The 72,089-nt window shown below is 42.3% G+C and overlaps 1 protein-coding gene and 1 long non-coding RNA gene across 3 annotated transcripts; one reads left to right on the top strand and one right to left on the bottom strand.

The window, feature by feature from the left end:
• The first annotated feature begins 44,776 nt into the window (after positions 1-44,776).
• LRRC30 (leucine rich repeat containing 30) lies at positions 44,777-71,801 on the top strand. Its single transcript, XM_081262681.1, has 2 exons — positions 44,777-45,927; positions 71,423-71,801. The coding sequence occupies exon 1, from the start codon at positions 45,012-45,014 to the stop codon at positions 45,912-45,914; it is 903 nt and encodes a 300-aa protein (XP_081118807.1). The 5' UTR covers positions 44,777-45,011; the 3' UTR covers positions 45,915-45,927; positions 71,423-71,801.
• Positions 46,675-50,411, bottom strand: LOC308631451. Of its 2 annotated transcripts, XR_014018206.1 has the most exons (3): positions 48,092-50,411; positions 47,323-47,464; positions 46,675-47,212 (listed from the first exon to the last, which is right to left on the bottom strand). It is a non-coding gene; the product is annotated as an uncharacterized lncRNA (long non-coding RNA). The 2 variants fall into 2 exon arrangements; XR_014018207.1 differs by lacking the exon at positions 48,092-50,411 and having other exon boundaries at positions 47,323-48,085.
• Positions 71,802-72,089: the final 288 nt, after the last annotated feature.

The raw sequence follows: 72,089 nt of genomic DNA, 5'->3' as shown, positions 1-72,089 counted from the left end.
TTACATGTCAGACTTGGCTGTAGAACAATAAGCTCCTAAGAGGGAGAAATTGTGTATTTTATGTAATCATCCAACCCACTTTTAATCGAGTTTCTTAACATGCCTGTGCCTTAGTTTCTTCATCTAATAAAACAGGAACAATAACAGTACTTAGCTCAGAGTTGAAGTATTCGACTGAATTAAATAAACCAATACATTTCAATAGTAGTTAAAAAACCATTAGAATAGTACCTACCACATAAATCACAATATGTGTCAGCTCTTATTTTATTATGTCTGCCTGCCTCTTTCTTTTGGAAATTATTTCTTTGCATAAGGATGATGTACATGTGACCCAGGCAGTGGTGTGCTGGTAAATGTTCAACAACTTGCTTTCTAAGGGGAAAGCCCTGATTTGTAGCATTCGCAAATAGTCATGGTGGAAATATGCCCACTGTGGCTGACTTTAAGATACCAGTGTGATCTCACTAAAGGCAGAATCAGGAAGCAATGTGAAGTAATACATTCCTCCACATAGGTGCAGTGGACATAAATAACTCCAAGCACAGAGATAATACTATGATACAGAAAAATTATTAGAATGTTATGAAATTTAAGTACTTATTATATTTATTTTTAATATAATTTATTATACATTTATATAAATTAATTTTGAATAATGACTGTTTAGCAGTTGGCGTACAAAATTCCAGTGTGAGTTGGCTTCAGCTGATCTCTGGACATGTACTGCTTATGCCTTCCAAACCCAAAATGACAACACAACTCACTGAGCTCAGAGGTGAGCCTCAGAATCCTTATCAACTCAGCTCCCTGCACAGGATCTGCCAATCTATTGAATTCGACAATCTAGCGTCAATCTCTCTTTTTACCTATGTGGTCTTCCACATTAAGTACATTTTTCTGCTGTAAAATCTTAGAAAAGTGATGCATGCCAGTAATCCTAGCTGTTCAGGAGGCCAAGGAAGGAGGATCACAAGTTCAAAGCCAGCTTCAGTAATGTAGCTAGGCACTAGGTAACTTAGCAAGGTCCTGTCTCAAAATGAAAAATAAAAAGAGCTAGGAATGTGGCTCAGGGGTGAAGCACCCCTGGTTCAATCCCCAGTACAAAAAAAAAAAAATCTTACAAAGCCTATCTTTTTGTTTTATTTTTGAAATTTGGCAGCCATTCTCATTCATTTAATTTGTGATTGCCTACAATTCCTAGCAGATCATCATCATCCTGCATACTTAGGCATTCTTCTAAAGAAAATGCTAAGAAGAACTAACCCTCAGTTTCAATGTAATTAGATATTTGTGAGTACTAAAGATAATAATTGCTGAAGTTAAGATGACCTTGGCTTGGAAATCATTTATATGCTTTTAATGTCCATTTTGAAATAGCTTTTCTTTTTTGTTTGTTTATTTTTAGAAAATACCCTGGCTGAATCCTGAATTACCTGTGTAAGCTCGTGAGCTCTCCATGGTCATACTCTTATGCCGGGGGATGGGGCAGGTGTGGATGCAAGAGAGAAACAAGTCAAAGATAAATGACACCAGGACTTCTGGTTAAGGAGGCCTGGAGGGTGTTGCTCCATTAGTCAAGGAAGAGAAAACAAGGGGAACTGATTTGAGGGAATGATACTGACTTCAGTTTGGGACATGTTGAGTTTCTGGTGCCTGCAGGTCATCTAAGTAGAGATGACAGATAGGCATTTGGAAGGTCAGCAATCAGGGGAGCAGATATAGGTGCAAAACTTGTCTACATATGCAGCAATTAAATTCATGGCAACAAAGGCTGAGGACAGTCCAGGGGAGCACCTCCAGACAACAGGAAGTGGAAGGACCAAAAATAAGCCTGCCATTGGATTAGTGAGATAATACTATTATCTCAAAACAAAAACACCGACATATACTTTGAAGTACACAATGAATAAACTCAAGGATCTCTCCTTATAATTTCTTTTTAAAAAATTTTAAAATGTTGTTGATGGATGTTTATTTTATTCATTTGTTTATTTGTGGCACTGAGAATCGAACTCAGGGCCTCACACCTGCTCAGCAAGCGCTCTACCACTGAGCCACAACCCCAGCCCTCTCTCTCCATAATTTTTCAAAAAACATATTGTGGGAAGCAGATTCCCTAAAGCATAAAGTGTGTACAAATTCTTATGAACTCCCCTACCACGTCCCCATGAAAGACAGGGCTGTGCCTTGCTGGGCACACTGTGTCCTACACCTGGTACCTTGTGTCACTCAGTGGTATTTGCTGAATGATGAAGCATTGCTAGGGTGAAAGCCCTTTGTATACTCCCTTTGTCCCCTTTAAGCAGTTTTAAATGAAAGGATTATAGAACTGCAGAACGTATTTTCTCATTAAAGTTTTATTCTAATCTGTAATAAGTTATGTACAACACATACTAATGTCGTCCGTTTTTGGTATTTAGGACCATGACACTTTGCTCTGAGTGCCACTAGATGGCGCTGATGATCTGTACAGCGGCAGAAGACGGCATTCTCAGAGCTGGTTTTCCAAGGTGGCTGTGCATTTGAGTGTGGCAAGTATGAATCTCTGCAAGGAATCAGAGAGTGATTCTAACATTTCGTCTGTCTTTGGAAATAGTATGACTATCACTCACAAAGAAAGAAAGAAAGAACCCCCCCCCCCCCGAAAAAAAAAAACAAGTCTCAGTTTTTGTTGTTGTTGTTGTTGTTGTTTTGAAGGTTGAAGCGGGAACCACTTTATTGCGAGTGAACTCAGCGGGAACTGAGCGAGAACTCAAAGTAGCGGGCACCCGAGGTAGCAGGAGCTGCTTTGTCAGGGGACAACAGAGGTATATATACCCAACTGATTACACGCAGCTTGACTCAATTAACATCATCTAGATATGGCAGTCAGCCAATAAGGAATCCTCACCATCTTAATGGCTTGCTGGCGGTGCTTCACAAACCACTCCTCCTGGCAAACTGCCAGGCGCCATTCTTGACTTGATTTGTATCCCCAACCATTTTTCCTGCTCCCAAGCCTCCTCCCCCACTCCCCTTTGCTCAAAATTCCTCCATCTTTCCCATGCCCTGCCCCATTATGGATCAGCATCCACTTAACAGAGAGAACATTGGCCTTTGGTTTTTTGGGATTGGCTTACTTCACTTAGCATGATATTCTCCAACTTTATCCATTTACCTGCAAATGCCATAATTTTATTCTTTTTAAATGCTGAGTAATATTCCATTGTGTATATATACACCACAGTTTCTTTATCTATTCATCTATTGAAGGGCATCTAGGTTGGGCCTACAGTTTAGCTATTGTAAATTGAGCTGCTATAAATTGATGTAGCTGTGTCACTAGAGTATGCTAATTTAAGTCCTTTGGGTATAGACCTAGGAGTGGGATAGCTGGGTCAAATGTTGGTTCCATTCCAAGTTTTCTAAGGAATCTCCATACTGCTTTCCAGAGTGGTTGCATCACTTTGCAGTCCCACCAGCAATGTGTAATTGTGCATTTTCACCCACATCCTCACCAACACTTATTGTTGTTTGGATTAACAAGTCTCAGTTAACATCATCTGTATGAAATGTGACAATTTAGAAGATGCTCAATTACAAAAACAGAACCCTGACCTTGGGTCCTTCTAAAGATGCTACCAGAAGACTAGGACCCAAAAGAGCTACCTGGTATTTCCTTCTCCTTCCTTTTCCACACAACCCTATTGCTATATTAAAGCTGAAGCCCTTGGGCTGGGGATGTGGCTCAAGCGGTAGCGCGCTCGCCTGGCATGCGTGCGGCCCGGGTTCGATCCTCAGCACCACATACCAACAAAGATGTTGTGTCTGCCGAGAACTAAAAAATAATAAATATTAAAAAAAATTCTCTCTCTCTCTCTCTCTCTCTCTCTCCTAAAAAAAAAAAAAAAAAAAAAAAAAAAGCTGAAGCCCTTGACCTCCATAGATATTTGGAAGTCCTGCACCTGATTTCTGCCAGCCAGACCCTCCCTGCTAACACCTGGCCTATGCTCCCACCCTCTACGGCGTGGGAAGGGATGTGTCCCTCAAATATCAAGTGGGAGCAATACCTGCCCACTTTTGGATAAGCATTGTGTGGACAAATGCAGCCTTGGCTTCAACTAGACTAGGGATCCGACAGGAGAGCTGGCTGGGAACACTGCCCCTCATCCAGATACCCCATCCCTCAAGGACCCCAGAACCTAAAGGAGGAGATTGTCAGAGGTAAAAGTGGGTCACAAGGGCTGGGGTTGTGGCTCAATGGCAGAGTGCTTGCCCATTATGTGTGAGGCGCTGGGTTCGATTCTCAGCACTACAGATCAATAAAAAAAAAATGAAGAGCCATTGACAATTGAAAAAAAAAAAGTGGATCACATCTAGTTCACAGCACTGCATGCTGAACCAGGAGGGAGGCCCTAAAGACAATGCCCCGGGGGCCGGGGTGAGGGGTAATCATTCCTCAGGGTACAAGGAACCCAGCTGGGGAAGTGACACTGAGCTTGAAATAGGCAGCAGCGTTGGCTCAGTGGAGGGACTGGGGAGGCATGAGGAAGAGGTAGCAAAGCCCACAAGGACCATGCTGTGCTCCAGAAAAGTGCTCTAAGCTTGAGTGGAAAGCTTGTAGCTGAGTACCGGCTGTGAGGGTCCTGACCGGTCCCCGGTCCCCTGGTACTCAGAGTTGGAACACTAAGTTATGAGGAGTGGCATATGTTTTCTAGGTCTGTTAAGGTATGCCTTTCCAAAAAGATATGGAAATCCTAACTCCAGTGCCTCAGATTGCAACCTTATTTGGAAATAGGATCACTGCAGATGTCACTCCTTAAGGTAAGAAGAGGTCAGAGTGGAATAGAGGGGCCCCTAATCCAATGGCTGGGAACCCTCTAAGAGGAGAAAAGACAGGCTCAGAGACCAACAAGGGGAGGAGGGCAAAGGATGACAGAGGCAGAGATTTGGAGTGACGCAGTTTCCAGCCAAGGAAAGCCCCAGATGGCAGCAGCCACCAGAAGCTGGAAGGGGCCTCCCCAGAGCATTGTTAACTCCCATATCAAGTTAATTGATTCAGTTATTTCATGATGCTATGGTTTGGATATGGTTTGAGTGTATCCCTGAAGGTTCAAGTGCTGGACATTTGTGTCCCCAGTGTGTTGATGTTGAGAGGTGGTGGAAACTTTAAGAGGTAGGAGGTTGTTAGGTTATTGGGGAACATTGCTCTTAGACGGGATGAATGCTGGTCTCTCTGAGTGAGTGCGTTCTCAAGAGAGCATATCCTTGTTCACTGATAACACCCTGTGCACTTGGCCTTTCTGCATGTGGTCATTTCCTTTTCTGCTGCTCTAGCATGTTGTGACCCAGCCTAAGAAGCCCTCACTAAAGGCTGAGAAAATGAGGATTGGGCTTTCAACCTACAAAACTATGAGCTAAATAAACCACTTTTTCCTTTATAAAGAGCCCTGCCTCCCAAGTATTTTGTTACAGCAGCAGGAAAAAAAGACACACAGGGACCTAGAAAAATTAGGCAGTAGAGGGAAAAGCAGTCTCAAACTCTTGCATAAATGATATTTTTATAATGATTAATTACGTCAGGGAGTATATGACTGAATAAGATTTGGGACCTAACAGCTCTGAACTGTAACCCCAACCCTACCACTTAAGAGCTGGGTAAACTTGGTCAAGTCACACGGTGTTTTGGAGACTCTCTCCTCTCTTGAAAAATAATGTCTCTTACTCTGGATTGAGAAACTTGAACTTCCACAGAAGATAAGGTGTTAATGAAGAGCAGGTGTCTTTCACACATAAAGGGCCCAATATACAGTAGTGATGATTAAAAGTCATGATAGTTTTACTTCCCTGTATTTGCTCTAATCAGTGATTTCAGAATAAAAAGGAATTGCCTGCTGTGACTTTACACTGCAAAGAATTTCCCCCCCAGATAGTAATAAAGCATGAATTTCATGAATACTAGTCTTCCACTGTTGTTTGAGACTTTCAAGTGAGGCCCCCCCCCATACTCATAGCCCCCATACTCAAGATGTGTTGCTAGGCCCTCTGGGCAGAACTTGCTCCAGGGGTGGTTCAGTCCTGATTCTGGAATACTCATTCTCCATCCACTTCTTATCCCCTTTCAGTCTAAAAGAGATGAGAATGATAGGAGGAAATTTGTGGGAAAATAAAAGAGGATTCTTTGAAAACAGTGGTTGGTCAAAAAAAAAAAAAAAAAAATGACCACAGTCCCCACTTCCATCGCCAAAGGGCAGGTTCTGCAGCTGGGATGTTTACTGGGAAGGAGAAGTCACCAGGCCCTGAGCCACCAGGAGAGAACAAAGCAAGATGAAGGGCTTCCTGGGGAGCCACAGGTGTGCCCCTAGACGGAGGGCCCCCCTGCGGACCAAGTGTGCTTGATTCTGGAAAAGTTTGAAAGCAAGAGACAGTGGGAGCTGTCCCAGCTGCAGAGAGGGGACCCACTTCAGACACATTTGCATAAGGAGGTCACTTTCCAGACTAAAAGGGATCATCAGAAAAGGGCTCTGTGAGAGCAGGACCTGGGGAGAGTAGTAAGAAGTCACCCAAGGGGCTTTGTTCCCTCCAGGGAGGTACCAGTTCAGCTGTGTGTGTCCCTGGGGAACCCACAAGACCACCACCAGGGGACCCCTGCCACATAGCGAGGGACATCAACACTAGATGCCTCAACTCTGTGCAGGAAGCCCCTTTCCCCCTGCACACCCCGCCCCTACCCTGGCCCTGCCCTAGAAAGGCTGGACACAGTCCTGGTGTGCCACCAAACCCAGGGGAGGCCTGGGGGTTCCACAGGGACACACACGCAGCTGACCTGGTACCTCTCTGGAAGCTTTCAACAAAACGAGAGCTTTTCATTTTGAGTTATTGGGGTCTGGGCTTTCTAGGTCTGAAAATGAGACTGTTGTCATCCTTGGAAGTCACAGGGAAAGCTCTGGAGCATCTTTGGGGACTTGGGAATGGACAGGAGACTGTGCAGTCACGGCTATAGGAGGAAAAGAAAGTTCCTTTTCTCTAACAAGGTCAGTTCATCCAAACACGTTAAACAGCACATTTTTTTTCCCCTGCTGACTTTATTATCTCCTACTTTTTTTTTTTTTTTTGAAGAGTTGGCATTTTAAATGATCCTAATGACACTGAATCTATCTTAATTATAACCTTTCCTCTCAGGGCACAGAGTTGTCTGAAAAAGAATTTTCTAAATTTCTTAATTAACCTGCAGTGACTTTATTTTGCCAAAGGTTGTGCTCTGAAACCGTTATGAGATATTCTCTGCCACACCAGAGTACTTAAAATAAATAAATAAATATATATATATACGAAACTACATCATAAAAAAAAGCCCTATAGGAATAAACTGCTTGATTATGAAAGGTCAGGGTGCCTAAGAAAACAGGCAACAGCTAGGTTCAGAATTTAAAGTCCCGGGTCTTGGAGATTAATGTTCACATTCTGCACACATCATTTCCGGAGAAATGTGTATGAGGATAAATTTTACTTTTTTAATCTGCCTCAAATCTAATTTTTTGACGATGAGGTTTTTATAAGCAAGCTCTAATTCATTAATATAGGGCTTTTTACTATCTATTTTATCTCTCAAAGACAGTAGTTAATCTTTCCTCCAAACAGAGACCACATCTTGGGTTTAATAAATAGAACTGAGCGGAGATGCAGTTGGGAGAAAAACGCATCACTTCCCCAGGCTCCTTTTAGATTTTAGTCCCTTTCAGTGGAAGGAGGATTTACCTGAAAACTAATGAATCTTCAGGTTCCTCACTTACGTGGGTTTCTTATTAGGTCTCAGGGGGATCCCAGAAATACCTCCACATGCTCATCTAGTTTTATCAAATTGGCAAAATTAAGATAATTTAACTGCAGTGGCTCATGAGCCTCCTATCCTTCTGTTTAACTTGCCCTTTTCAGAACTTTCTTGAGATTTGGTGGCCGTGGGCTTTTGTAGGGCTTGGCTGAGGCAAGTTGAGCTGACCTAGGTTCAGGAGATGTAGTGCTGAGGTGTTGGTGGGGAGCCCCCTCTCAGGCTGGTTTTTGGTGGGTGCTTCTCTCAGGTGTGCTGTCCCCAAGGTGCATCTCCTGGTTGCTGGGATGGCATGCCCAGAGGCCATCTGAGGTTTGTCAAGCTGGAAAGGGGGCTGGGGGTCTCCTGGACTCTTCAACCAACCTACACCCCACTCACCATGGCCTGATCCTCTTTCTATCTGCAAGGCTCTCAGGTACCTTTTCCTCCAGACCCCTGTGTGTGCGTGTGTGGCGTCTCCTTGCCGGGCCACCAGGCCCATGCAGGCCATTCAACACCCCCACACTGGGCCTCCTGGGCCTCACTGCCCTGGATTCTTGTCTGCAGTAGCCAGTGCAGTCACATCAATCAGGAGGTTGCTACTGCTAATGCTTTCTTGGGTGTGCTTTTCTAGAACAGTTCCTCAGGGGCTCAAGGTGGCTGTGGGTGGAGTATGATCATTCCCTTTGCCTCCTGACCATCCCTAAAAGAGAAAATGAAGAATCTTTTGTCTGCTTCCTTTTAGATGTCTTTCCTACTGAATAAGTCAGGACTTCTTCCTGTGTCATGTCATGATGGGTGACATTTTGAAGTGCTTATTCAGTACCCAGGTGGGACAGGTATAATTCTAAGTACTCCATATGTATTAACTCATTTAACCTTCACACATATTTTAGATGATCTCATAGCAACCTCCTTGTAGGGATGAAGATGCCCAAGCAGGGAAACTCAAGTGACCAGGAAGCTTGCCACCAAGGGCTTTGCTCCAAGCTGTGCAGAGTCCCTTGCTGGTGGCTGTGCTCACCTGGGGAGAGGGTTCAGGAACTTCTCTCTTAAGACAACAGACCTACTTTCAAGCCTACAGTTGTGCTAAAGGTAACTAGAGCTGCCCTCTGGGATCCACCCCACAGCCAAAAATGAGGTGAAAGAATCTGAGTTGAGGATAAGGAGCCACTGGGGTGGGTGGGCCACTCTTGAATCCTGCTCCTTCCCCTGGCTCTCCCTCCCCATCAGCCTTTCTTGGTGTTGGTGTGGTTGTGGAAGACAGCATGCACTTTCTCGACCAATGGCCTGGCTAATCCTTGGGCAGAAGGGGTGTCCGCAATAGATGCCAATTTCAGCTTTGGGAGCCTGAGTGCTTCCCACATATATGTGCCTCCTGAATCTGAGAGCCCACTGTTCCTTCCTCCCACCATCTCTCTCTTAATGGGCTTAACGATGTATCTAGGCTCCACTTTTTGTAGCTGCACCTGGGGCTTCTCAGTCATCTGCTTCTATATTCAGTTTTATTACTGCCCCAGGCCTGTGTGGCCCACCACATAGTATGCCAGTCACTCACATAATGGGTTTTTACAAAAGAGTTTATTCACGAGACAACCAACCAGGGAGAGGAGAAAGTAAACCTAACATTTGCCTCTCCAAGGATGGGGTTTAGGGATATTTTAGGATATTTACAGGATAAAGAAGGAGATTGGTCTAACACATGGGGAAAGGTAATTGAAGGTGAGGAAAAGAGAAGTTATTGGTGGTCTGTACATGAATAATCAAAATTCATGAGTCTCCATAGTGGCGTGCTCAGAAAATGGCGGCCTTAGCATGATCTGAGGGTGGAGTTTTTGGTCCTCTGGTCACTTCTTTAAGGACAAGTGATTCAGCTGAAGTCACCGACTTCAATTGGCTTGAGCAAAACAAAAGTGGCCTTCAAGTTTCTGAAAAAGAACTTTGGCAACCATAAGCATTATGAGCCATTTGTTAGCAGTGTTGTCCATAGCGGGGCTCCTGGGAGTCTAATAAATTGCTTAGCTAAGTGACCTCGAATATTGGTGATTTTTTTCTTTGACGTCCATATTTTTTATTGGTGCATTATAATTATACATGATAGTGGGATTTGTTGTTAGATATTTGTACATGCACACTAAAGTATGTGATTTCTTTAAGTCAGCTAAAATCAAATGAAGCCAGTAAAATCTAGAAGGTTTCCACTTGTTTGTTTTTCTTACTTTCAATAGCTTAATTGAATATCCTTAAATAGCTATAAAACCATGCTCCTGCCCTTCCATCTGCCTTCTGGGACACCTTCAGCCTCCTCTCCCTGTCCCTGCCCACTTTGGTCCAGTCTGGCTGGCCACTCTCTGGACAGGCTCCTTGCCCCTGTGTCTGATCATTAGCTCACACTTATCTCTGTCCTGAGAGTCCCCTCCCTCTCGACAAGGGCAAGTCCCGCCTCTCCCAAGGTCACTTCAATCACTGTCCCTTCGACTGGCTGGAAGTCATGGCTCCTTCTTCTGACCATAACAGTGCTCAGTGGCACTGCCTTCATGGTTCAAAGAGGGACAGCCAGTCCAGGGAGGGACTTTCACAGCAAAAACAAAGAGCTTCTGAACCTTGCCTTTTCATTGTGCTTGTTAAGCTAAAAACACTGACTTAACGGAGCTTCTCTTAGTTTCAAGCAATTCTTTCTTAACATGCCACTCCTAGTCCACCTTTAGAAGAGTCTGGAAACTACTTGGGAAACATACTTCTTCTGTAGGAGATGTTGATCGCCCTCCCCCTTCCTTTCATGGCAGCAGAATCTGCAGTTTGCTTAGATGGTGAAAAAAAAAAAATGTACATGGAGTCACTGACACAAATACTTTACATTCATCAGTTTATTTGATCTTTGCAAAAGCCCAGCAAGAGTGGTTCTATTATTGTCATCTGCATTTCATGCATGATGAAGCTCAGACCCAGAGTAACTTAGCAAAGTTCACACAGCCAAGTAAGTGGTAGCGGGGGGGGGGGGGGGGGGGTGCAAATGTAAGGGGAAGGCCAAAAACCTAGTCACTGAAAGATAATTGTTTTGTTTGGTACCAGGGATTGAACCCAGGGGCCCTTAATCACTGAGCCACATCCCCAGTCCTTTTATTTTATTTTTTTATTTTGAGACAGAGTCTTTCTAAGTTATTCAAGGCTTCACTAAGTTGCTGAGGTTGGGCTCAACATGTGATTCTCCTGCCTCAGCCTCCTGAGTTGCTGGATTACAGGGGTGTGCCATTGTGCCCAGCTAAGAAAAACAATATTTTGAAAAGTCTAAATCAATCCCCAAATTCATAAAGAATAAAACGCTATCATTTTATATAAAGACAGGATTTGACCTGTCGTCTGTACAACCTTGCCTCACTCCACTGGCCCTACTCTCAGCTCTTGAAAAAAAATTATTTGCAAAACATACAGCCAGTGTGTGAGCTATAGTTCACTGATGTGATTTTCTAAAATACTGCATTAAAATATTATCTATTTTGATTATGGAGTTTCTTGGTAAAACTTGTAGATCTTGTAGGAAGTGGAGCACTTTATCCCCTTACCTTAGAGTTTCCACCCTGGATGGTGGAGCCAGGATTTGAATACAGACTGCTTGGCCCACTGGGTCAAATGGATCCCCAAGTCACCAACAGGGAAGTTCCCATTTGTCCCAGCAAACCTTGAGAGGTGGGTCAAGCATTTGTTCATTCACTTGTGCTAACTGGTGTGAAGGCGCATGTCTACATAATCAAGTTCTTCCCAAGGCCACGTAGTGTTTACCTGGTATAACCACTGAACCTAGACCCAGATAGCCTGCAATAGGAGTTTTGTCCTGACACCAAGGATACACAGCAGGGGTAACCAGAGGCACAGGCCAATGGAGATGGGAAAGAGAGGATATAAGAGGATCACTGGGGAAAATGGAAGAGGAAGCCCCTTGAGATGCCTTAATCAGTCAAGTATTCAATATAGGCTTTTTCACCCGACGTCCATGACAACCCTATACAGTACATATGAAGACAGAGTGGATCTCAGAGTGCTGGGAGGCTGGAGGACCCAGTGACTTGTTTTCTCAGGGTCACAGGGTGGTCAGCTGTGATGACCAGACCTACCAGGAGTTAAGCACGGGTCTCAGTTCCCCATCTGTGAGCTTTCTCTTTTATCATGATGACCACATTTGGGAAGGAGCCAAGGGCTGGAAATCTGTGTCCACTGAGGCTCAGACAGAGGCCCCAAGTAGTGGGCCTTGGAGGAAGCAAGTGAGGGCAAGGTAGATAGCAAAGAATCATCTAGAAGGCAAGACAGCCCTCCCCAGCCCTGCCCCAGCTGCCACTCTCAGTATATCTCTGAGGCTCTGCTGATGGCCTGTCTCTTTGTATAGCTTCTTGGAGAAACCAGGTAAGCATCACACCTGGCTGCCCGCCCTGGCTTCTGTTTGACTTTCTGTGATGGTCATTGAAGTGCATATCTGATTTCTCCACAAATGTTGATGTTCTCTGAGGCCTGAGAACAGATTCCGATAACATGAATAGACAGAACTTGCTATCTTTCAGAAACTGAGATTAGGTGACGAGCTCTAGGCCCTGCAGAAGTGACAGAACCCTGGTGTGCTCAGGCGGGCTGCAGTGTGTAGGCTAACCCGTTGGCAACACTGCCTCATGTCTGTCTGAACAGGAGCTTTCCTCATACCAGATGGAACTGGAACTGTCTACCCTGCATGGCTTGCTGTCTACCTATATTAACTTGCCCTTAGTAGCTCACTGTCTCTGCAATATATATTTACTATTCTAGGGACATCTTGTCCAGAAGTTGCAAATATAGGTGGTCCCCAGATGACAGTGGTTTGACTGAAAACATTTTTTTTTCTTTTTTGACCATACGAATGTGTAAAATCAATATACATTTAGTAGAAACATGCTTGAAGTTTTGAATTTGGATCTTTGTTTTTCCATACTTTTTTTTTAGTTGTCAATGGACATTTATTTTATTTTAGTTATCTATCTATCTATCTATCTATCTATCTATCTATCTATCTATCAATCTAATTATGGGGCTGAGAATCGAACCCAGTGCCTCACACATGCTAGACAAGTGCTCTACCACTGAGTTACAACCCCAGCCCTCCATACTTTTTAAATTAGTGCATTAGAGTAATATATAATGAGGGGATTTGTTGGTACATATTTGTCCATGCACATAACATAGCAATATCCTTTGGCCGATATCATTCCCTCCTATTTCCTTTTCTTTCTCCCTCCCTCTGGTCCTTTTCCACCACTCTACTGATCCTGAAATTCCCCTACCTTCCCCTATCTTTCTCTTTTTCCTCTCTAGCTTCCACATATGAGAGAAAACATTCAACCCTTGGCCTTCTGAGTTTGGCTTATTTGCATTTGATCCTTTCCCAGGCAGTGATATATGATCTGATCCTCTCTGGATGCTGGGCAGCAGCAGCAGCCACAGCTCCCTGTCAGCCTTGCAATCAAGATGCGCTGTGTGGCTAAACTAGGATGAGTGGCAGGTTGGGTGTGTTATGTATTTTTTTACTTAATAATATTTTCAATTTGTGATTGTTTTTTTCAGAATGTGACCCCATCAAAAACTGAGGAACATCTATAACTTTGTCTTCCCAGAATATTCCTGAAAGACCCAATGGTTGTTCAATAGAAAACACCGAGATTATAACCGTACTTCGATAGGGCTGCCTTGCTATGTGCAGCAATCCTAAACGATGACATCATTGTCCTCGCTCAGTCTTCACAGACACCCTTTCAATTGGAAGATCCACCTTAATCCAGATTTCACAATCTCAGTAAGTATCTTGGCTTTGGCTCCCACCCTGATTTCTCCCACTTAAAGTAAGAGCAAACACAGGCTTTGTCTGCTTATCAGCAGATGGTTTAGGTGATGACGTCAGGGGTGGGGCAGCGTTTGATAATACAAAAGGAAAAGAGAAATAGAGGTGAAAACAATAAATGAAACGGACAATGGGGGGAAGTATCTTTAGGGACTGATGATCATGTCATGTCCCAGGAGTGACATTCCAGGGCATGGTGTACACGATGTTTTTGCACATGTGGCAGGAGAAATGGTGGTCAGCTCCAGGTCATCCTGGGTTCCATTTGCTGCCCTGTGCCACTTGTGTAAGGAGGTTGCAAACCTAGCTTCCCATCCCCCAATGGAAGGGACAGTTACACCTCTAAGGAGTGCTCTTTCAGGCTCCTTATAGGACAGCCCTCCCTTCTTCAGCATTCCACAGCACAGTTCCTTCCTCACCCCAGGGTGGGATCTGGATTAGGGGAGCTCACTGTGCCCTCATGGAAGTGGAATCAAGGAGCGACTTGACTCAACTGGGCTCTCCACCCAGGATGTCTCTGATTGCTCTAGGGGCCCACAATGGTGTCTCAGCAGTGGCGACTGTCCACCTGGTTATTGTCCACTCTGCTGCCATTTGCTGCTGCTGAACCACTATTTGGGTTCAGCTGACCTGATGCTGTTTCCCACTGGCTAAGCCTCCCTCACTATTTAAGGGACACAGTTGTAAGTGTGACAGTCCCCCAACCTGCAGTTCTCCCAGCCGGGGGAGTCTACTCTGCAGTCTTGGCCTAGAATCCAGATTGTTCCCCTACAGCAGCCACTGTCCTCTTTGGGTTGTCCTCCGGCATGTGAGCCTCCTTCTACCTCCTCCCTACTGGCCCTCATGGGTGTTAGGGATTTTTTGGTTTCACAGGAGCTCAGGGGAGACTGAGTGAGAGAATATTTGTCCTCCCACTTCCAACTATGTGACTAACTGCACAGTTTGCCAAACCAATCCATAAGCAATCTGAGGTGAGAGGAGGTTGGTAAAAATTGAACATCAGAAGAAACAGCAGGGCTCTTGAGATTGGATACACCTCAAAAATAGTGTCCATGACAGGTTTACCAGAGCTGGAGGGACCCCGTGGGGATCACTTCCTTTCCTAATGCTGGGTGTTGTCTCCCTGCACTCTGTCGGCACATGGACCCTAGTAAAAGGTAGACTCATAATAGAAGGAAGCTTTACCCCAAACTAGAGAGATGGCCTGGACTCTCAGAGATTCTTCTAGGGGGAAGACTTCCAATTCCAAGATTCTACAGTTCCACAATGGGTTTATCCTGCTAACAAACCTTCATATCTCAGAGTTAATACAAACTTTTTTGTACCCTGAGGCTGAAGAGGGATAGGTATAACCAGGTACTTTGAATTGGATAAAAAAAAAGGGGGGGAAAAAAAGTTAAAAAAAAAATAAAAAGACCTAGTTGATTGACATTTTCATGGTCGTTTGTTCTTTAATAAGCAGTTTTGGGGCCATTCATCATGTACTTCTTAACCTACGCTCCCTTTTATCTTTAATGAAATGTGTGTCTCGTATGGAATTTTTATAATTTTCCTTTCTGTATTAGAGTAGTTGTTAGGATTTGATGATGAGCCTTGAGGCAGCTGAACGCTCTTCAGAAGTTTTCAAGGTATCTGATCAAGTTTATCAACTTCTTTTTACTAGCTTCTTTACGGCCTCTCAGAGTGATTAGAGAGTTCTTTCATAGCTGTGTCAAGCGTGAAGTGATAATAAGCCACTCCTAATCAGAAAGCAGTTTTATAAAGTCGGTGGAGGCCATTGCTGGCTTATCCAGCAATGAAGGACCAACATCGCCCCCTGGTGGCACAACACAGGTACTAAGTGCTCATCCTAGTTAACTGAGGAACCCTGTTCGACCTCATCTTATGGCAGATTTTACAAGTACCATTATAACTATCAATTAGAAAGAACTGAAACAATATATCACTATATCTTTGTGACTGATCTTATCATATCATAACATTTAGTCTTAATTTTTTAAAAATACCCATAGATAAAAGTGAGTTTAATTACCCCAGTACATTCACTTAATTTATGAAAACATATCCACAAGATTTCACATTTAAACTACCAGATATTGGTATAGTACTGGTAAGACCAAAATATTTTGACTGGATTTCATGAGAAATTAATAAATGTGATGAAGTAACTGCCAACTGATACATTTAGGAGAAATGATAAAATGCTAAGACAGAAACACATACCTTTCTTTCAAAACTTTCTCCCACTCTGTACTATTTACTGTTTATTTATCTGTTCTAATTGCTTCACTCATCTAACTGGGAAATTATTCTGCATAATTCTGAGTTAACATAAGACAAGAGAAAAGCATTCCAGAAGAATAAAAATCAAACCAAAAGATTACCCAAAAGCCCAAACTACCTGAAGTCACAAATTGCTTAGGAAAGGCAAATCAATAAAGATTTGATAATGTTCTGAAAAAGGCCTAACAGATGAAAAAGGCCTGACAGAGAAGAAATACATCTTCAGACTCTAATAGTAGTTGAACATATATTAATGGTATTCATCATAATCTAATTGCATTCACTTAACATGAATGATGTTTAGATGACCTGTAAAATTTAAAAGTGTACACCATAGAGACTTGGTTAACATTTAGTATTAACTCACCTTTATTTTTGCACTCAATAAAAAGATCAAAGAGAAGACCGAGCTTTGAACCAGAAAGTGAATCATTCAAAGTGATTTGAATTTGCAAGCAGAAATACAAATCTAATGAGCCAGGGTTAGTTAGATACAGAATTTCTTATGTGAACACCTAGAAAAATGAATTTCAAAGCAATTAGTTTTCATTAACTGAATCTGATGGATCCAAGAAAAAAATACATCTTAATGTGTATAATTTTTAAAATGAGATCCAAATTTGGAATCCTGAATCTAGCGGTTGTTATTTGGGAATATCTATCCTAACCAATTCTTTTAGAACATACTCGTCCTGGCCAGAAAAATCTGTGGAAGATTTTCTGTGAAAAGCTCCCCATTTCTGGCTCAAGGATGAATCCCAACTATCTCCTTTTTTTTTCCATTTCACCTTCTGGATTTCGTGGATAACCTAGGTTCTTTGATTCTGGGTTATTTTCTTTCCTCCCTACATATGCTTTAAAAAACTTAACTATGGGGACAAGAAGAGGCAGCAGATTTTCAAAAAAGTGGCATCTTTTCAATCCCTGTAAATGAGTCTATATTGCATAACATGATCATTGCTATGATCAAGATGAAAAGGCCGTAGAGGATGTGCGATTCCAACAGTCTGAGTACTAGATGCTTTGATCAATTCTTCCATTTATATAAACGAAATACGCTGGGCTACAAAAAGATAATGTGTTGGTAAACCAGCACGAAGTGAAAGTAGAACCTGGAAAATAAAATAAATAGAAAGCAGGTTTAGCAGAGTGCATTTGCAAACCCTGAGCCTTGGTCTTTGGTTTTCATGACTGGTTCAAGGAGGAGACCCTTCCATCCCCAGTGTTAAGCTGAAATCTCAAATGGCTACTCACTTGGTTTTAAGGTGGACTCGGGATACTAATCCCTTTCCCCAGCGGACTGCAAAGCTAATTGCCTGGTTTAAATGGTTGGACTAGAGTAGGCAATAAAGCTTCCTGGGAAATTTATCACTGCCAGGTAGTCTCAGGCAGATTTGTTCACTCCAACTTGGGGGCCCCAAACTTTCTCAAACCATAGTGTGATTTATGGTCACCCAGAGTTGGTGGTGCCCTGAGCTAACTGGCAAAGGCAGGTCAAAGTTATCTCCGAGACATGGACTTTTCATTTGAAGCTTCAACAAATTCCCTCCCATAAAACTCCAAGAAATATTAACTCAGTGTTAAAAGTCACAAAACACACAAGAATCAAGGAGCTGTGATCAAAAAGACCAGGTCCAAGGGCACATGCCTATGATCCCAGCTGCTTAAAGTCAAGGTCAGCCTGGGCAACTTGACAAGACCCTCCCTCAAAATAAGAAATGAAAAGGTCTGAGGATGTAGCTCAGTAATAGATCACTCCTGGATTCAATTCCCAGTACTGAAGAGAAAAAAAAAAATCCAACAAAAACAGTAGCATCAGACCCACAAAGATAGCAGGTATTGGAATGATCAGATATAGAATGTAAAATAAGAATGCTCAATAGAATTTAAAGAAATAACAATAGGGCTTAAAATAGTAAAAGCCCACCAGGTTTTAAAGTAAAATAAAATGTATAAAGGAGGTGTGTGTAATGATTGATACATTGAAACAGCTGATAGGTTTAGCAGCAGTTTACACATAACTGAAGAGAGAATTAGCAAAATAAAAGTTGATTGTGAAAAAGCTATCTAGAATTCAGCACCTGAGACCAGTGGTTAGGAGGGGCACAGGCTGGAGAGGAAAGGTCTAATACCAAGGGACCAAGGGTGACATTTGAAGAGACAATAGCTGTGTCCCAAAGCCTTCAATTCATAGATTAACTAAACCTAACGATTTCTAAGCACAATTAAAAGAAAAAAAATATCCACATTTAGTTATATCACAGTGAGACAAAGAAATCTTTCAAAAGCTAGTCAGAAAAACCCAGACAAACAACAATTGAATGACATTTAGGTGGAGATCTGATTTCTCACTGCAATATCAGGAGACCCAGGACAGAGAAATAGGATTTATTTTCAAAGTCCTTAGAGAAAACAGATGTCAACCTAGAAGTGTATTTCTTAGCAAAACAATATCTACCAGAAATGAATGTAAAATAAAAACCATTTTCAAGTCAATTTCAGCCACCACACTTTAAAGAGATTCTGAAGGATGCATTTCATGAAAAGGAACATGAACCCCCCAAAAATGTGAAACTGAAATGCAAGAATAAATGCTGATGCATGATAAATCCATGCAAGTTCTGGTCTATACAAAATAATATCAATAAATCCTGGAGGATTAAACAAAAAACAAGGAAGAAGAGAATGCACTACAAAAGGAGAATAATCAAAGTTATAGCATTCCACATTTTTTTTGTATATTTAGAAAAATTGTAAAGATAATTTTATTAAACAGTTTCCCATCACTAAAACCAAATACTTGAGATAATTTACTCATAAAGAGAAATGGTTTATTTTGGCTTATGGTTGCTTTTGAAGTTGCCAGTTGAAGATCAGGGACCCCCTGGCTTTGAACTTCTAGCAAAGGCTAATGCAGGGAGTGATGGCAGAGTAAAACCACTCACACAAGACAGGGCTCACAGAAGAAAAGGGGAGAAGGGAGGCACACCCCTCCCAATGATCAAAGAACCTTAAGGTCTACCTCTTAAGAGTTTTACCACCTCCCAGTAGTGCCACCCTGGAACCAACACATGGACCTTGGGGGCACTACCCATAAAACCATAGCAGGTGTGATTAACTTTACACTTGGTTAAGTTAAATATCCAAGTTCAAATTTCTGGGGTAGCCACTATATGGTACTGATATGCCAGAGACTTCACAATTTCAAACTTCAGACCTCTGTTCTAAACTTCATATATTCAATGACTAACTTTACATCTCCTCTTGGATTTCTATTAGGTAATTTGAAATTACCATGTCCTTGGCTAGGGGAAGCGGCTCCCTGGTAGAGCACTTGTCTAGCATGTGGAAGGTCCTGCTTCAATCCCCAGCACCACAAAACAACTGAACAAACAAAAAGCAATTATCTTTGTTTCTCATTTGCTCTCTCCCATCAGAAAACCAGCACCAACAAACAAATCAATACCTACCCCCATTCTAGTGGGGTTTCCCATCTTGTCTGATTGTGATTCCTTCCTTCCAGTTGCTCAATCCAAACACCTTTCTCCATCCATCAGGAAGCATCCTAACACTTTTTTGTGTTCGTCAGCTTTCCACCACTGTGACAAAATACATGTCATAAACAACTTAAAAAGAGGGAAGTTTTATTTTGGCTCAGCCTCAGAGGTCTCAGTCCATGGTCTCTTGGGCTTGTTGCCTTTGAGTCTGTGTCAGCAGAGTACATCATGGCAGTGCTGAGTGGGGGAGGGAGTTCCTCACCTCTTGGGGGCTACTCACCTCTATGTCCCCAATGTCCCCTTCAAGAGCACACCCCCAGTAACCTAACTTCCTTCAAGTAGGCCCCTCCCTAAAGGTTTCCCCTCACTCCCAATAGTGTCAAAGGCTATTAACACAAGCTTTTTAAAACAGGCAATTTGGGGACACTTCAGATCTAAATTACAGCTCCTTTCTGGACTTCTTCTCACTGTGCCCTACTCTCGCCTCCTCTGAGCCACCATCACGTCTCACCTGGATTACTGCAGCTGGCTTCTGACTCTCTCCCCATTTCTCCATTGGCCCTGAGACTCTTGTTTCCTTAAGCATCCAGGGTGATCCTTTTGGAAAATATTTTTCAATTTTCTTTTTAATTGACCCATAATATGTGCACATATTTCTGGGGTATGGTCTGATAATTTGACCCAGGTACATAATGTGTAAAGATCAAATCAGGGTAACTAATATTTACATCTCCTTAAACTTTTAACTATGTGTTGGGAAACTTGGGACTCTTGTAGTTATTTTGAAACTTTAAACTGTTGTGGAGTCTTGTTACTCTATTGAGCTACTGAACACTAGAGGTAAATCCTCCGGGGTTTTGATACCTGTTACCCACCCTCTTTCTATCCTCACTCCCACCTGGTCTCTGGTGACCATCTTTCTGTTCCCTTCTTTAATGAGATCAACTCTTTTAGTGATCTAAAAGTGAGAACACAGTTTGTCTTTCTGTGTCTGTCTTATTTCAGTTAGTATGATGTCCTCCAGTTCCATAAAATCAGAATTTAATTCTTTTCTATAGTTAAAAAAAGAATTACAATATATATGTATATATATATATATATATATATATATATATCACTTTGTTTTAAAATGTGAAGTCAGATCATATCAGCTTCCTTTTCAAAGTGGCCTCCCACTTCACACAAAGTGAACATACCTGGTCCTGATAGGAATCTCTACCCGTCTCTTGCCCTGGCCTGCCCGACTCCTGTCCCTGCTCTGGCTCTATCTCCCATACTCTCCCAGGGTGTCCTTGGTAATTCTGCTGCGTCAAAGCATTGCCCTGGAAGTTTCAGGGGACTTAATGCTCTTCTTTTGATATCTGCCCTCAATATTGGCTTTCCATTATCTGCCTTCTCTGAGACCCTCCCCCTGTAGGTGCAGATCCCTCCCAACCCCTCCATTCTGCACTCCCAGCCTCATTCATCTGCTCCAGTTTTCTTTTCCCTAACATTTACTGTCTTCTAGTATATGCTTGATTTACATACTTATAGTGTCTATTGTTTCTTACACACACACACACACACACACACACACACACGAGATTCCCAAGAACAGGGGTCTTTTTCAATCTTTTCCTAAGGATCAATGACAGTGCCTGCGTAGAGTTGGTTGTCGTTTTAAAAAAATAAGTGAATCAACTGGTTCATTTTTTAGAAAAGAAATGTCATTCTTAACTTCCAGGATAGACAAATAAATAAAGAAGAAACAAGATGGTAGAAACAAATCCAATTAAACATCGATTGTAATTGATTTTAATGAGGTAAATGTTCCAATGAAAGAACAATGAATTTTAGAGAAAAATTACTAACAGACAACAATTATAAGCTACTTATTTTTAACAATCACCTAGAGCTTACAGGATACAGAAGGATACAGAAAGATGGAAAATAATAATGTGGAAAAAACATTAAAATACTAGCTAGATTAAATCTTAATTATAGGCAGAAGAGGGCTTATGGCCAAAAAGCCTTAAAAAATGGTAAAGATGGGGGCTTCTCTTTTATCCTTGAATTTTTAAAAATTTCATTATAAATTAACAAATTATAATTGCACCTATTTATGAAATGGAAAGTATGTTATGATTTATAAATGTGATATAGAGTGATTAAATCAAACTAATTGATATGCCCATCATCTCAAACAGTTATTATTATGAAGATTCTCACTCAGAATTTACTCAGCAATTTTGAAATGTACAACACATAATTATTAACTCTACTGCCTTGCTGTTCAGCAGATCTCAAACAGCAACAGCAAACGTAAAAAAAACAGTTACACTCTTCCTGTGTAACTGAGGTACGGTGCCCTGTGACTAGAACCCCATCCCTCCCTGCCCAGTGACCCCCATTCTGCTCTCCACTGTTATGAGTTTATTGATTTAGATTCCACATACAAGACAACATGCAGTATTTGTCTTTCGCCCCTGACTTATTGGAAATTCCTCAAAACACTAAAAATAGAATTATCATATAATCCAGCAGTCCCACTTCTAGGTATTTATTCAAAAGATTTGAAATTATTAAGGTAAGATGTTTGCACATTCATGTTTATTGCTATTTACGATGGCCAAGTTATGGAATCAACCTAAGTAAGTGTTGGTTAACAGGTGATTGAATAAAAGAATGTGGTATTCTGACTTTAAAAAGAAGGCAGTTGTGTTATGGGTGACAACATGGACCATCTTGGAAAGGACTTGTAATTAATGAAAGTGTCAGTTAACTAGGAAGATCCAACAACTGAAAACTTTTATGCATCTTTTGCAATTTTTACAACACAGTTGTAATCATGTTTTAATAGGTCGCCATAACTAAGTCTACATCTTACCACAGGAGATGATGAGCAGGAGAAAACCTGATAATGAGATAGAAGACCTGAACATGACACAATGAATATAATATCTTGACTCTCTCTCTCTCTCTCTCTCTCTCTCTCTCTCTCTCTCTCTCTATATATATATATATATATATATATATATATAGTCAAGTGCTTTACATATATATCTTTATCATTTATAATTCTAATTAAATTTATATTTTTTTTTAGCTACAGAAAAGAATGAAATCCCTTTATTTGTGGCAATGCAGATGGAACTGGAGGACATCATGCTAAGTGAAAGAAGACAAGCACAGAAAGAAAAATACCACTGTGTTCTCACTTGTGGAAGCTAAAAGAGTTGATCTCATTAAAGAAGGGAACAGAACAGTGTTCACCAGAGACCAGGAAGGGGAGGTGGGAGTGAGGATAGATAACAGGTACCAAAACCCCAGAGGAATTACCTCTAGTGTTCAACAGCCCAACAGAGTAACAATAGAGTAACAATACTCCACAACAATTGAATGTTTCAAAATAACTACAAGAGCTCAAAGTTTCCCAACACAGAGACACTTGTTGGATTTAGTGCTTTACACACGCACATACATATGCCTATACAAGTGTGTGTGTAAAGCACTAAATCCAAAAAGTATAAGATAAAATAAAGGTTAGATAAACTATTTTCAAGTATGCAAGGACATTTACAAAGCCTGATCATGTACTGGGCCACAAAGCCAGTCTTCGAATTTGCAACTGACTGAAACAATACAAGCATATTCTATGAATATAATTTAATTATGTTAACAATCAATTATAAAAGAATACCCCCCCCCGAAAAAATCTCCTTTTTTTTTTTTTTAAACAATCCAGGGCAAATAAGAAATTGTAACAAAAATTAGAAAATAGTTTGAGTTAAACAAGGGAGAAAAATCATTAATATTCATGATGTACAGTTGAAGTGATACTTAAAAGGACATCTATTGTCTGAAACAGATATATTGTGAAGGAACCATAAAATGCAATGAATTAGGCATCATCCATTTGGAGAAGATAGAAAGAGAACAGAGAAGGAAACCCCGAGAGGATCAGAAAGGAACTAAAAAGTAAAAGAGTAGGAGTCACGAAACAGAAACAAATGGATCATTGAGAAGATTTAGCAAAGCCAAAGGTTGGCTGAAAAGACTAATACATTTAATGAAAACAGGAGAAGAAAATATAGAAAACTACCGTCAGAAATGTAAACAGACTTCTATTTGTCTGAAACCTCCAGAATCATATTCCAAAGTGGGGTTACATGTGCGGTATTAGGGGAAACACTTGTGAGAGAAATGGGGAGGAGGCTGGGGGAGGCTGGGGGAGGCTGGGGGAGGATGGGAGAGGCTGGGGGAGGCTGGGGGAGACTAGGGGAGAATGGATGGAGGAGGTTGGGAGGCTGGGGGAGGCTGGGGGAGGATGGATGGAGGAGGTTGGGGGAGGCTGGGGGAGGCTGGGGGAGAATGGATGGAGGAGGTTGGGAGGCTGGGGGAGGCTGGGGGAGGTTGGGGGAGGCTAGGGGAGGATGGATGGAGGAGGTTGGGGGAGGCTGGGGGAGGCTGGGGGAGGATGGATGGAGGAGGTGGGGGGAGGCTGGGGGAGGCTGGGGGAGGATGGATGGAGAAGGTGGGGGGAGGCTGGGGGAGGCTGGGGAGGCTGGGGGAGGATGGATGGAGGAGTCTGGGGGAGGCTGGATGGAAGAGGCTGGGAGCTGGCAGACCATGGCAAGGGCCAGACCCCACCTGAAGGACAGAGGGATGGAGGGAAGGGATTTGGGTGAAAACTGTGGGGAGGGTCTGTGAAAGTTCAAGAAGGCCATGAGGCGTCCTCAAGCCAAAGTCACCCATTTTAGGTGGCTCCCTCTTCCCAGGGGTGTGCCTGCCTTAGTACCCTTGCCAGGTTGGTCACTGGCTAGAACCAATCCTTGGGAAGTAGGTCTGGAGGGGTCACTGGAGTGAAGCTGAGCATGTAGCCATGAGACCCTGAAGGATTACAGCTCCCAGGACGGTCTTCCACGGTCTCCTGGGCCCACTCGTTAGGCAGAGGCACTTGTCCACACAGGTTCAGAGGCAGCCCCTGTGGCCCCTCACCTCAGTGAAAACCATGAAGAGGGAGGCTGATGGGCCAAGGATAGCGGCCAGCATTGCAGTTCCTCTCAGGGCCACTAAGGAGTGACGGCCTGCGTCCTGTTGGGGGGGTTCTTCTTCCTACCAAGGAAGGTGTAAGCCACCTGAGAAATTAAAGTCTAGAATAATTAGTGAAAAACAAAAATAAAGAGTCAGAAATATGTTTTCAGCAATGGAGCCCCTGATAGGTTTAGTCCACACAGGAGCTGGAATTAGACAAAAGAAGATGGCCCAGTGGTTTATTTAAGTGGGTCCAATCAAAGGCAGAGATAAGAGTTCAAGGGCAGAGTCTTGCTTTGTGATGTCTTACAGTCAGCAGGTCGATTGGCATCCTGGCCAGGGCACACCCATCTCAGATGCTGTATGGGACATGGCAGAGTGGAAAAGGAATTCACAATGTCTCTGGGCAGTCTTAAACAGAGGCAATGTCCACTGGAGGTTCCCAGATGTTCCTATTCACTAGGCTATTATAGGTGGTGGCCCCCACACAACCCGTGGATGGCTTGCAACAGGCCACATTTGGTGTTCTTTTCTATACTACTCCGTTTTTTTGTTATTATAATGAAATACCTGAGGCAGGCTCACTTTATAAAGAGAAAATGTTTATTTAGCTCAAAGGGGTTTGGAGGCTGAAATTTGAAGTCTGGACAGTCCTGTTGGTTCTGCCTCTGGTGAGGACCTGATGGTATCATGGTGGGAGTGTGTGAGGCAGTGAGAGTTCACATTGCCAGAGAGCAGCCAGGGGTCCAGGCTTGCTGTTGTAACAGTTCACTCTCATGTGAGCTCAGGGGTCTCACGATAGCTGCTTACTTCCTTCTGAAGGCAGCTCTCCCAGTGACCTAAGGACTTTCCCACTGGGCCCTGACCCTTCGAGCTTCCCGTCACCTCCCATCATCACCATTTAAGGGTCACATTTCCAACACATGAACCCGTGGGAGGCAAGCCACAACCAAGCCATTGCAGACTCCTCCCCTCTATTCTACAGGCTTCCCATTCTCAGTTACCCCTGCAGTTTGCCTGGTGGCCTGCCTGGGGCTGTGACCCCAACTGCAGTCACCCCTTCTCTGTTTGGAGTTGCACCAGTTATCCACCCACAGCCTGGAAGGCAGCAGAGGACCACCAGGGGGCCCCGTGGACCACCCGGAGCCTCTGCTTACTGTCCGGCTCCACTGATGGTGGCTATCCCGTCAGCACCCCGTACTTGCCTGCTTGTCCAGTGTCCCAGGGGCCACTGTGACTTATGAACTCAATGTGACCCTTGCTTGTCCCCTGACCTGAGTGTGCCACATGCAATGATGTGTGTAATTCTCGATGACACCATTTGAACTAACCAGCTGAGCTCAGTGAAGGAAGGAGACAGGTTTTGACGTGACAACAGGACCACGTGGCAGCCAACAGGCGAGAATCCTGCACGTTGCTGCATGGGAAGGTGCCCCCAAAGTTCTTGAGTTGACAACATCACCCCCAGTGCAGCAGCGTTGGGAGGCGGGGCCTAATGAGAGGTGATTGATCAGTCATGAGGCCTGCCTGTGGGTGTGGACTCGTCCTTATCACTGGAGAGGTCAGTTATCACGACAGTGGGTTTGGATGAAAGCAGCCCCCTTTCAGTCTCTTACCTGGGCTCTCTTGTGTGCCCATTCCACATGGGAAAATGTAGCCCAAAGGTCTTCAGATGCCAGCAGCTTGAGGTTGGACTTCCCAGTCTCCAGAACCCCTAGTCTGTGTATTCTGTTATAGCAACGTAAAGCCGACTAAGACACCCATCAAATAGCGTGAGAAGGTAGAGGAAGAGCTAAATAGGGCTTGTGAAGTCATCAGAGAAGATGTGAAATGGAGCTTGAGGGAGGTGTGCATAAAGTGGGATGTGGTAGTTCTGGGTGAACCCTGGCAGAGGGAACACTTGGGTGATGCAGGGCTGAGGCCAGAAGTCAGGAGGGGCAAACAGAGATGGGTGAGTGGTGCAGTTTGCCTGGAGATGAGAAAAACATAATTGCAAGCAGAATTTGATGGATCATACATAGAAGGAACAAAAATTTTTGAAAATAATGGTAGAAGACAGAAAATTGAAAATAAAAGCAATGATTTTGGTGACAATTTACACTTCTACTTCATTTCTTAGAAATACAAAAAAGGGCTGGGGATGTGGCTCTGTGGTTAAGTGCCCCTGAGTTCAATCCCCAGTACAAAAACAATGGTACTGGTCTTCCAATCTAAGCAGCTCCTCCTCCTCCTCCTCCTCCTTCTCCTCCTCCTCCTCCTCCTCCTCCTCCTCTTCCTCCTCTTCCTCCTCTTCCTCCTCCTCCTCCATCTGAGAATTGAACCCAGGGGAGATTAACCACGGAGCCACATCCTCAGCCCTAAGCAAGAATCTGTCTCACAGTAAAAAGGGCCTCACCAAGTTGCTGAAATTGATTTTGAACTTGCAATCCTCCAGCCTCAACCTCCGACCTAAGCTTTTCTAAATTTTATTTTATTCCAAATCTAGTATCCCGTTAAAGCACAATGATCTTGGAGATCTATTGGTTAGATTCCAGCTGATGAAAACAGAATCTCCAACAGGCCAACTTCAGTGTCCCTGTGAGACTGGTGGCTAAGCAGAGCAGCTGCTGCGATGGCTCCGGGGCCAGAAGACCTGGACTGAAACTTTGGCTCTGCCACTACTTGGCCACCTGACCTTGAACCAGCTCACTCACCTCTTGAAATGTGTATCCTTCATTAGACAAACGAGAAAAATGAGAACCGTTCAACCTCCTGAGTTCACAGTAAAAACCAGAAAATGAAGACTTAGAGGTTTCATCATAAAGATGTAAGTTGTTTTTTTCCAGTTAAACACTTTAGGAGATAAATTTACTTTTATAAAAAGCATTATTTGGAAAGCAGTATGGAGATTCCTTGGAAAGCTGGGAATGGAACCACCATTTGACCCAGCTATTCCCCTTCTCGACTGTACCCCAAAGACCGAAAAAGAGCATACCACAGGGACACAGCCCCATCAATGTTTATAGCAGCACAATTCACAATAGCTAGACTGTGGAACCAACCTAGATGCCCTTCAATAGATGAATGGATTAAAAAATGTGACATTTATACACAATGGAATATAACTCACCACTAAAAAATAACAAGATCATGGCATTTGCAGGCAAATGGATGGCATTAGAGCAGATTATGCTAAATGAAGTTAGCCAATCCCTAAAAAACAAATGCCGAATGTCTTCTCTGATATAAGGGGGGGGAGGCAACTCAAAATGGGGTAAGGAGGAAGAGCATGAGAAAAAGATTACCACTAAATAGGGAAAAGAGGTGGGAGGGAATGGGAGGGAGAAGGGAAGTTGCACGGAAGATGGAAGGAGACCCTCATCGTTATACAAAATACATGTATGATGTTGTGATGAAAAAAAAAAAGAAGTGTGTCACATTAGATTGAGTAGAGAGAGGTGATGGGAGAGGAGGGGAGGGGAAGGGGGGTTAGGAAAGGCAGCAGAATAAAATAGACATAGTATTGCTGTATGTATATACGTGGTCGTATAACCAATGTGATTCTGCAACCTGTTCACTTAGAAAAATGAGAAATTATACCCCATTTGATTCGAATGTATGATATGTCGAGATCATTGTATTGTCATGAGCAACTAATAAAAAGAAAAGAAAAAAAAAAGCATTATTGGCTGGATGTAGTGTCAGCTTGGGAGGATGAGGCAGGAAAATGGCAAGTTCAAAGCCAGCCTCAGCAATGTAGTGAGGCCCTAAGCAACTTAGTGAGACTCTGTCTCAAAATAAAAAATAAAAAGGGCTGTGGATGTGGCTTAGTAGTTGAGCACCCCTAGGTTCAATCCCTAGCACCAAAAAAAAAAAAAAAGTATTATTGAGATCTATTTGACATACAATAAACTGTGGGTATTCAAACTATCCATTTTGATGGGATTTGACATATGTGTGTCTGTAAAATCACCAGCACAATCAATATAATGAACATAACCCAAATCTCCCAAGTGTTTCCTCAAGGCCTTGGTTTCCTCCTGGCCCTCCTGACAATAGCATCCTCAAGCAACCAATGATCTGATTTCTTTCAATAAGGATTCATTTGCATATTCAATAATTTTTTTTGTAAATTGGATAATAAAGTATGTGCTTTTGCTTGTTTGTGACCTGGCTTCTTTCGCTCAGCATAATTATTTTGAGATATATCCATGTTGTTGCACATGCCCATAGTTGGTTCTTTTTTATTGCTGGGTAGTAATCCACTGTGTGGATATTCTACAACTTATATATCACTTCACTTACCTGTGGATGGATATTTCTCGTTTCCTCTTTTTGGCTATTACCAATAATTACGCTATGAATTTTACTTTGTGAGGTGCTGGATATTCTGTGTTGAGTTTTGTGTGGAATGCCATTTAATTACTTGACAATTGTGTGCTCTGTGTGTAGCTTGTTTTGAAGCTTTGTTGGCTGGGTCAAGGAGACCTCATCTGAAAGTTTTCTCCCTGTTGAGGCAATACCATGAGAAAACCTTTCTAGGTACAGTGTGCATTATGACATTTTCCCCTCTGGTTCTCAGACCTTTGCTGGGCCCATATAAGATTAAATAATTGCTCACAGCAATCTTTGGGCTGGTTTTTCCTGCCATTGGGTAGCCTCATCACATGCATGTGTGACAGTGTCTGGTGCAGACTGGAGGCCCCTTTGGAACTCTCTGGAGCTCTGTGTATGCAGCTGTCCTCTGTCAGGGCAAACTCCAGCCTCAGCCTTTCCCACCTTCCCTGCACCCTACCCTGAACTCGGGAAGACTGCCCAGCTAACTCTGGTCCCCCTCATGTCCACACTGGGCAATCCCAGGGCTCACCTTTTTTGTGTCCTGTATCTCAGAAGTCGTTGTCCCACACTGTCCAAAATCAGAAGTGACTGAGAATATTATTGCATGTATTTTGTCCTGTTTTGTAAACTTCCCATCTTGACTAGAAGCAAAAGTCTTAAATTTACAATTTATACTATTTTGATTCATGATTCTTTTCTGCTTGCCTGTCCACTTCTAAGGAAGTGTTAGGATTTCGTGAAGCCAATGCCATATTAAAACTTGGAATCAAGGATTTGGAGGAAAGAAGGAACACAGAATTAATAAAGTTAAAGGTAAAATCAGGCCAACACACCTTCACTGAGTCCCTTCTCTGGGTAGGGCATCTAGGTAGGGTATCCAGCAGGTGTTTCACATTTGAATAAAGCCACAGCTCCGCACAGGGACTTGGAGTCTAAGGCCTTATGGAAAACTGCTTTTCATTAGGATTTCTTTGTGAAACAGAAGATAATGCCACTCCATTTTCTTTTCTTTTCTTGTGTGTGTTTTGTTCCTCTCTCCATCCACTCCCCAGGCCTTCTAAAAAGAATTTCCCCAACAAAGCCTGGGCTTGTTGGCAGTCGTGCCTGCTGGCCTTCCCTCGTGGCCCCAGGCTTCCTAGGGCTGCCTACTCTGCCATTCAACCTGATTTGGGAAGAAATGATGAAGCCATTAGCTGCATCCTCTTTGGGATGATCTTACAAAACCTGACTCTTGTCCTCTCGGTTCAATTACTCCTCCTGTTTCCCCGAATCTGCTGATGCTTTATTTATGGAGGGCGCACGGGCTGCAATGCTAGTCCTGTCAGAGGCGGTCTGTGCCTTGCAGGAGCAGTCGGTTCTGCTACATTTGTGTCATACATTTGCTGCACATTGAAAGGCTGAAGCTGGGAGGTTCAAGGAAATGTCAGCCGGTGATGGGTGGGAAGCCCAGCTGTGCTTCTCCATCCAGCAGAAGGAACACGGCTCCAAATTGATTTGTCATTTGCAAAATCACAATCCTAATAAATGTTTTATTACAAGGTGTCACCAGCTTTCCCTGGGACCCTGGCAATCTCCGCAGGCTCCAAATCTGATCAGAGTTCCTTCTTCGACTTCTGCTTATTTTTTTGAACTGACAATTAAATCAAACAGAAGCTCCCTCTGAATGGCAGCCTGGCAATAGAAGGGACAATAGGAGTCCGCAGGGGTGAGCTCGGATGCCCAATCATGCCACCTGTGTGAGAGGGAACCTGGGACGTTGTAAGGAAAGAGCAAAGGTGACTACTTGCCAGTCTGCAGTCAGGGAGAAGCCACAAGTGCAAAGAGGAAAACTTGGTCCTTCTCTGCCTGCTCACCTGGGCTGTAGACAGGACAAGAATGAGAGCTTTATCTTGGTTCCTTGTGTTTCTGGACCCCATCTGTCCCCCTCATGAGGCCGAGACCTGGGCTTAGACTTTGTAGATACAGTTTTATATGACCAGTTAGGGGCCAGAGGAGCCTCCCCACCATATGCACACACACACGTACACACTTACACACCTATACAAGCACACATACATACACATATGCATATGCAAAGACACACACACATACACATACACCTACACACACATACACATGCACCTACACACATATACACCTACACACACGTACGGAATACCTACACTGCATTGCTCAAGGGTAACCCAGGTGACACTCCCCCATATCCCAGACCTCTGTCTGCACATGCTGTCTCTGTCTCCTGAGCTAACTCAGAGGCCTTCAGGCTAATGCACCAGCATGCACATCAGGTAGTAGAGACATAGAAGGGGGTAAAAAACATGTGCCTCAGCAAACAACTTGAAAGTCCTGTCTAGACACTGGTGTCACTTCTTGGTCACAGAGCTGGCTGGAGGCTTGCTGCTCATCTTTCCACTGACAGCTTCTCTGGCCTTTCCCTGTCACTCTGAGACTTCTTAAAAACAGAGTGAGGCTCTTTCCCTTCTATTGTGGGAAAAATTTAGTGTCATACCAGGAACATCTCCCCAGTGGAACTTCTAAATTTCTCATTATCGCTCATCAAAGCTACGAATTCTACAGTAACAGGTCCCAACTTCCTTTGAAAGCAGTTTAGAAAACCAGCCATTCTTTGGTTACTTGTTTATCTCCCTGGAGTCTCCCTTTCAATCATAATCCTCAAATATTTTTTTTCAAACACATACAGTGACTTTCCCAAAGGGAATTCTGGTGGAATAAATTACTTTACATCAGAGTTTAAAGCACCAAGAGAGATCACCATGAGATGGGGCGAGCAGAATACTGGCTTTTAGCTTCTGACCTCTGTTTCTCACCCCCGAGACCCTTAACAGATCTTTAAAAAGCCAATGAAGACTATTTAAAATGGTAAATACCAAAAGTGATCAGGTAAACTGTAGGAAGCATTATAACCTTTCACCCAAGCAAAATGGATGATGCAGGTGATTTCTAAAAGAAGTAGACTTTCCTTGGCTGTTTGGGCTCTAAGTGGATGGACAAACCCAGGGAACCCCAACTGGATGTGCACATCTATGTCTAAAGGGAGAAGCACCCAAGAGAGGGGAAGGTGGAGGGGAAGGTGGAGAGGAAGGTCCTCTGGGGGCTGGGTTGGAGGGAGCAAGCCCACTGGGAGAGCTGGAGGAAGTAGGGGCAGGGTGCAAGACCTTCAGGTGCAGGGCCTGGGGGAGGACGTCTGTCTTTATTCTGAGGCTCAGGTGACTCTCTGGTGGTCAGATTTCATTTCAGGGGTCACATAACACCCTTACCATTGCTCCGAGACTCCTGCAGCAAAATGTCAGCACCTTTTCTCTATGCAGTAAAAGTTGTGCATGTACACCTCTCTCTCTCTCTCTCTCTCTCTCTCTCTCTCTCTCTCATATACACACACACACACACACAAACATACACACACACACACGTGTGCACACCAGAAAATGACAGGGTGCCAATCTGTTATCATTTCTCAAAAATTCTTTTCATATCCTGGCACAAAGTATTCAGATTATATGCTTCACATCTGCATTCCCGTCCCACCCTCTTAGGGTTGTACTCATTTACAGTATATCATTGAAAAAACGCTTCATCTTAGAATACTGCAACAATAACCAATTTAAGAAAATAAGGATATCTTTCCATTTAAATTGAAATTACCCGATAACAAATCTTCCAGCCAAAGAATATATCCAATTAAATGATATGAATACAGCCTAATTTATATTTCTAATTGCATTTACGAAGTTCCCCCATTATATTGTAATAGGGACCCCTAACCCCTTCCCTGTGTTGAGGTTCAGCGAGGGATTCTAGAAGGAACATTGGATTCAGGGAGGTTTGTGTTCCAGTCCTGACTTTCACAACACCTACAGGAACAGCATCCTTTGTCAAATGGAAGGGCGAGCCCAGGCCAGGGTACCTGAGAGTCTCCAATCCCACCTCTGCTTGGCCTTCTCAACAGCTCAGGCAAACATCTCTTTCAAAGGCATTTCATCCTGCCCTCATTCCAGCCCTCGGGACCAAATTCCATCTCTTAGTTCTTTAGAGAAGAAGAGCCTTAACTTCTTTTACTAATAGAACTAGTTAGCATTTTTAAGGCAGAGTTAAGTACATGGCAGCCTTTGAACTAAGTGCTGTGCATGCATGAGATCACTCAATCCTCACGCTAACCAGAGAGAGGGGTGGTTTTATCATCTGCATTTCACACACAATGAAACTAGGCTTCGCAGGAGTACATAACTTGTCCAATGGACTATGGCAGCCGGGCTAGAACAAATATTAAAACTCAGATTTGTCAAATGTTAAAATTCCCTCTCTTAACTATTACTTTGTATCAACTTGGTCACATTGAATATTTCTATCAAGGTGTTTGCTAACTGGATAAGTGGCAAGAGTCAGAGGAGTGTTCAATTTTTTAAAAACTGCACTATTTTAACTACATTATTATTATTAATAACTTAAATTCATGGAGTGAATTATTATTTACAATAAGTGACCACATCTATGATTCTGCTGAAACATTTTCATACCTCCTGATTTAGATGGTTTCTGTATTGTATAATGAGGAGCCTGAAGCTCAGAAAGTCTGAGCAAGAGGCAAACTACTCAGACAATCATGGAAGGAGGTGGCTTCAAAGTCACATCTCCCATGGCAGAGCCAGTCCTATCTCCAGGGTGCAATGTCATGATGACACATCCCCAGGGCTTCTTTTCTGTTTCTATGTGGAGAAAAGGGGTGAAGAGGTGCCACATGGATGCCCAGCATTCCACACGCCACTCTAGTTCGCTTTCCTCCCTCCCAGCTGGTCTTTGCGGGAGAGACAGCGACCATCCCTCCTCTTGGGCTGATCTCAAGCACAAGGGAGGATACATTGGTGATCAAAATATTTCTATCTACTTTTTAAAGCCCACAAGTCGACCAATTAGAGCAACATCTCTTTTATTTTGAAGATTTGGCTCTACTCAAAACAAAATAATCCCGAGGAAGTTGGTCTTTGGAGAGTTTTCAGGAAAACTCTCCGAAGTTTGATGTAGAGGGGAGGATTTCTTACTCAGGAGTCAGATGCAGGAGTTCAGTTCAACCCCGACCTTGCCACTGGCTGTGTGTCTCTGGGGACATTGCTCAACAGCACTGGGTCTCCATTCAATGATATATAAACTCAGAGTCCTTCCAGCTGACCACACTGGGCTTTTGTAAAGCTTCCTGTGTTCTTTGTTGATGTTTAGACATTTCAATTGTTTTGAATTATGACGTTAGAATCAACAGTGGAAGAACACAGACTTCTGTTTGATGATCTGCTTCAGACAGTCCTCAGTGTCTACTGGTTAAAAATAATTTGGTTGGCTCCAAAAAGATAGTTGTGAAACACTTTGGCAGGACTTTATGTAAGGACTGGAGTGTGGTTAGCCCATTTCAAAGGATATTTGTTGAGTGGCTGGAAAAGAAAATCTTTTTTGAATTGTCTTCTAAAAAAAGATGATGCTGTGTTAACTTGATTCTGAATGATGGCACTTTCCTATAATGGTTTTGGGTGACAACAGCCTTCCCCAGTTCTGTTCAGCTCTTACCCTCAGGGAGTTCACAAACCTTAAGTGAACTTACTTTTTTTTTCTCTTCTCTCTTCTCAATGTTCCTCTTCTCTCTCTCTCTCTCTCTCTCTCTCTCTCTCTCTCTCTCTTCCTCTCTGTCCCTTCCTCTTTCCCATCTTCCCTCCTGTTTTACTTTGTTCTCCTTCTCTCTCTCTTTGCCTCTCTTCCTCTATCTGTGTTAGTCAGCTTTCTGTCACTGTAACACAATACCTGAGATAAACAATACAAAAGGAAGGAAGATTTATTGTGACTTTTGGTTTCAGGTAATCTTCTGTTGATTCCATCACTTTGAGCCTGTGGTGAGGGAGAACATCATGGTGGGGAGCATGTGGTGGAGGAGACTGCTCATCTCATGGTGGCCAGGAAGGAGGGAGGAGGGCCAGGGGTGCCAATAACCACCTTAAGGGCACACCCTCAATGACCTAACTTCCTCCCCCTGGACCCCACCTACTAAAGGTTCCACCACCTCCCAACAGCACTATCAGTCGGGCACCAAGCCTTCAACCATGAGGCTTTGGGGGACACTTAAGACCCCAACCTAACACCATTTGCATTCCATTCACTTTCACCATTTATTCTATTCTTTGGACAAATGCCCAGGGTTCAATATCTATAGACTTTCTGTAAACCTAAGAATTTTATTGTGTCATTGGGGCTAATCTAACTAGTTGGTAGAACTGCTGATTCTATTCAACCTGCAAAACGTCATTCCTGGGATTATACTAAGCTTTGCAATTAGTTAATAAAAATCACTATACTGCAAGAGGTCTGTTCAACACTCCTAATTTCAAACAGCATCTTCAATCTTCAGCCTCCCCTCCCTAGCCCCCCTTCCTCCTGCAGCGGCTTTAGGGCTTGACAACATTCTGGTACCTCCCCCTAGCACATGCCACAGTGACCCCTGTAGTGTGGGACCGAAGAAGACATCGAGAGGTGGAAACACCAGGTGTCAAGCATAATAAACTACACTGATTGGAAAGGGGAGGACAAGAGAAGAAAAAGCAGATTCAATTCCTTTGATGCCCAGGGCCACATTTTCCTACTGTACTTCCTGGTCCATTATGCCTGCCCTGATTTCATTTAATGAGAGGCCTAAGAGTTGTTAAGTCACCTCTGTGATTTTATAAGGGAGAAATAAGATAATGAAAATAATAGCAGTTATCTTGTATTGAGCATGTCCTGTGTGCCAGACGCTATGCTAAAGGGGCACTTGACCCTTACAATTCAACCCACAAGGGAAAAATGGGGCTTGAGGAATGTAGGCCAGCCCCTTGACAAAACAAACCAACTGTACCTTCTCTCCCTTTGTGTCTGAAAAGAAGTGATCATTCTGAATGAGGAATCAATTTATAGGGAGATCATTCTCCAAGGTGAGGGTAGAAAACATGCATGTGTACTCATGTCAAAAGAACCAGGATCTTTAAAATCAGGTGTAAAGGAAACAGAAATGTGATCTCCAAGATGCTCTTCCTATGACACTTGCCCCATTTACCTGTGAGACAGTCCTCCCAGCCGACAGCCATCACCCTCCCCTTCCAAGTCTCCTTTTCCCTAAAAGTCAAGACAACTCTTCTGGGGACAGACATTGTCAGAGGGAAGATGGAAGATCAGGAAGGAGATGTGCATTCGGCCTGAGAGCCACAGCTAGCAAGAGGCATCTGCTTCCATGCTGTGTCCTGTGAGGACACGTGGGAATCTGGGATGTGAGTGAGGAACGGATGTACCTGTCTACGTGTCCAAGGTGCAGCCCTCCCACATCACGGTGTGTGCTCCGGGTCTGCCACTGAAGTGCCCAGACTTCCTGAGTCTGGTTGCCCGTAAACTTTTCTACTTCCCAATTCTTGTCCACCACCAAGAACATTAGTCTTTCCAGGGTACATTCAAGATTTTGAAGTTAACATGAAACAGACTCCCTCCCTCCCTTCTTTCTTTCCTCCTTCCCTCCCTCCTTCCCTTCCCCCGCCCATTACCCCTGTCTGTCTTTCTCTTTTTCTGGGCTCTGTTGAATCATTTTCAAATCCTTTCTCTGGGTTTTCTTATCTTTCCTTTTTTAAAAAACAACAATTTTATATTTTAAAGGGAAAATGCTGTGTTATTTAAAGAGAATGATAAAATAAGAACAGAAGAAACAAAATGTAGGTAAGATCTTGACTTGCAGAGGTACCCAGTGCATGGGGTATGTCTGGGCAGGGGCGGGAAGCTCTATCATGCTTTGGTGACAGGCTCTGCCCCACCATCTTTTCCTGGTCCCCAACACACTGTCTTCTAAGCTCCCCAGTCCCACAGGGAAAGTGGAGCTATAAGACCTTGAGGATCCACTCTGCTCAAGCACAAAATGCACCAGAGGAGGTGTCCAGAGACCATGTCCTTGACCCAGCCTTACCTCTAACCACCTGTTTGAATTGAGTGATGCACTTGACCTTGAGTGACACACTTCATTTTCTGCCTCTCCAGACCCTTCCAGTACAGCTGGAACATCTGGTGACATGGGCCTCAGAGTTCTGCCAGCTCTAAAATTCTTCCCTCCCTCCTTCCCTTCCCCCACCCATTACGGGGGTTTGGAAAAATGAAAAAGTTTTACTTTTACCAACTTATGCCTCCCACCACACTTTCTCATTCTCCAGCCCACTTCTCAAATACACTAAGCTAACTCCTTTTAGGTATGTCCAAGATTCTCTCCTGGGGTCAAACCTGAAAGGTAAAGGAAAACCAAGTGTTTGCATGCCCAGGTTTGATGCACCAAGTACAATAAAAATAAGGAGGAATCAAAATCAAACTTCAGTTTCCTATCTGCTTCCATCTCCCACTGTGTGATACTTATAATTTTCTTTCTCTTTGATGAAATAATTTCAACTTATTTTATTGTCCATTGAATAATAGTTTCCAAATGATAACATTTTACCTCATTTCTCTTTTTTTTTTTTTCTTTCCAGGTATTTTGTCACAGTGATGTAAAGTAGACTAACATACCTCTGAAAGAAAATTCAATCCTATGCCTGGGTATTTCATATGCTTACAAAGTGATAGAAGAGATTTTAGGGGTAGAAGTTATCTTTCTAGACTTCTTCCTGTGGGACATGTTTGTTTCTTGAAGGGCAAATATATTTACAGGGATATGAACTGCACCAAAGTCATCATGACATGCTTCAATTTACTGAACTACAGGAAAAATTGAATCCAAATATACAAATTTTATCAAGTCACAACTCATGGCAAAAGTTGATTTTCTTTTCCTTTCAAAAAAGCATGTTTTGCTTTTTTCCCCATAATGTTTTCATTTGTTTTGTTTTTGATATTTGAAAGGCTCTTAGATACAGCATGCACGATTTTCAGTCACCGTGAGCTATGCAAAAATAAGTGTCTTGTTTTCTTATGACAAAACTTAAATATCATTGCTGCCCAATAACTAAAAATATGCACAAGATCATCCATAAAACTGTAGATAAATTTGGTGATTTTGCAGTAATGTTTGGTTTTTGTTCAATCAAATTCAGAAATTTCTCATCTCACCTTGATTGGCTCTGGGTTTTTTTGGTTGGACTTATGACCTCATAAGACAACCAGACTGGAAGTTGGAAAAACCTTCCCTCTATATCCAGCTTCTAAACTGGGAGGGTGGGGACTCCATCAATTCTCAATAACCCATGCAAACCCCTCCCTCAGGAACTTAGGTGGGTAGGCAGGCAGGGCCCAGGAGCCTTTCTCTGGGAGGTACTTCAAGATAATAGAACACAGCCCTGATGGGGGGTCCAGTCCTGCATGCTGGAGAAAGAGGCCAGTGAGCTTGTCTGGCTGTCAAGGAGATGAGAACAAGAGCGGAGGATCACAACTATAAAAAAATGTGTGCATGTGGAAAGTAAGTTTACTTAATTGGACATGGGATATAGCTGCAAACATTGTAAAGCATTATCAGTACTTCTTCATGTCTTCTTTACAATTATTCCCTTTTAATTGTATTTTGAGAGTCATTTAAAGTTAGTTAATCAGTTGGTTTGCGTAATGAAGATTCCACTAACTTAAGTTTGTAAAGGATTTCCTTGTTCAGGTTTTATACTTCCTGAGTGCGTAGTACTGGTGGCGTCACTCTGAGCACACAGACCTTGGACAGTTGATAAACAAAGCAGGTTTTATGAATGTTTGTGGTCAGGAGGATTCCCTGGGAGGATAGAGAAGGGACCTCTCAAATCCCAGTGGGCTTGATTCAGAAACAAGAGGACATACTGGGGAAGCAATTCCTATACTCTGGAGAACCAAAAACGATGAAGGAGGTTTAGGTCCCTCCTGAGAAAACGTATTTATAGTCGGATGCAGAAGACAGGGTAAAATGGAGGAGACCAGCTGCAGATTCCAGTGTGGTGGCACTTCTCAATGTCTATATTATGGAAATCTGGGCTGGATAGTTCTTTGTCATGGGGGCTGACCTGAGCATTGTAGGAGGTCAGCAGCAGCCCTGGACTCTGCCCAGCAGATGACAGTAATTGTCCCCTAAAATTGATGGCCAAATCTATCTGTAAACTTTGCTAAACATTGCCCAAGTGATAAGATTGGCCCTGTTTATGTTGGTTGCCATATGGGGTGGTGAGTCCAGGAAGCTCTGGGAGTGACGAGTGACACCCAGTTGGGCCTGGAGGAAGGTGGGTGGCCAGGGAAATCTTCCCTCAGGAGGTGACCCTGTGCCTTTTATGGGTGCACAAGAGGTGAGAGCCATGTGGAATAAGGGGCCAGCACAAACAAAGGAGCAGTATCCTGAAACCCCAAGGGGTGAGCAGAGGGGCCACTTGCCACCTCAGTGTCTGGAACACAGAGTGTTTGTGCACCAAGAGGCGAATGAGACTGTGACGCAGGTGAGCACATGCAAGGCCTGCAAGAACAGTCTGTAGGCACAAGTGTGCATTGGAGGACCTTTCAGCAGTAGGCAGTGGGAACAGATTTCTAGAACCTTCTGGCCATGATGAATGACAGTGGGATGCTACAATGGCTGTAGGGGGCCCTTGTGCATTAGATGCTGTGCTACTGGATTTATTTAAGTCCTTCCATTTTATATTCACAACAGACGCAGGAAGAGGAAGCATAATTATCCCCAATTACAGAGGACATGGCGGGGCCAAGCTGCACTGTCTGATCAGAAGTAGGGTCAATCTTCCCTGACAGGGTGCTGAGGCATCTCCTTAAAGATGAAATAGATTAGCTGGTCGGACAACTCTTTTGTTCACAGAGCCCCGGCAAGGGAGGTTAAATCAGGGATTCTGTGATCCCCACACACAGAGGATATGGAAAAGCCTGCAAACATCAACATATGGTCACAGAGAAGCAATTCAGTGCACACCAGGCGTTCAAGAGCCTTCTGCATTGCTCTTTTCTCACCCAAACTCCCTTCAGGGTGCAAATGGATGTTTATTTCAGTGAGCATTTATTGAGCACCTACTATATCCTCAGAATTGTTCCAAGACTCGGGAGAGAGGAGACAAGAAGTCTGCCATCTAATTGAGTCAACAGCTAATGTGAGCGGAATGATCAGCTAAATAAAAGGAGCAAGAGGAGCGTGTTTTCCAGTGAATAGCAGTTTGATTCGGTCTCCCTGAGAATCTGGCGTTAAAATCTCACACACTCAAAAAAAAAGCAGACATGACCCCAGGCAGAGCTGGGTGTGGGGTGGTTATGAGAAAGACCACAGGGAAGAAGACAACCAAGCTCGCCCTGTGCTAGTGAAGGTGCTCAGCCCAGAGTGCCCAGGGGCAGCCACGGAATTGACCATCTTCTTCATGCTTCATCAGGTATCCTGGCTGTGCACAGAGCCCTGCTCTATGTGTTTTCCATGTACTGAGTCATTCAATTCCCATAAGCTACCTTATACCATAGGTACTATTATCACCTCCGTTTTATATCTGAAGAATCAGAGCACAGATGAACTAAGTAGCTTGCCCTAGGTCACACAGCATTTAAGTATCAAATCCAGGATTAAAACCCAAGGTGGTAAGGCAACCAGAGCTTGTGCTGCTAACCCATAGGCTATGTGCTAGAAGCTTACTTTAATCAGAATAATAACAGGCCATTTCACTAAGACAAAAAAAATAATAACTGCAGGAGAACATGGTATTCACATGGTAGAGAGAGAACAGGAGTCAGAATTAGAAGACCTGATTGTTGACCCTGCACAGACACTAACTAGTTTTGTAACTTGGAGAGTCATTTAATCCCAGGGAAGCCTGGCCTCCTTGTATTTACATGAAGTTAATAATAGCAACTTTCTAAGTTTTATGAGTATCAGATAGAACATATGAAAGGATCCCAAACAACTGTGGACACTAACTAAAGACACCGTAAATACAAAGTGAATGCAAGATAAATGCAGGAAGCATCATAGCTCCAGGTTTGATTGACTTTCAATAAAATGTGAAGTTCATGAACAGGACAAAAGAAAATCAAACACACAGAGGTTGTTCTTTAAATAACTCTAGAGGCATGCATATGGGCATGGGTAGGGGACTCCATGTGGATGATAATTACCATTTTTGGAACAAGGATCATTTATTGAGATCCTACCATCCACCATCACTAATAAGCATAAGTTGGGAAAATTTAGTAATATACTTTGGGGTTTATTATTGTATGTCTTTTAGGATGCTTAGACATGGATTGTTCTGAGTCACAGTGGTTTAATATGGCATCTCTGCAGATGTTGGCAAAAGCTAGCAACAGGTTGTTGTGCTTGGTGAAAGAGATGTGACCAGCTCAGATTGCATTACTTGTTGCTCTCCTTCCTTGTCCTACTTCCAAACTCCCCCTTTCTGTTGCTTACCTGGGGTTGTGCTCCTCAAGAAAACATTAGCCTCAGAAGCTTTTGCCATAAGCTCTGGTTGTATGAGTCAGGTTTTCCTTGCTATAAGGAAATACCTGAGACAGGATCGTAATGATGGAAAGAGGTTTATTTAGCTCACACTTTTGGAGGTTTAAGGGAATGGTGAGGGACCTTTTGAATGCATCTCATCATAGTGGATGACAACAGGGAACAGCATGCAACAGCAAGTGATGACATGGTAAGGTAGGAAGTAAGGGAGCTGGGGGGTGGGGAAGACTTGGCTTTTATTACAACTCCCTGAAGAACTACCAAAGGTCCTTGGAGAACTTCTTCAATCCTTTTCCCAGGGAAGGACCCTCAACTGACCTCTACCAGGTCCATTGCCTCAAGATTCCAAACCAACTCCCAATACTTCTCCTCTGGGGACAAAGCTTCTAGCACATGGAGGCCTGTGGTCACCCCATATGCAAACCATAGCACTGGGCTACCACAGATTTTTTAAAAAAATTATAAAAGATTGAGGTAGATATGCATAGGAAAAAGATGTAGATTTATGTATGAAAATGTGTACTGGATTGATTCTATCTTTTTGTGTATTTTCTATTAAAAAAATTTGTAGTTAGTGAAAGGATTCTTTCAATAAAGTACTTGAACATACTTATTCTTTCTCCTAAAATTAACAGGTGTGTGGATGCATGCTGAAAAGTCATTATGAGAATAGAGAGAATTGTTTTTAATAGACACTCGATTATGGTGAATGCAGGAGTAGCTTCAGATGTCTTCGTAAGCCCTTCTTTTATATTTATCATTTCAGTCTTATTTTACTTAGCATTAAAGAAACAATCTATGTCAACTTTTATATTTTGGAATAATAATCAATTGGAAAAATGCAGCCACCGCATTGGGCCTATCTCAGTGTGTTTCGATTACTCTATAGCTGCCTTAGGTTTTAAAGACAATCACATTCCTAACCAGGCCTTGAAATTTCAGAAAATGGTTCAACGGTGCTTCATTTTGAGGCTTGTCCTCCCATTGAGAGAGCTTTGAGGAGTTTCTGCTAGCAAAACATACCATTCCTTATTGCTATTTATTCCCCAGAAATCAACATCAATGTTACCAGAATGAAAGCTGTCTCCAATTTTATGTACTTTTTGCCCCCAAAGGATGAAATGTGAGTTTTCATTCTCCACAGAAGTCCTGTTTATAGTGAGAATCAGATTCACAGAGTAGACAGGAGATCCAGGCAATTCAGGGGCTCCAGACAGCCCCCTTTCATAGATGAAGAAACGGAGGCCCCAAACAATGACGAACGTCCCCTAGGTGAGTCGTGTTCTGACTGGATAACCATTATTGACTAAGTAGACAGTATTTGCATTTCAAAAAGCTAGAAGAAACCAAATCAGCTACTTACACAGCTTATCCATTGGATACTTGAGAACCACACTGCAGAATACCAGAAATATTTTTGGAAGGAATCAAAATCTACTACTCTTAATTTTACTCTTCTTGGTTGTGTTGGTGATGGAGTGAGTGCGGTTAATGACTAATTATGCTTTAATTTCCACGCACGAAGTAGCCCTACCCTACAAAGCACTTGAAAATAAGGAACTATGTCCTTGTCAGTTATTTTAAGTCTACAGGTGTAAGCCAAGAGTCTTCTTGTGGTTCCCAGCTTGGACTAACAGGGTTTGATTCTGTCATTGACTCTTCACTTGACCTTGAACAACTGAGTTGATTCTGCGTAAGTAACTTGACCTCTCTCTTTGTTTTTTTTTTTTCATCTATAAACTAGAGAGAATTTTAATACCCATCCTGAAAATAAAGCAATTCTACAATTACTTTCACAAAGTAAACATTTAATAGTTATTGACTGTTAATAAGTGCTCAAAAATATTTACTGGGAAAATGTATTAAGAAAAGAGAAAAATAATCACTACAAAAAAAATTGAAAAAAAAAGCTGTTGCCTCTTCCTCAGAACATCTCAGCTCCTGCCACTCTTCATGTTTCAGGTATTCCAGTACAACTTCTCGTGTTCAGTAAGGAAAGAGGAAGCAAAACTTTTTTTCTTTAACAGTAGACCTGTATTGTATTAGAAAATTTATGTAGACAAGGTGTGCTTTGCTCCAAAAACTTAGGGTACAAATTTTAGCATTATTATTATTATTTTTATATTAGGTCTAGTTAATAGCTAAAACACTTAAATGCCCCAAGCTGGGGGGGATCTTCCATTATTTTCACATTTATCCAAGAATTCTTGGACTGACTCAGTCCAAAGGGGTCAGATGTTTCAATGCCAAGTGGAGAGAGAGAAGGGGCTTCCCATTGTCCTCACCCTCTGCCACTCCTCCTGCCCAGAGACACCCCCTCAATGGAGCCGGACTTACAGGTTCCTGGGCTGCACCCAGCCAAGGACCAACTGGAGCTCCTGGGCTGGTGGACAGTTCTTCAAGGTCAGGGGCACAGAGCAGCATTACTCTCCAGTGCAGCTGTCAGCAAAACCCACATGCTTCCGGACCAAATCAGCCCCGGACATGGACCACCAGCCCTTTTCTCAGAACCCATGTCATCACCTTGCTTTTCCTTCTTCTATCTTTAATCACTGCCTATTTTTAGAATTTTTCACCTACATGAGTGTCTGTCCCCTTCCTGGCTGGGTTAATTTGCCAAGCCTGCTAGAACAAAGTACCAGACTCAAACAATAAAAATTAACTTCTCACAATTCTGAAGAATAGAAGTCTGAGATCAGGCATTGGTTTCTTTAGAGGCCTCTCTCCTCGGTTTGCAGATGGTGGTCTTCACCTTGGGTCTTCCATGCCCATCTCCAAACACTGTGGCATTCTGGGGCACTGGGAGTTAGGATTTCAACATGACACATTTGCAGTGGGGGTGATGTACAAGGTGTGGTTTGCACACTTGGGGTATAAGTTAACTTTCTCTAGGAGAGAGAAAGATGTAGTCAGGTAGAGTTCACATATCCTTCTGGGACAATGGACACCTGTGATTACTAAGGCTTTAAATGCCCTTTAAGCATTTAGAATTATCCTGCAAAACTCACAGAGGCCCCTGTGAAACGTAAGGACCAGGCTGAAACAGGAGTTGGAGGTCTAGACCCTTCTTTACACCCTCCTCATTAAATCATCTCTGACAAGTTAATAGTGTAAAATCCTCTTGCCCTTGAGGTTCCAAGTGTCTGGGTTGTTTTTGTTACTTTCCCACAAATACACAGTTTGTCAACATTTACAGTGGAGATGATGACACCATCTGATAATCTTTAGCTTTGGACACTCAGCTGTGTCACTAGACCTAACTTGGTCACACTTTTGAGTTGTCCAGGGTGAGTTCCCACAACCCAGCAGACTGCTGTTGGCATGGATGGCTTCGTTTTTTTTCAGTTTCAGTTCTTTCTTATAAATGGGCTTGTTATTCGCCTTGCTCAACTGTGATACTCAAGAAAAGCCGAGAGGGTAAAGTTATATGCAGCCGCCCTGTGACCTGTTTGCACATACCAGGTCAATAAAACTCAGGCAGAATGACAGTGACAGCTGCCTTGTGGCATTCAGAGGGAATTGAGTAGTTCTGTTTGGAAGCCTCAGGGACAAGCATATCATTACAGCCTGCCTGCTCAGACACCCTTGGGGACAGGCACAGCTCTCCGGGAGCCACCCAGGAACCAGTCTTGGACACAAGCAAAGTCTCACCGGGACTCTCCTGTCAGTTCTCTCCACACTGTGACCTCCTGGTCACAAGTCTGCTGTCACCATACTGCCCCTGCCTGCAGCAGTCTGGCTTTTAGCAACTGGGGCAGGATAAACTCTCAACCCTGAAGGTGGCAGAGAAGAGAGAGCGTCACGGAAGACACTATGGGGGCCAGGCAGTCAAGGGCCAACCCCAAGGACAAGGACCCCAAGAAGATGCTCCTGGGGAGGAGACAGAGGTTTTCTTCATGGGATGATACCCTACTCTTGGGAAAGGACCCGCGGTCCCTGTTGAAGCGGGGCATGCGCCACGTCAGCTTCAGCTTGGTCACCAAAGGGATGACGGACATCCCAGATTTTCTGTGGGGCTTGTCCGAGGTCCAGAAACTCAATCTGTCTCATAACCAGCTCCGGGTTCTCCCTCCCGAGGTGGGGAAACTGACCCACATCGTGGTCCTCAATTTGTGTGGCAATCGCCTGAAGAGTCTGCCCAGAGAAATCAGCCTCCTCCAGAGCCTCAAAGTCATGTTTGTCAACATGAACTGCCTGACCGAGGTGCCGGCTGAGCTGAGCCTGTGCAGAAGCCTGGAAGTGCTGAGTTTGTCGCACAACTGCCTGTCCCAGCTTCCCGCCAGCTTCTCCGACCTCTCCAGATTGAGGAAGCTGAACCTCAGCAACAACTACTTTGCGCATATCCCCATCTGTGTGTTCTCACTGAAGGAGCTGGACTTCTTGCATGTGGGCTCAAATCGCTTGGAAAACATCGCCGAGAGCATCCAGTGCCTGGCCAGCCTGCAGATCTTCATTGCCGAGAGCAATAACATCCACTCCTTCCCCAGGTCACTTTGCCTAATCGCGAGCCTAGAGCTGCTGAACCTAAACAACAATGACATCCAGACCCTCCCGGAGGAGCTCTACCTGCTGAACAGGTTGGCAAGGATTGCCTGGAATCCCATGGACAAGGGGCTTCACATTTCCCACAACCCTTTATCCAAGCCCCTGCCGGAGCTGGTGGAGGGAGGCCTGGAGATGCTCTTCAGCTACCTGAAGGACAAAAAACACAGCTGACTGGGCACCAAAGGTGAGACTCGGAGCCAGCTCATCTGGATTCTGTCAACTGGGGTACTCCTCTAAGTCTAAGCTGCCTTCTCCAACTGTTGGTATTTATCAATGCTTTTGTTACTGGTTGCTGTATCGCTGTCGAGCATCCATCCCTGGGAGGGGTTCACAGTAACTTCCAGGATGTTATGTTCATCTCCTTCTAAACAAAAAAATTGAAGCAGGCTTTTGGTTTTCACTAAGGAGAACCAAATTGATCTAGTTCTTCTAAGGAGCAATGAGATTCAGCCCTAGGTAGAGTGAATAACAGATCTGGATTTGATGTAATTCAAAAGTCAAAATATTTACTAAGTATGTACCGTGTGTCCAGTATGAAGCAATGGTAATCATCCGGTTTCAGATGGTTTCTACCCTTGTATTGGCAACCTGTGACCAGGTGGCAAGAAGCAAGACATATGTCAGTCTCTGAGCATGACTTGGGACCAAAGGGCAAGGGGGAGCTGGGCTCTTCATTGTCAAAGGACCAAAACAGGCAGAGCCTTCCCCTCAAGTGCTAGGGAAACAGTCATAGGAATTTTTCCTTTAAAAAATGCCTAAAAGGTAGTAATTAAACTGCTCGTGTTTGTGTCTAGAGGTAACAGGGGTGGCATGATGACTTTCAGATAATAAAAAAGAACTGATTTCAGTGTGTAGTTTCAACCTTCTTTCCCATCCCTCTCCCACCATCAGCCCTCTCTCTGCATGGCTTTGCTAAAGATACTAGCCCGTAATCAAATCACCCCATTATAATTCCACTTTTCTCCCTTCCTGGATTTGCCTTCTCAGAGATAAGCTAATCATTGTGTGTGTGTGTGTGTGTGTGTGTGTGTGTGTGTGTGTGTGTAGAGGTGGGGGCACTGGCCAAAAGAGGCAGGGAAATAATCACCCTTTTAAATGCAAAAAAGGAGAATATTTGCTACTAGGATTTTTACATGTGGACATTTACAAAATGAGTTTATTGACATTTAAAAGATCTTTTGGACAAAAGTCTCTGTAAAAACATTAAACTTGCTTTGTGTTTTATTTTCAAAGTACACAGCTTAAGTAAGTAGTTAAGGCAGATATCAGGCAAGCAATGGCAGGGCTCCTGCACCCAGGGTCATTGGATCTTACTGCCAGCACAGCAGCCAAGGCCCCTAAGATATTAGTATTCATTTAGGGTTAAAAAAATTTAGAATGAAAAGGTAGCATTGAAGAAGATACAGAATCTTCAGCTCCCAAAGAGCCAATTGCTCTGTTCTTCTTCTTTTTTTTTTTTCCACATTAGTCTGCAGAATATACCAAACAACAAAAAATAGGAAGACTTAGGATTTGGGGTTGTAGCCAAGACTCGGATAACTTCATCTTAATACTTTTAGTTTAATCCAATTAAACTTACATTTATCAGCACTTTCCCCCATCTGGACCCTGGCCTGGGAACCTGAGAGGAATAACGTCCTGTTCCTTCTCCCAAGGAGCTCACGGTCAGGGAAGGAGATGGGTCCACATGGGTTTCTTTCATGTGTAGCAAAGCTTGATCCCTGTTAGAGAGAGGACTGACGGGGTGAGGCTACAATAACACACTGTGTGGTGCAGCTTAACCCGAGTGCCAAAATCTCTCTAAGCAAAGAACACCATTGGGATGAATCAGTCAAACCCTTCATTCACAGCAGCCAACTAACCCTAGTTCCTCCCCTTCCTCCTCTTGCCCCATTTGGAAAAAATAGCCAAGGGCAGGGATAATGAGGAGTTCTTTCTCAGGTTCTGAGCTAAGACAATTGTAGTGTTCAGCTGCCTTCTCACTTTTTCTAAGAGCTGTTCAAAGGGGGTCCAAATAACTTATTCATAGGAGCAAGTGCTTTTTCCCAACAGACCCCAAAGTCAATTATCCTATCCATAAAAGAAAGAAGCCAATTCCCGCTGTTATCATCAGATACCATAGTTCCATTTGCACATTTGTGCACGAGCTCCTCTGTTGAACCGTTGCAAAGAGACCTCACCGACGTCACTTGCAGGCAGCTAAAGAAGTCTCTTCTAAAATTCCCCCCTCCAGCAGCAGCTGGAGGCCTGCAGATCCCTGCCAGGCACACACAGGCACACTCCAAAATCCTCACCCACGTTCACCGGTTGGAGCCAAGACTATTTAAAAACATCAGTGAAATTCTTACTTGACCTCCTGACTCAGGGGGAAATTAGAGGGCGAGGCTTCTCCTGCAGAACTGGACAGGTCACTTTCTGGAGTTCTTGCTGAAGCACATGCAGCTGTCAGACAGACACGGGCTTGTGCCAGGGTCATGCCCGTTAGTGTGTGCTGCTGTGGAACCACTTGGGCTCACGCTGAATCTCCATGACCTTGCTCTGGGCAGAGACGCAGGCAAGGATGGCAGTGCCACACTGTTCCTGCTGAGCAGTCATTTTATTTCCTCTCTGAGCCTTCTCAGTCACTCGATCCCATGGTAACTCTACTCCAGGGAGAGAATGTGACCATATTTTGAAGGTGACCCAAGAGCTTATTATACTTTTAGTAAGAAAAAAAAAACGGTATCAATTTGGTTGCCAGCTACCATTGGTGCCTTTCAAAAAAATATAATAGCAAGGTTTTCCTTTGTTAACACTCGGCATTGAGGAAATCATTAAAGTTTAGTAGTTGCCTGTTGTGCTTTAGATATTGATTCTTTGTGAATGCTTCCTATTATTGATAAATGGAAGTGCTGAGCAAAACACTGGTTAACATGCTTAGTTATTCAGAACACTAATGTGGAGGGAATCGGACATGACCTTCAGTGTCTTCGCTGTCAAATTGTACAGTCTGTTGACCACCTGTGAAGGGCTCCTTGCTTACCTATTGTACTTCTAATAAAGACACATTCGAGTAACTTCCAGGTGTTTCCAAAGCGTCGGCTATCAAAGCACTGAGGAGGACTGCATCAGCTGCAGAGCATATTTATTCAAAGAATACAAGCTAATTGAGTGCTTGATGTGAGGAGCTCGCTGCTCCCCTTCCCGATGATGCTGGGATTTTCATGTCACTCAGCTCTCAGCATGGAGCGATGCCAGGGTGTGTTCAGAAATACCTTTCAAAGCCGTTGCAGCTTATAAGCACACAATTAAGAAAAACTCGAGGTTTCTAAGAAGGGAAGAAGACTATGAAAAGACACATCTGTTGAAGGAATAATACTGCTAAATGCATAATACTGCTGCATATTAGAAAGAAAGATGTAGTCATTGCTTAGCGTATTGACTTAGTAAATGGCTTATAGAAGCAACGTACTCCATTCTCTGGCTTTGGGGGATAGACTGCCTTTCTGTGGTAGCCAAAGACAGAGTGACATCAGGACCGTGCACCTGGATTTCACGATGAAGTCATGCTTGTGCTGGAAAAGAGATAACGGAGGACATGCTGTTGCTATTTGTATGGGTACATTCCAAGACCCCCTTTTCTTTTGGCCATGAATTATTGCATTTTGAAAGTCCATCTCATATGCCTCAGAACACCTACTGCTATACATTTTGGTAGCAAGCATTTAAAACAAAGAAAGGTCGAAGGACCCTGGGCTCAGTCGTTCAAGTATCAGCAGTTTTCTGAGATTACCAGGCAAGTGAGGCCTGCAGGCTGACCGGGTGGTATCTTCAGTCATATGCATAGATGCTAGAGAGTCCCCTCTTTGAATGTACTCATTGAAATCCTGATACAGATAGTAAAAAATTACAACATCAGTTCAGGAAATGATCTAAACTAGAAATAAAAAAGCAGAAATTCAGGTTTCTGTGTTTGAGCCAATATGAAGATACTAAATGATGTCATCTCTACCATGTGAGTGTCCAGGGCTCTCCACCTTCTTATTCCAGGAATTATTTCCAGGACTCTGTAAGATGTTCTTGAGCATCACAAGACCCCAGTATAGATTTAATATGCAACTAAGTCCAAGGACTGTCCATGCAATTTCTAAATTACAATTAACTCAGGACACCAAAATAAAAGTCTTTCATGTAGTTTAGGAAAAATAAAATTCAGAGGAATATGAAAGGTGTCATATGCAATAACAGGAACAATCTTGACCTTATAGAGAACAGAATTTCCTACTGTGTTCTTTTTAAGTTACCCATCAAGTTAAACATTTAATCCAAAGCAGCACTAATTTAAAAAAAAGACAGCATAGTAATAAAAAGGGTTCGCAAAGTGGGCACATAATGAATCTGCAAGAGCTTGGGCATCATTAGACCAACATAACGGAAAGCTATTAGCATGAAGCTTGCTATGCAGATTTTTTTTAGTAGTGTCATAGGAGTCTATTTGCAAAGAGAGAGTTTATTTCCTACTACGTCTAAACTCACTCCTTATTTCAGCACAGGACAGAAAATAAAAGGCACACGGAAGCAGTTATCAAAATATTGCCTGATACATGTGAGAGAAACATGATGAACAGTGCAAGGTCATCAGCTTTTTTTCTTTTTTCTTTCTTTCTTTCTTTCTTTTTTTTTTTTTTCTGTTAGGGATTGAACCCAGAGCATCGTGCGTGCCAGGCAAGCACTCTACCGCTGAGCTGCAGCCCCAGCCCAGAGCTTTGGCTTTGATGTTGAGAGTTAGAGCTGATGACCAGATATCATATAATCACTCACAGTCTTTGGTCTTCAGTAATTTGAGCTCTTCAGAAATCAGTGTGCCAGACATTCTCCCTTAGGGAAGTCTGTGTTCTCTCCCGGTCTCCTGATTGCCATGCCCACCATCCTATGTATGCACACAAGTGGGACGGTGGGAAAAGCTCTGGAATGAGACACAAGCATGTCGATCGCTCAGCACTTACTGAGCATCTGTGTGTCCTGAGACCACATAGACTCTGGGGACATGAGGATGCAACAAACTACTGTCCTAGATACTCCAGAGTCCACGAGCAGAGAAGACATGCCCACTAAACAGGACTGAAGAGATGGGTAAACAAGTAGAAGGGCATTTGGGTGAGATTATAGGATGGCAGAAGTATGGAGCGACTGATTGGTGGGGGTGCGCACAATGCCACATGACAGTTCAGACCCAACACTTCCTTTGTTTTGCTTTATCTTGATGGAAAATCCATCCATCTCATTGTCCCAGAGAAGTCCATTTTAAAACACCTCTGTGGCATGTGCCTGCTTTCTATCAGAATCTAAGATGTTGGGCAGGCACTTGGTGGGAGATCTCTGGTGACACCATGAGTCCTGAGCCTTTCCTCTGCTCCCGTGCAGGCTGGGGCCTTTCCCCAGGGTTCTGAATGGACACAGGTTGGCAGTGGTCCTCACCTCTGCCCATCAGAATCCTGTGGAATTTCAAAGAAAGCAGCCCTAGCCCTCAGTTGGAAAGATTCTGAAATAGTTGATCTGGGTGAGACCCAAACTTCTCACTTTAATAAAGCTTTGTAGGTAGTAATTCTGCTGTTCTCTCTAGATGAAGAATTGCTGAGGTAGGCCCTTACCGAAGCAGTCAGCTATGGGTCTGATCAGCCAACGGGGCCATGAGCCTGGCTATTGAAAGAGGACAAGGAAAGGTGGGAGGACCCTGAAACTGGTCAGCAGATTGGAGCCCCATGGGGGCCCTGTGATGAGATTCATCTGGGCAGCTGTGAAAAATTTAGAGGCCCAACTCCCTTGATATGCTCTCGGATTCAGTGGGGCAAGGGTACCTCCTGGCATGTGCAATTGGAACAAGCCCTCCAGGTGTTTCCGGTCACAAAGCAGGACCGAGAAAGCCTGGCCTAGCCGAGTGTGGGCCCACTGGAGACTGCAAAGCTCTGGTCCTAGATTCTGCTGCCTCTGGGTGCTGCTGAGATTCCTGCGATCTCTGCCCCTGTAGACCTGAGCTCCTAGATGACCGTTACTTTGGCATCTCGTATAGAGCAAATGTTCAAGATCAAGGGAGGGAAGGAGTGAATGAGAAAGTGAACCCCAGGCACTGAGCACTCCACCTCTCTGGGCCTCCGTTTTCTACAAAGTGAGGCCCTTGTATTCACCTTAAAATGAACTTAACTTTAAACTCTTTTCGGCTCCGAAATTCTATGACTGTATTTTTTTTTTAACTTTGTCTTCTTCTTATTTAATGCCTCAGTAAATAGATACCTGAGCTTATAATTATTGTGATTATTCAAGTGAAGCAAAAAACATTGTGGTGATGGGTTGTGATCTGCAGGAGTGCTTTAATGTCTCCTTGCAGCACCAGAGAAAATACAATTTTAATTTTGGTTGACATTCAAAAATATTAAATGAGGTAGGCTTGTACTGAAGGAGTCTGCAAACTTACAAATTGTCTGGATTCTATCTCTAATTTTCTTATTGGGTTGGAGTCTCAGAGGGGGAAAAAGTCTATTTGACTTTGTTGTTTGATTGATTAAAAAATTCTCTGGTTTATGTTTCTAAAACAGATGAAATTCTGGAGCTGGGGTTGTGGCTCAGTGGTAGAGCATTTGCCTGGTATGTGAGAGGTGCTGGGTTCATTTTATTTAATAAATAAATGAAATAAAAATATTGTGTCCATTTACTAGATGTGATGGGAGGGGAGGGGAGGGGAAGGGGGATAGGAAGGACAGCAGAATAAAATAGACATTATGATTGCTGTATGTATATAGGTGACTGTATGACCAATGTGATTCTGCAACCTGTACAATCAGAAAAATGAGAAATTATACCCCATTTGATTCAAATGTAGGAAATGTCAAGATCATTGTACTGTCATGTGTAACTAATAAAAAAATTTTTTAAAGGAGACAAAATTCCTAATAATCTGTTTTCCTTTGAAAAAAAAAAAACCCAAAAGCATCTTGTTATAGTTGGTTAAATAATATGTTGTGGGAACTTAGAGTTGAAATCTTTGCTCTTAAAAAAAAAACCAGCATAGTGTATTTCAAAGTTGAGAAATGTTACTGGGAAATTCACACCACCTACAAAGTGCTTCCCCGTCTACATGCACATACATTTTCAAGAGTAGCTTCTGAAAATAGATACTTATGGAGCTGCAAAATAACTTTTCCTTTGGTATTTTTAAAAATAATATCATTCGTCTCTCCATCTTCATTTGTAAAGCTACAAATTAATGTTACCTACATTATACAAATACAAAATTAAAGATTTTAGGTTTTTTTTTTTCCTGACGAACCTCAGTTATCTGAGGGCACATTACAGTTGGGTTTGACAAGCATTCTTGAATAATCTTGTTGCCATAAGTACTTTGACAATTTAAAGTCCATTTCCTACTAGAACTGGACTCAGCCAATGTATAAGAGAAGGTTAAGGATTTTTTATTTTGGAAATTACAGAAATAGAACAAAGAATCCATCCCAGAAGCATGATAAAATAGTCCTTATATTTTAATTCTTTATATGATCTTATTATCATGATTAAAATTCTATCATACATAATCAAGAAATTTGTTTATCCCCCCAAAATGGATGCAACATGTTTCCCACAGAAAATTTTAATTGTTCACTTGACTGTGTAATATGTTGGTTGAATTGATTTGTAAATGAACTTGCCAGGCTCTTGTCAATGAATCTGCCACAACAAATACCATCTTAGCTGGCTTTCTGCTAAGCTGAAAAAGGAAAGTAACTCCATTACGGATTGATCAGAATGAGCGGGTTCATTCCTTTTATGTCACATGGGATTGGTTCTTTCCCAGTTGTTGCCTATTATATAAAAGCTGAGAATGAATTTGACAAAACCTCATAGAACATGTGCAGTAAAGAGCTGAAGAAGCAGATCTGCTCAGTGGGTGTTGAGAACCTGCATATTCCATAAAAAGGCCTAGAACTTGGTAAACTCTTGGGCATTTACCTCTACATCCTTGGAATATCCTGCCTGATAAGAGTGTCTTTGTTTGCCTGGGGTTTTGAGCCATAAAAAAGAGTATATCTTCATGGTGGCATTTATGGTAGACCCTTGGGCAACATGGTATGGGTCTGATCTCTAGAGAGTCTAAAAACTGAAGAACTAAAGTAGCCATATAGGGGACTCCATGACTGATCCATGTCATGCCTCCACGTGTGGATAAAAACCCTGGACATCAAGACTCAGGTGATCTTTCCTGGAATAAATAACTCATATATTTTAAATTGTATGTCATTCTGAATAGTGTGATGAAACCTAATACCATCCTGCTAGAGGGGTATAAATTACCTGTTTATCTAGCGTATCCACACTGTATATGCTACCCACCCATTCGTCATTTAGTAGCCATTCTGGTGATCAGATACACTGTTCTGAATCTGATAAAGACCACATTCACATAACTTTTATTTTAGTATGTTTTTATAGTAGTTCCATTCTATTGTAAGTTGTTGTTAATCTCTTACTGCACCTAATTTATAGATTAAATTTCATCAAAGGTATGTTTGTATTTAAAAAAAAGGGTGAATAGGATTTGCTACCATCCACCATTTCAGGTATCTACCAGGGGTCTTCAAATGTAAATAAAAAAGAAAGAATAGGGCTGGAAGAAGTAAGTGCTGTAGGATGATCAGTAAAGTTCCTGAGACCTGTAGGCACCAAGGAGGATAGCCATGTAGATATTTCAGGGTAAAATAACTCATACAGAAGAGAGATCAAGTGGAAAGGAAACAGTGTGCCTAACATGTCCATGGAACAACAGTGAACCAGTTTGGCTGAAGGCAGTGAATGCAGAGGAGAGTTGCAAGGTCACTTTGACATTGGGAATGGCTCTCTAGGCCTTTGGAAGGACTTTGCTCTGAGTGAAGTGGGAAACTATCAGAGGCTTTAAACAGAGAAGACTTTCACCTCTTTTGTTAGGTTGATTCCCAAGTATTTTTTTTTTTGAGGATATTGTGAATGGGGTGTTTTTCCTCATTTCCATTTCAGAAGTTTTGTTGCTGATATGCAGAAATGCCTTTGATTTATGCGTGTTGATTTTATATCCTGCCACTTTGCTGAACTCATTTATTAATTCTAGTAGTTTCTTTGTAGACCCTTTTGGGTCTTCTAGGTATAGAATCATGTCAACTGCAAATAGTGATAATTTAAGTTCTTCTTTTCCTATTTTTATGCCTTTAATTTCTTTCGTCTGTCTAATTGCTCTGGCCAGTGTTTTGAGGACTATATTGAATAGAAGTGGTGATAGAGGGCATCCCTGTCTTGTTCCAGATTTTAGAGGGAATGCCTTCAATTTTTCTCCATTCAGAATGATGCTAGCCTGAGGCTTAGCATAGATAGCTTTTACAATGTTGAGGTTAGTTCCTGTTATCCCTAGTTTTTCTAGAGTTTTGAACATAAAGGGATGCTGTCTTTGTTGAATGCTTTCTCTGCATCTATTGAGATGATCATATGGTTCTTATCTTTGAGTCTATTGATGTGGTGAATAGCATTTATTGATTTCCGTATATTGAACCATCCTTGCATCCCAGGGATGAATCCTACTTGATCATGGTGCACAATTTTTTGATGTGTTTTTGTATCTGATTTGCCAGAATTTTATTGAGGATTTTTGCATCTAGGTTCATTAGAGATATTGGTCTGTAGTTTTCTTTCTTTGAGGTGTCTTTGTCTGGTTTCAGAAAAGAGCATGCTATAGGGACACAGCTACAACAATGTTCATAGCAGCACAATTCACTAGACTGTGGAACCAATCTAGATGCCCTTCAATAGATGAATGGATAAAAAAATGTGGCATTTATACACAATGGAGTATTACTCTGCACTAAAAAATGACAAAATCAGGGAATTTGCAGGGAAATGAATGGCACTAGAGCAGATTATGCTAAGTGAAGCTAGCCAATCCTTAAAAAATAAATGCCGAATGTCTTCTTTGATATAAGGAGAGCAACTAAGAACAGAATAGAGAGGAAGAGCATGAGAAGATCACCACTAAACAGGGATGAGAGTGGGGAGGGAAAGAGAGAGAGAAGGGAAATTGCATGGTAAAGGAAGGAGACCCTCATTGTTACACAAAAGTACATATAAGAGGAAGTGAGGGAAAAGGGGAAAAAAACGAGAGAAAAATGAATTACAGTAGATGGGGTAGGGAGAGAAGACGGGAAGGGAGGGGATGGGAGGGGAGGGAAGGGGAGGGGAGGGGGGATAATAGAGGTTAGGAAAAGCAGTAGAATACAACATACACTAGTATGGCAGTAGGTAAAAATGTGGATGTGTAACCGATGTGAATCTGCATTATGTATATAGGGTAAAAATGGGAGTTCATAATACGCTTGAATCAAATGTATGAAATATGATATGTCAAGAACTTTGTAATGTTTTGAACAACTAATAAAAAATAAATAAACAGAGAAGAAAACTACACTCTACCTTAAATTTAGAGAAGTTACTTGTACAGCTGAGTGGAGCAAAGGCAGTAGGGGTAAGAGTGACAGCAGGGAGACTAGTTAGCAGTCTATTTATTGCCATATTTCTGGTGACTGATGATGGTCACTTGCACCAGTGTGGAAGTGGTAGAAGTTGAGGTCCAGGGAGGGAGATAGTTTTGAAAATAGGACCAGCAGAATTGTTGAAGGACTAGACATGAAGGTGGAGAGAGAACCAGAGTAACTTCAGTGGGCTCCTCATGAACCATCTGAGGGCTAAAGTTGTCATTTATTGAGAGGAAGAGTTTAGGAGAGAAGGTCAGGAGTTTGCTTTACAACATATCATTTTTGAAATGATCCATAGGCTTTCAAATGGGTCTGCTGTGTGGGTACTTGGATGATGAATCTCAAGTGCAGTGGAGAGTTCTAGTTTGGAAATCGGATTTGGAAAAATATACTGGCAAAAACCTACAGGAAGAAGATAGAAAATAGGAATATCCATTGTAAATGGTTTTGATTTAAAAATGGTAACTTTTTTTTCTTTATGTTATGGTAAAGTGCTGTGTTCAGTTATCTGAAAAACTCCCATAGGGCGTAGTTATTCCAGATACCACTAAATAAGATATCACTGAATCTAGATCTCACACCTGTGTTTGTGAAAACCCTTGAAATTATTGGTTGGTGGGAAGAGAGGCGTTCTCTAATCAGGGAAATCTGAGATAGGAGGAACAAGTGTTCTAAATGGACTCTTAGACCCTGTCTGCCTTCTCCTCCCTACTCGCCTGATTGGCAGCAGTTTACATCAGCCATCAAGCACAGATCCACATTGGTGTTACACAAGTTTCAGTTCACTGGACACGTGTCCATCCATCTCCCCTGCCCTCTTTTCCTTTCTCCATTTTTAATTTGTTTCAATTTGAAGAAACATCCTTAAGTTTTCCAGCTTCATGGCTAGAACTAGATCCATGGGTAGCCAAACCAATGCTCACCTTCGATTTCCTCTGGGAACTTGGAGCAGGAAAATTTCCCATCAATCTGTCAATTGAATAAGTACACTATGGAATGAGAAATTTGATAGATATAATTTAGGAGTGGGTCCTGAGCCTTCTCCTACCTACACACTGCTGAGATCTCACTGCCACGTGGGTGCTTCTTTTGGCTCTTCTACTTATCTGAATTACTACTAATGTCATTCCAATTTATGCAGAAACAAATACAACCTCACTAAATGTCATCTTTTATTTTGGCTTCCTCCCAATTCTCTCCACAGACACAAGAACCATGAAGTTATGCACAAAGAGGAGGTTTGGTGCCATAGGTACTATCAGTGAGGGGCCTAGAAACCGTCCCCTGACCTGTGATCTGTTTGTACACAATTCACTGAGCCAGGAAGGGCTGGGGGACTTCCTTTCTGGTATCAATGACAGGATGTGATCCATTGTTTCTTTTTGTTGTTATTTTGTTTCATTTCTGCACAGGATATTTGAACCAAAGAAAAAGTTCATGTCTGTGTGCTTATTTTTTTTTTTCACATCTGGGTCAAATAGTCTGATTGTGGTTTATATCTTGCTAATAAAAGGTCTTTGAACCCACTGTGCACTCCTAGTGTAAATGGCAGAGACAGCCACAGAATTTTACCTTCTCACCGGGAAATTATTTTCTCTCTGTGTGTTTTGATGGTGACAGGCTTTCTTCCAACTTGCAGTTCTTCTTCCTTGGGGGAATAGAAATGTAAGGAATAATTTCTGATTTGATATTTCCTGTTCTACTCACGTACCACTGCAGTTTAAAGACTATCTACCAAACTAGCTAACAACTCACTTTCAAAACTATACTTTGGGAAAACAGGAGGCCAAGGGGAAGAGAAGAAAAAGTCTCTTCAAAGAATACATTTGAGGATATACGTGAAGTACTTGGAAGAAGAGATGATTTGCTAATTCTACGGGGCACATAACATTGTATAAAGCTACATTGATGTGATCTGGGTAAGATAATTCTTAAGCTAAAATTCTATCATTATGCTGTATAAGGCAGTGTCATTGTAAGCAAAGATGTTTGCCTATCACACATAATTCAAAATAGTCTTGGTTCATCACTAATTCTGGAAAAGAATGATGATACTTGTTTACTGGCTAACATGACATAGCCATGGGAAAGTGATGTAAACATACTCCAGAATTCACAGAGTTTATCAGCGTCCAAATAAAAATTCTCGAATTTTTTTTTTTAATTCAGGGAAATAACATGATTCTGAATTTTGTGCCCAAATGAGACTTTATTAATAATGTTATCACAGTACTTTAAATCTGTAAATCTCAAATTTTTAGGTGATAGAATGATGCTGCAGAGGAGTGGATATGAATTAGTTTGGAATCAAAGGTAATAAAAATGGCATATGGTACTCTGTTCAAGGGACGGCCTTGAACACATTTTGGTCTTCTTAGTATAACTGGGTTAAAACCCATCCAAAAGTTACAGACTCTAGAACCAAAAGAAAACAAACACTAAGATTTGCCTAACCTAAACTTCTCTCCCACACATTTTCTGTAAATATCTGGGCTCCAACACACAGGAATAAAGGACTGTCCAGGGCAAATAGTCAAGCCCATTGATTTCCTTCATCTTTCTCCATTAAATATGGTCTTCCTCCTGTGTTCTCCATCTGAGTGAAAAGAACGTTCATCTCCCAGAAACTCCAGCTTCCTTGGGTCCCCTCACCTAACCCACCTCCCAGTCCTGAGATTCTACCTCGCAAATCTTCTCTCCATCTCTTCTACTGTCCTTCCATCCCAGCCCACATGCTATCCCATTCTGGTCTCCCGGGTCCCTTCTCAGGACCCCTTTTCATCTATCTTCCCTGTAGCAAGAGGAATTTTTAGAATGTAAATTAGCTCTTGTTACACCCCTGCTTAACATCTGTCCATATGCACTTGTAAGAAAGTGCAAGATCTTTAATATGGTCTTCATGTCCCTGCAAGTTTCAGGATCTGATGGCTCCCTCAGAGTCATTGCCCACCATGGTGGCCTCTCATGAATGTCCACCATCCTGGGCTTTTTGAGTTCCTAAAGTCACCAAACACTCTTCTACCTGGGGACATTCAAATTGCTGCTCCCTGTCCCTGCAATGATCTTGCTTGGCTAAAGCCTGCCTGTCCTTCAGGTTTCCGCTGAAATATATCTCAGAGCACTTACTTTTCCTTTGTAGTTACCACAGTTGACATTACATGTATATGTGTGTCCACATGCATGTGTGTATAATTAACGTAGTTAAATTTTGTTTATATACATATGCACACACATAGATATATAATTTGGGTAGTGTGTGTCTCCCTGTACAAACAGTGTATCTGCTTCATCTTACTGTTGTCTTACCCAGCATAGAACATGCTTCTTGCTCTTTTTGAGCACTTAATACATTGTATCAAATCAGATGTAATTATTAGAAAGGTATTCATATCTAATTATTAAAAAATAATTTATAGAAAACTTGGAATGGAACTATTTGACCCAGTTATCCCACTCATCTGTTTATACCCAAAGGATTTAAAATCAGCATACTACAGTGACAAGGCCACTTCAATGTTTATAGCAGCTCAATTCAAAATATACAAGCTATGGAATCACACTAGGTGCCCTGCAATAGATGAACGGATAAAGAAAATGTGGTATATACACACAATGGACTATCACTCAGCCATAAAAAAGAATAAAATTATAGCATTTGCCAGTAAATGGATAGAACTAGAGAATATCTTGCTAAGAGAAATAAGCCAATCCCCCAAAAACCAAATGCAGACTGTTCTCTCTGATACGTGGATACTGACTCACAACAGAGGAGGGGAAGATTAGAAGTTCATTGGACTAGACAAAGGGAATGAGGGGAAGGGAGGAGGAATAGGAATAGAAAAGGCATTAGAATAAGTTGGACATATCTTTGCTATCCTTATATATGAATAAATGACCAATGTAATTACATATCATATACAACCATAAAACAGGATCCTAAATGGAACAAGTTATACTTACTCTATGTGTGTATAATATATCAAAATACACTCTACTTTCATGTATATCTGGAAAGAACAAATAAAAAAGAAGGTAAAAGAAAATAATTAATTTATAGATTGTGCATTAGTTGAAATGTATTTTTACCAACCAAATACCCTGTTAAGTGGTATCTTTTTGTGCAAAACAGAGTTGTGCTACATTAAAAAATATTGTTCTGGGGAGCCAAAGAATAAACACATGAATGAAGTACTCATCACTTATTTAAACTAACTTTAACATTAACAGTGCATGCATAATTAAACTCACAGTCATGAGTTAAATAAATAAATGATTAGCTTGGGGACAGGATGGCCACCATGGGCGATATCATTTCCTTCACTGTTTGTTTGGTAGAGGACATTATCTAGTTGCTATAGTTTAGCTACATATGTTTCCTTAGTTGATGATGTGTGGAATAAATAATAATGATGATTAAATAATGATAATAACATGAATATAAATTAAATTATTTCAATGCTTACCATGAATCAGCTTCATTTAAATCTTGCCAGATCTTTAATACAAAGTTACCCATTATTACCCTATTTTACAGGTTGGGAAACTGAGACTTGGAGAGCTTAAATGACTTGTAATTCCAGGAGCTGGACATTGAGCCCAGGTCTGGGACTGCAGTGTCGTGGTTCCAAAGCCCTGTACCATGGCCATTGTCACAAACATTTTCATGATCACCCACATGGGGCATCAGGGTTGTGATGAAAGACTTTTCCTTTCTTTTTCTTCTAAATAGTACACAAAAGAGTTCTTAACTCAGAATTTAATTGAAATAAAGAGCCATGTAGTTTGTAAATCATCAGTAACATTTCACTGATTATTTTCTTCATTCAATGAATACAAATGTTTTTTACACTGGTTTCAGCTGTAGCAACTCTGTTAAAATATCCAGTTTGTATACCTGTTTCTTTAAGAAAGATGGCATGGACACTCCAGCATGCCACAGGGCTGTTTTGTATCCCCACCCGCCCATGACATGGGCATTGGAGGACCCTCATCCAAGAAGTAGCAGGAGAAGGTGGGGGATTGGACCATATGATGGTTACATTTCTTAATGAATCTTTACCACGGCACTGGTTATTGGTTCTCATTTCCACCAACAAGGGAAGTGGGACAAGAATGTGCCCATGTCTTCTGTTGGCCAAAGGATGCCAGCAGACACCTTTCATGTGGTTCATGTAAATATTACTATGGGGAAGGGTTCTGTGGGAGAATCACAAGTCAGCAGGGAGTCAAAGCTGTAGAAAATGAGAGAAAGGAGGTTGGGAGGGATGGGTGAAGCCTGAGCAGGCTGAATTTCACAGCCTTCCAGCATAGGCTGCCAGGGACGGGTCAAATCTCCATGAAGGAGCTAGGCTAGGTGGCCGATCCTTTCCCATTAGATCCCTCTCCCAGACAGGAGCTATTGGAGCAGTCTCTATCTGGTTCTGGGAAAGCTTGTTCCTTGACATCTACCCTGCTTCTCCTTCTCCCCTGCAGCATTCCTGCTGTCACAGTGAGAATGGTCCCTTACTGCAGTCAAACCAATGTGCGCCTCTCAGAGAGCATTGGTCTTGTGGCTCCTGATGGCCTGAAGTTGAACCCCCGACGTACAGGCTTTGCATTTCAGCTGTGCAAACAGCCCCATGTGGCTGTTTGCATTCGTGGTAGTTAATGCCCAAGCTCATAAATGGGAGTCAGGCTGACTGCTCCACTGTGCCTGCTCTGGGCTGTGTGTATGGCTGCCTTCCTTGGTGTTTGCTGATGGAGGGATCTTCGTCATGATCCTTTCCTTGTTCCTCTCTCCCTCAAGCATCCCCTGGCTTAAGGCTGGGAGCTGTCTCCCTGTGCTCTACCAGGTGCTTTCTGTGACCTGCTGCAGGATCACAGTCCACACCGGACAGTGAGAGTGAGTCCTATCAAGCCACTGCACCCAAGGCTCCAGAGCATCTTGGCCATTCACAGCTTGGCACATGCCAAGTGGTCCTGAAACAAAATCTACAATTTCTGATTCAAACAAGCCTTCAGATACGGTAGTAACATTTTACTGATTATTTTCTTCATTGAATGAATACATTTTTTTTTAACATGGGTTTCAGCTGTAGCAACTCTGTTAAAATATCTGGCTGTGAAAATCGAAGACAGTTTAAGGACTGTTGTAGGCATGCACTCAGCCCTTCAATCATGTGTTCAATACCTCGGAAAGTGACGGCAAATCAAGGATGAAATGAAACAGCAAACAGAGCAAAGGCAGGTTTCACGTGTGGTGGCAGCTCTGTCACTTCAAGCTTCAGACAGAAGGCTGGATTAAAATGCTGAGCGTGATGGATGATGCTCACACGTCCCAGATGAATTGTTCGGGCTGCTGACATAGAGCATGCTTTTTGCACTACATCTTCTAAGTCAAAAGAAAAAAAAAATTAAGTGTAGGACAAAGTTGATCTCATCCCCTGGGGACTTCCGTGCTCCAGGATATCCTTCTAAGAGCTCAGGGTCCAGGCACTCATTCCCCAGTTGGTAGGAGGTAGAGAGCTCTCAGAGGGTGCCTGGGCAAGGCCCTATTGCAGACTCCTCCATATGTCATCCCCAAATCTCAGAGGCTGACTCTAGCTCTTCCTATTTCCTGGCAGCCTCATTCACTAGAGCCCCCTGCAGATAAAAGCTCTTTCCGTCCCAACCTTCTATTCATCACTTTTCCTAAAGGTCTCCATGGGTTAGGTGTTCATTTCCCCACCGCAGCAGCATTTCCTGTTTCTATTTCTGGCTCTGGTTTCCATTCAGGTCCCCCTCAAGTGATTTCTGCTAGGAGAGGCTTTTCCTGCAGAGGTCCAAGTCAGCCACTCCCCTCTCTGGTTCCAGGACTCTCCATGGGATCCCCTTCCCTCGCCGCCGCGAGGTGGTTCTGAGATCATATATCTTCACAGGCTGTGCATTTGAAATGCTGTTCTGGCATTCCTTGTTAAGTGGTTTCAGGGGATTAGTGTCACTCACCTCTTGTGCTCTTGCTGTGCCTCTAATTTAAAGAGCCACGAGGTAGAGCCACCTGTCTGTCCTCCACTTTATTTATTGATATATTCAGGCAGGGCTCATCTTTCTACTGTAATGGGACATTATTACCCAGTGGGGTCTCCATCCTTGGGGGCTGACATCACAGCATCACCTAAGCTCAGTTACAGGGATGTGCCTGTGAGGAATGCTTGTCAAAAGATGGTACCTCCCCGGAAAGGGTGGAGCACACCTGTAATCCCAGGGGCTCAGGAGGCTGAGGCAGGAGGACCACGAGTTCAAAGCCAGCCTCAACAAAAGCAAGGCACTAAGCAACTCAGTGAGACCCTGTCTCTGTATAAAATACAAAATAGGGCTGGGGAGGTGGCTCAGTGGTTGAGTGCCCCTGAGTTCAATCCCCGGTACCCCCTGCCCTCCCCAAATAAGAAGTGACCAGCTTTTCCCGTGCCTTCTGCTGACAGTAGCTTTGTAGCAGTGTGGATGCCATATGGTGATGTGTGAATTTCCTGGCACACACTCCACTGCGGCCTGAAATAAGTCCTTGCATGTGGCCAGCTGGGTCAGTTGCCACAGAGACCAAATTACAGGAGGGATTTTCCCAGTCTATTTAAAAGCTGGAATTCATATCACTGGACAAGATAAATCATCTCTATTTATTGTTTTTTAGGAGCAAGGTTAGGACCAGCAACAACAGCCTACACACCAAATCTAGTTCACTGCCCTGTTTGTGTAAATAAAGTTCTATCAGGATCTAGCCATGCTCACTTGGTTACACATTGTATGTGGTTGCATTCACACTACAGTAGAGTTGAGTAGGTGCAATAGAGAACTTGATTGGTATTTATCATCTAGCTCTTTTCAGGAAAAGTTTGCCAATTCATGGACTATCTCATTGATTCTGAAGTTTGTTCCCTTATGACCACAGGTGTCATAGTCCATTTTCTGTTGCTATAACAAAATATCTGAGGCTGAATGATTTATAAAAGAAAAAGTTTTATTTTGGTTCACAGTTTTGGAAGTCCAAGAGCATCTGATTGGCTTCTGGTAGGTCACATGATACTCTCTATGTGATGAAAAAATAAGAAGAAATAGGTGAGTAGGGAAGAGAAAAGGGGGTTAGAGCCAAAGGAGCTGGCTTCATTTTAAAACAATTTGCTCCCACAAGAGCTAAACCCATCTCTCAAGAAAAACCATTCATGGATATTCTGATCCCATGACCCAGTCACCTCCCTAAAATCTCACCTCCCCAAAATCCTCCTCCCAACATTGCCACACTGGGAATCAAATTTCCACAGGAGTTTTGGTGGGGACACACCACACCTATACTACAGTAATAAGGAATCCCTCAGTGTTTGAATGAGGTAAGAGGATGTGATATTTGCTTCAGTTCTAATGGTAATATATGTGAAAAAGACTGATTGGCCTCAAAGAGACAAACAATCCCACATCCATAGCAGTAGCTTAAGAAAAAATGCCAAACAACTTCTGATTCTTTTCCCAACATTATCTAAGCTTCATAGTATCAACGCTCCAGGTCTGGTGCTCTAAATTAAAGAGATTTTTTTTCTATTATATATTTGGTCCTGCTTGCCCTATCATCTATGGGTTTCTTCTTCTTGCCTTTCTTGATTTATTTTGAGCTGAATTTTTTTCTCATTTTTTCCTCCTACTCACTGGGGAGTTACACAGAACGTTTTCATACTATGTATTTGTCAAAGTATGAAGTTAATACAGGTCCTTACAGCCTTCCTCCACAAGGTCTTTACAATATTTTAATTCCTTTTATAGTTGTCCCCCATTATATACAGGGGGTACATTCCAAGACCTCTCTGGGTACCTGAGACCTCAGATAGTACCAAAACCTATATGTACTATTTTTTTCTCGGTACATATATACAGACGATAATGTATAATTTCTATGTTAGGCATAGTAAAAGATTACAATAACTAATCAAATAGAACAATTATAACAAAATATGGTAATAAAAGTGATATGAATGTAGTCTCTCAACCATTATGGGGCAGGTAGCATATACAGTATGGATACCCTGGATAAGGGATAATTCATGTTACAGGCAGAATAGAATGGAACAGCATGAGATTTCATCAGTGCTACTCAGAATGTCAATTAAAATCTTATGAACCATTTATTCCTGTAACTGACACCATGGAAAGCAAAAATGTACACACACTGGGGAACTCTTGTACCTCTTTCCCTACTTACTTTTAGTCATATTTTGTATTTTAGTTTTCCTTCTCTTTTTTTTTTTAAAAAAAAAGGACACAAACATTTTCATGATTTCTTTGTGACTGCCTGTTTGTGTAAAATAAAGCCCATTTTTTGCTTTTACATTCTATCAGCTTGTATTTCTTATCTGGAAATTATTCTTTACTGTGCATCTTTTATTTGGGATCGGGGTTTACAGGGACTGAACTCAGGGGCACTCAACCACTGAGCCTATCCCCAGCCCTTTTATTTAGAGACAGGGTCTCATTGAGTTGCTTAGCACCTTGCTGCTGCTGAGGCTAGCTTTGAACTTGCAATCCTCCTGCCTCAGCCTCTTCAGCTGCTGTAATTACAGGTGTGCACCACCATGCCTGGCTCACTGTGTATTCTTTTGAATTTCCTTTGGTTAGACTATATTAGTGACTTTTTACTTACCTAAAAATATATTTGTTTTGTTCTTTGCTTACTTGTCATAGTTTTTTTTTCACTGTAGGTTGAATTCTGAAAATTTTCTTCAGGTCTACCTTTCAATTCATTAATTTCTCTTCAGCTAAGTCTGAAACAGTTAAAAAATATCCACTGAATATTTTATTTCAGTTGCTTTATTTTTAATTTTTAGAGATTTTTCTAGTTTCTTATTCTAATCTTCTAGAGTTTTCTTTTAAAACTTTTCTTCATTACTATATTCAATCCCTTTCCTTTGCATTTCATTTAACATATTAAAAATACTTATTTTATGTCTGCTATGGTTTTGATGTGATTTGTCTACAAAAGGCCTATGTGTTGGAGGCTTGGTTTCCAAAATGGCAGCTGTAAGAGGTGGTAGGGCATAGTGAATATTCACTAAGTCACTGGGGATGTTGCCCTCAGAAGGAATTAATGCTGGTCTCATGGAATTAATTCCTATGAGAGTGGGTTGTTATTACCACGCCCTCCCAGTCTCTGTCTTCACATCTCACCGTGTGATTACTCTCTCACATGCTCCCATCATTGTGATGCCAAGCATTATAAGACCCTCACCAGAGCCAAATGGATACCAGCACCATGGTGGTTCTTAGAATTCCAGAACAGTGAGCTACATAAATATCTTTTCTTTATGTATCACCCAACCTTGGGTAATTTGTTATAATAACAGAAAACAGACTAATATCATGCCCAATGTCTGATTGTTTCAATATCTTGAGCAATACGTGGATTGTTCTAATGTATGGACTAATATCATGTACAATGTCTGATTCTTCCAATATGGATCATCTTATTCCACTTCTTCAAATTTTTGTTCTATTGCCTTTTGGTCATAGGCCTTGTTTCTTTGTAAATTTGGTGAATTTTAACTGTGGAACTTTAGCTGAAGGAATCTTTTGAAGCCTAAGTTGAAGGAGACAGGGAGTGGAAGTTCTCCAGGAAAAGTCTGCATTTGCTTCTGCTGTGCCTCAACTCCATGGTACTACTTCCAACTAATCTATAGGATTCAAGCTTTGGACAACTATTACAGTGAAAAATTGGGCTGTACACATGCTTGAGACCTGGTATATTATTACAAGTTCTAGGTGATTCTTTTCCTTTTCCCAAACCCAGTCTTCAAAATGGAATGCTTCTCTAGATATCTTTGAGGTTGAAATGGGGTTTATTTCCCGTTCTCCCTTACCCTGAGGATTCACCATTTGAATGGACATGGGCTTTTTTCTGCAAGGAAGGGGACAGAGGTCTCACTCTGGGCGCACTGCAGACTCTGACACCTTCTCCTCATATCTTCAAAGGTATGGAAACTTAATGCTCATGTTCATCTTAGTTTGGAAAATGTTTTGGTTTGGAAAATACATGCTTCAGAGACTCCTTCCCTCTTTGGATTCCTGTTTATTGATAGATATTTTGAAAATGTCTATACACATTTTTTTAAAATATGATACCCAGAATCTTTAGTTGTTTTAAGTGGGATATTTACTCAGATTTTGCATGGTGTTAGAGACAAAAGCCTGAGACTTTCTGAAAAGCTACATCTTATATCTATAGCTTTTAAATATTTCATGTATGAATATCAAAAAACCAGTTTGGTGTGCATTTTTTGTAATATTTTATAAAATGAGATTCAACAAAATGGCTACTGCATTTGTCCTTATCATAATACAATTCCATGCTGATTATAGACACTAAATGAAACAGAAAAATATCAAGAATAAACTTAATATCACCCTTAATCCCACCATCCAGATGCAACACTACTCTTACTTTGTTATATCAACTTTGGCCCAGTTTTTGATATGCTGTCTATTTTTAAGTAGTTGAGAAAGCACTGTCCTGGTTACAGCTATTTAATTAGAAGAGGGTAATTCTTTCAAGATGCAAGACACAGGAGAGCATCATTTCTCTCCCTTCCTATTCTGAGGTCATTGCAGATCAGTTAACCACTTGTAAGACACACTACATTCCTCGGCGTAATCTATCCTGGTGGATCTAATCAAAAGAACCCACTCAGAAAAACCACAAGGGAGTCATAATTGAAGGAACAGTGCTACCCGGGAAAGGCTGGTAGAGTGTCCAGCTATAAAGGATAAAGGCCATGCAGAAATGACATTTCCATCTTTCAAATGCCAGCTGCAGGCTATGTTTGAGCTATCTCTAACAGAAAGATGGAGTTAGGAATGGGAGTGAAAGATCATTTATGTCTTACAAATAAAAATGCTTCTATAAGCTTCAATGAGTTCAGATTCGTGGGCCTCTCTCTGAGACAGTGGTAGGACTGCCCATTCTTCAGACCCATCCAAAGGCCTGGACTCTTAACAGTTACAGATGGACTGCAGTATTCAGGGGCTTTTTTTAAACACTTACAGATGGACTGCAGTATATAGGGGCTTTTTTTTTCATCCAAGTTATTAAAATTGCTGAAAAATGATGAATATTGCCTACTGACCCGAAATCACTTGGTGATTCTGTGCTTCCCCCTTTAAACCTTCTAGAGTGAATATAGACCCAGACTCAGACTCCAGGTGGGTGGATGTTTATTGGGTATTAGAAGCTATGAGAAAGGACTTCAATGAAAGAACCCAAGAGCACAGATCTCAGTGCTGCCAGGGAAAACTTGAACATTGCCCATTAGACTCAAGGAACAAAAAAATGAAGTATCATGTTTTAACCCCTTCCTGGTACCAGCACCATGGTGGTTCTTAGAATTCCAGAACTGTGAGCTACACAAATATCTTTTCTTTATGAATCACCCAACCTCAGGTAATTTGTTATAGTAACAGAAAACAGACTAATATTATGCCCAATGTCTGATTGTTCAATGACAAGTCCAAGGTGGGAGTACAATGCCCTTTGACTCTGTAGGGGCCAATGAAGGATCACAGTCATTGTGTTTCATTTATTTAATAATGAATAGAATCTCTTCTATGACAAAAAGGGCAGGATCTTGGTGTTACAAAGGTCTAAAACAAGGGCAAGGCCAGCAGCTTCTGAGCTATGCAAACTCACAAAAATGCACTTCCTGTCTCATTTATTACATGTAAATTATAATGCTTCCCATTGCAGAAGGAACGGAAAATGATGTCTCTAAAGCAACTAACATAAGGCAAAAGCAGTGCCGAGTGTGGTGGCACATGTCTATAATCCCAGCGGCTCAGAAGGCTGGGGCAGGAGAATCCTGAGTTCAAAGCCAGCCTCAGCAACTTAGTAAGGCCCTAAGCAACTCAGTGAGACCCTGTCTCTAAATAAAATACAGAAAAAGGCTAGAGATATGGCTCAGGGGTTAAGTGTCTTTGAGTTCAATTTCTGGTACCAAAAAAAAAAAAAAAAAGCAATTGTTCCACTTGATTTCCAGGTCCTGAATTCTGGGACCAGCCTTCTTCATCAATCCCTCTGAAATACCTAGCATATAGTAGTCATTCTATAAATACTCTTCCAATGAAAAGATAAAGGATTTAGGTACTGGATGAGCTGAATAAATCTGTATTTGGGAAGATGGAGGAAAAGGTGTGTTGCAGCCCACCAAGATGCCCTCCATGGGGCCATCCCTGCTGATGACCTCTGATAGGGCATTCCAGCTACTCCAAGGATTCAAGTCATCCATTCCCTGTCTACTCCAGCCTCAGGCACATGGACCTGCAGATTGCCCCTTCCTTCCATGTTTATTGCCAGGGTGAGAGAAATTCCTTCACCAGCCCTTGGAGGTTTGATGGAATTAAATGACAATAGGTAGATTACAGTAGAAATGGGTGTCATGGGAAAATGACGATGAGACTCAGGAGCCGATAAGCCCTTTTTTATAGGGAAGAAGAAAATGAGGGAGTGTTGGCAATTTTCAGTAAGGGTAAATGATTTGGGAAACAATAAATGATTGTAAAGGAGCCTGGAAAACAGACAGTAGCTTGGGACAAAGTTCTTCGGAGCTCTGGAAGAACTAAGGGAAGGTGAGGGTTGGAAATTCACCTGGAGTGTTTTTATGCATATAAGCCTCCCAGGTAATTTTTCTGAGCTGCTCTCAGAAGATAAAAGGAAAAGTCCCATGTAAGTGTGGCAAGGAGTTTTTAGTCTCCTGTCTTAAGTGGTTCATCTTTCCTGGTTATTTGGTGAGGTATATAGGGAGAGAGTTTAAGGTGATTCATTTCTTTTTGAAGATGTTTCTTCAGTCAGATAAGAGAATTTGAGAGGGGGGGGGACACCTTCCCTACTCCTGCAAAAATAAAAGGAGAGATTAGAAAGTCCTTGATTCTTAGGCAGCTTCTAAGGAATTCCAAATTTCTTTTAATACAAATTGCTCATGAAGCCAAAACACCATTCTTCAGGATATCAGTTTCAGAGACCCAATATCTATCGGTGTACTGATTGACCATCAGACTGACCAGATGTCTACCAACATCAGCTCTACTAAATCTGGATCTCCCTTTGCCTGTCCTCTCCATTTACCTCTTAGACCAGTCAGCTTATGTTACTCTAATGAAATGCCTGAATTAATCATCTTATAAAGAGAAAATGTTTATTTTCACTCATGGTTCTAGTCCATGATCACATTCTGGGGGGTCCTGGCAAGGATAGCATATCATGACAGGAACATGTGGTAGAACAAACCACTTACCTCAGGTGCCAGAAAGCAGAGAGAGACTGAGAGGTAGGGCTCCCATAATTCTTCTTTTAAAATTTTATTTATTTATTTATTTGTTTATAGATGAACCCAAAACCTTTCATTTTATTTATTCTTTGTGGTGCTGAGGACTGAACCCAGTACTTCACAGCACTAACCAAGTGCTCTACCACTGAGCCATAACCCCAGCCCTCCCATAGTCCTCTTTAAGGGCATGTCTCCAATGGATCTAAGTACCGCCCTCTATACCCCACTGATGTAGGGCAGGTGAGACCAACTCTACCACCTCCTAAGGACATCCTATAGTGCCACCTTGGGGACAAAGAGTTTAACACATAGACCTGTGGATGACACTCTTCCAAATCATAGTACCTCTCAACCCATCCACCTACCCGACCCATGCAGCCAGGACCACATCAGCTCCTACGTGTCCCACCTGGGAAATAGGGTCAGATAGAAGCAGAAAGAGAAGGAGTGCATTTTCAGGGAAGGGAGAAGAGGACCTTAAAAGTCAAGTCTCACTGTGAGAAACTACCAAATCAGTTCACTATGAGGCCAATTTAATAAATTATAGCCCTGAGTCAGTAGGGTCATGTCAGATAAATGAAATATTTAATGCAATGGAATAATCCCTCCAGTAATGTTAGAGTGTTCGCATTTGTTAATCTAAAGCACTCCCTGGTGAGACAGCTGAGTGGCTGGAAAGTGGCTCTCTAAATCATGGCATCCCCTGGAGTCAGAGAGGACAGTCCCTTCATCTCTGGGCTCCCAGGGATGTGGATTTACCACTCACCTGGGCATGTTTTTCCTCTAATTAACAAATAACAGCTTACAGGACACTTAGACAAATTCTTTCTTTCTGTCTCTTTCTCAGTATCCTCAGGTCCAAGAGGCTGGTAAAAGTACCTCTGCTTATCTCCTACCTTGCAACTTGGAATCTGCTGTGCATGGAGGAGACGTACAATAGACATCTCCCAGCTGGAAGTTGATCTGCTTGTTCACAAAAAAAAAACTGGGATCTGCTGAGGCTTTGTCAACTTTCAGGTTTCTATTTAATGGCATAAAAGAAAAAAAGAAAAGAAAAGAGAAGCTTTATTCGGAATTCCCAGGCTTACACAAAATAGAATTGTTATTTCAAGACCGAACTGCTTAAATTATCAACTCACGGGCACAGTTGTTAATTTATGTATTAAGTAGTTGGTATCCATTTCTGTCTTATTTTCATTCTATAATTAAACAGTACCACCTCCGAGGGAGATAAAGACAATGTCACTGTGTCCCATTGGTCTCCTTCTCTGGCTGCTAAGTCCTTTCACAATGCAGTTGCAAATTCACCCACGGGCCAGATGGCCCACGTGTGACATCCCAGCAGTGTTGCTTCTGTGGCCTGTCAGTCACCTGCCAATCACCTTGGGATTCTTCTACCCTGCCCTCCTTACCTGCTGTTCAGAACAAACCACGTGTGTCTTCCAGTTACAAAGAAACGCTGAATGGGAGGCCAGAGACTTCACTGTCGGCACAAACAATTCATTGCTCAAGGC

This window comes from Spermophilus citellus (genome assembly GCF_964194105.1).
Source record: "Spermophilus citellus genome assembly, chromosome: 12".
In the NCBI taxonomy this organism is placed as follows: domain Eukaryota; kingdom Metazoa; phylum Chordata; class Mammalia; order Rodentia; family Sciuridae; genus Spermophilus; species Spermophilus citellus.
This window is presented reverse-complemented; position numbering and strand designations above follow the sequence as displayed.

What these genes read in the sequence shown, in the direction of transcription:
- LRRC30 (XM_081262681.1), top strand. Translation starts at nt 45,012, where the DNA reads ATGGGGGCCAGGCAGTCAAGGGCCAACCCCAAGGACAAGGACCCCAAG.